General features: G+C 44.1%; 2 protein-coding genes across 5 annotated transcripts in view; one reads left to right on the plus strand and one right to left on the minus strand.

The window, feature by feature from the left end:
• The window catches only part of Dnai3 (dynein axonemal intermediate chain 3), a 55,310-nt gene extending 54,305 nt beyond the window's left edge, over positions 1-1,005 (plus strand). For both annotated transcript variants that reach the window (XM_055614345.1, XM_055614346.1), the window contains one exon: positions 708-1,005. In XM_055614345.1, the coding sequence (XP_055470320.1) occupies positions 708-845 (138 nt within the window). In that variant the 3' untranslated portion in view covers positions 846-1,005. The remainder of the gene's footprint in view (positions 1-707) is intronic.
• A 19,811-nt stretch (positions 1,006-20,816) lies between these two features.
• Positions 20,817-52,177, minus strand: Syde2 (synapse defective Rho GTPase homolog 2). 3 transcript variants are annotated; one of them, XM_055614418.1, is made up of 8 exons: positions 51,197-52,037; positions 42,753-43,445; positions 39,614-40,704; positions 35,564-35,690; positions 28,687-28,868; positions 26,818-27,046; positions 23,375-23,420; positions 22,762-22,837 (listed from the first exon to the last, which is right to left on the minus strand). In XM_055614418.1, the coding sequence occupies exons 1-7, from the start codon at positions 51,984-51,986 to the stop codon at positions 23,410-23,412; spliced, it is 3,123 nt and encodes a 1,040-aa protein (XP_055470393.1). In that variant the 5' UTR covers positions 51,987-52,037; the 3' UTR covers positions 22,762-22,837; positions 23,375-23,409. The 3 variants fall into 3 exon arrangements, with proteins under 3 accessions (XP_055470391.1, XP_055470392.1, XP_055470393.1); XM_055614416.1 differs by lacking the exon at positions 23,375-23,420 and having other exon boundaries at positions 20,817-22,837; positions 42,753-43,442; positions 51,197-52,177; XM_055614417.1 differs by lacking the exon at positions 23,375-23,420 and having other exon boundaries at positions 20,817-22,837; positions 51,197-52,036.
• Between the last annotated feature and the right edge of the window lie 19,912 nt (positions 52,178-72,089).

Below are 72,089 nucleotides of genomic sequence, written 5' to 3' on the forward strand. Positions count from 1 at the left end.
TTTCAAAAGCTGCCCTTGATGGAGACAAAGTATGCAGCAATCCCAAGGAATTAACTGTCCATCTGGTCCCACTGCAGCAAACAAACTGGCTGAGGCCTTACAAACACTGGTTTGAGCACTGTGGTGAGAGACACTGTCATGCAGTGGCTTGTCCACAGTTGCTACAACTCTAAGGACAAAGCAGCTCTGCAAGTCAGCCACCTCCCCTCCAGGCCACATATGGAAGGCAGCATGCACGGGAAAGGCCACAGGAACGGTTTCCTCGCTGATCTGTAGCAGTGCTTTTCAACCTGTGGGGCTGTAGGGGTCGGGAGAAGGGAATATAGAATGACCCTTTCGCAGGGGTCACTTAAGACCCTCAGAAAACACAGATATTTACATCATGACTCATACCACAGCAAAATTAGCTATAAAGTAGTAACAAAAATAATTTTATGGCTGGGAGTCACCACACAACAAAGAGCTGTATTAAAGGGTCATAGTTTTAGGAAGGTTGAGAACCACTAGTTTACAGAAAAGCCATGAAGGGCAGGCTTTTCCCCACTCCCCACTTCTCTAGCACATCACACTGCTGTCCTGTCCATCTGTCCTCCTACCCAGGCACAAGACCGTGCTAGACAGCACCCAGGTCAGCTCCTCCTCATTCCTCTTTGGATTCCTCTCAAGCTGCCTGTGGCTTATGGAGCTTCTTGCTTGTTCCCACCTAGAAAGTCTATCAGAAGACAAGAGAGGTGATGGAGGCGGAGCTGAGGCTGGAGTTCGAGAACTACCTGGACCTTGAGAAGAGCATCCTCTTCAGCCTTGGCCTGTCCAAGGACACAGAGAAGGTGTCGACCTGGATCTGAGATGGCCGAGATTCTCGCAGGTGGTTCCTGGGGATTCTGGCGGACTTCCCTCCCTCCTTATTGACTGTGTTTTATGTAAGGTGAGATAGCAAACTGGCCAGATATAGGATTATTTGTAAGCGTGGGTTTTCATCTCATTAGTGTTAAAGCAATTAAATCCTGGCAGATTTATTTCAGTCTCATTCTGAATTATTGAACTGTGTGCAAAGTGCGGACTTTTTGAATAAGGACATCTATATTTTCCTATAGTGGTATCACACTGCTGCTCCCCAATCCTGGTCATGCAGAAACCCCTAATCCCAGGGAGAAGCAGAAATCAAGCATAGTTTCTTCCCATCACGTTGCTTTTGGTCACCTCTGCCAAAGGAAAGCTTCCCCCAAGATGGTGCTCTAAACACAGTTCTCACCAACTGAATCCAGAAGTTTCTTTTCAAAAGGTCAACTCATGAAGATCTGTGTAGATTTATACAGGAAAAGAAGATTGACTTAACAGTGGAAAACTGAACCAGAGATTGACCAGACAGAGAAATTGTAATCGTGACAGGTACAGGAAACACTTGCTAAAACACAACATTCAGGACAGAAACACCTTCTTAGCAGCTACAAGGAAGACCTTCTTTACCTGATGAAGGACATTGAAAATGCACCCTTGTCATGGCTGCATTGTGCCTTTTCTATTGCTGTGATAAAATGCCATGTCCAAGGCCACTTATTAAAAGAGTGTGTTTAATTTGGGGCTCACCGTTTCAGAGGGTTAGAGTCCATGAGCACCATGGAGGGACCATGGCCCTGGAGCAGTGACTGAGAGCTCACCTCTTAAGACACAACTGTAAGGTAGCATACCTCCCCCCACAGAGCCACACCTTCTAATCCTTCACAAACAGTTCCACCACTTAGGGACCTGGTTATTCAAACAAAAGAGCCTATGGGAGCCATTCTCGTTCAAACTACTACAACAGTGAAGGTGTAGAAGCTCTCTTCTATAATGTGAGAGGATGCTGTATCCATTTAACTAGTGCAGTAGAGTGCAGTGCAAAAGGAAAACAGGGAGCTTCACCATGAAGTTCTTCTCACCCTGCCCAAGGAGCGTGGTTTCTGTTTGTGGGGATGTAGCAGAAGGGCTAATCAGGAAGGTGACACAATCCTTCTCTGTAAGAAATGGACTAGAATGGAATCTCCTGGCCAGGAATCCTCTTAGAAGCCATGGTAATAGTTGAAGGTGAAAGATGATAAAACACTGTGTGACGATAGAACTGAAAGCCTCACGGCGTGGGAAAGAGAAGACAGAGAACGGAGCCACAGTGTAGAAGTCAGGTTAACAGGGAAAGGAGACTTTGAAGTCAGACAGAGATGGGCACTTTCCCACCTGGGTGCCCTTACCTGAGACCGAGCTCTGTGAGGGTTTCCTCCAGTTGTGTTGAAGCCACGCATTTGGTACCATTTGCGAGTTGAGTTTATAGTTTAGGACAGCAAATCCCTAGGCTGGTCTTGAACTCTCAACCCTCCCGCCTTGAACTTCATCTAGGGAGCTTGAATTACTCAGTGAGTTCGCCTCCAAGAAGTGACATAGATATTTGAGGCAGGGACCTGTGGAAGGAGAGAGGAAAGGCTGGACTGCACCCAGCCTGGGATCAGTTATACATTGTCCGTCCCTTGAATGCCACAGCTTCAGAACCCAGACTCAGCACTGCCCCTCCTCCAGCAGAAAAAGCTCTCTTGGAGGCTCTTCAACCCCACCAGCTGACCCCCTTTCCTCTAGCCCAGGGCCCTTCATTAGCAGGCGACAGACCCACTGAACCCCAGCAAAGAACAAGGTTGTAAGCAGTGAAAGTACAGGGACTGCTGGTATTAGTGAAATGAAGCTCAATGATGTGCCTCCCTCCCCGAATCCACACCCCTGCCCCCATCCCCTGCTGTCCATTCCTTGCCTAGCCTCCACCTGTCCTGTGGATCAGCTCAGTCTTCTTCAGCCCTCTAGTTCTTTAGTGTGCCTTACAGTGTAGTGAAAAGGAAAGGTCCTAGCAGACCCGAACCCAGAGCTCAGCTTCATCACCTCCGATAAGCACTGTCCCCTAATCTCTCTCTCTCTCTATCTGTGCGTGTGTGCATGTGTGTGTCGTGTACATCTGCATGCCCATCTGTGCATGTGGAGTCCAGGAGAGGACATCGGGTTCCGGCTCTATCACCCTTTACCTTATCTATCTTTTTTTTTTTTTTTTTCAAAGCATAACACACTGCTAAGTTGATTATTTAGATTAAATGTAATTATCGTTCAGCTTTACAAATTGCTTTCTGCTCACCAAGAAATGTGTAATTAAGCCACAGTATGTTCGGGCACACAGATAAGCACATCATTTGTGTGCTCTGTAGATGAAAAGGCAACCAACTCCAGAGGATGGTGGCCAGGTCCGCTGCAGGCTTGCAAACCCACCGGAGTAAATGATTAACACCTCCCTGTGCCCTTCTGCCCCTGAGCACTGCAGGGAAGGGGAAGGGAGTAGGTGACATTCTATTTTGTTGCCAGGCTACCAACGCCAGAGCAGATACTAGGTAACTGAGATGCATCTACATCAGGAAATTAAATCTCAGTGAAGGGCAGATTAAAGCCTGTCGGATGAATTCACTTTTTGCACAGCCAATGAACTGTTTGAGGATCACAGTGGGCAGAAACCCACATACCAGCTAAACCAAGCTGGGAAGTTCACTGAGGAAAAGACAGTGACGAGCCAGTACAATTGCTTTTACATGTCATCTCATATCTGTTAAGATATGACTTGATATTGTCAAGTGATAGTGGTTATGTTTCCTTGCAACACGGCAGTGCGCTGCAGTTGGGGGTGGGAGGCAGGGGGAAAAGTGCCCTTTCAGTCCCAACTCACGCATGCTCAGGAAAGTCTGCCACAATTTTGTTTTCTCTTCCTGAGGAGAAAGAAGTGTAAAATGAAAAGTTTCACACTTTCTTTTCAAGTAGACATGCATTTCCTCCGTGTAGAGACAGGCGGTGCGATTCTAGCCCTCCACTCTCAAGCCTCTGTGTTGGACAAAGCGTGTGTGTGTGTGTGTGTGTGTGTGTGTGTGTGTGTGTGTGTGTGTCACATAAAGTATCTGTGCTATGTACCCGTGTGTATGTGTGTGTACACACACGTAGTATCTATGGTGTCTGCATGTATGTATGTGTGTGTGCACACATCCAAGCATGACGGGACTTGCCTGCCTCTGCTTCCCAGTGCTGGGACTGCCGACGCTCACTGCCATGCCCAGCTGTGTACGTAACTGCCAAAGATCCCATTTCATGTCCTCAGTCCTCTCACTCAGGGAGCAAGTGCTCTTCCCCGCTGAGCCCTCACCCCGGCCTCAATTATCCCCTTCATTATTTCTTCACTCAACACGTATGGATGATAACTCCCACCACACGGAATTATAAAGATTAAATAAAATATGAGAAACTACTGCGTAACGCTACAAAGTGCATCTGCAGCAGTATCAACAACTAATGTGAATTCTGGGGTGACCTGAATCACCAAAGAAAGTTTACCTACAATTGCCATGCTATAATTCTTGCTGTGGTGTGATTCCTGACAGTCAGTGTGCAACATTCAACTTATCAAGCTCTTCCACTGACACACCACACTGGTAAATAAGCAGGAAGCATGTTCTCATAGGCAACTCATTGTTTCAACAACTACTGGTCCCAGACATCTGAGACTTAGAAAAAGGAGAGCAAGTCAAACTTTCTGTTGTAAAAGAGAGCCACTGTGTAAAAGGTAGGGTGACATTTTGTATATTCCTTTCAGCTCTGTGTCAACAAGGGGATCGTGGAACCATATCTTGACTATATTTTACTTTTTCAGAGCATTAGAATTGTCTCTGTTTACATTTCTCCACAGGCCATTCTTAGCCCAGCACCAGAAAAAAGCAAGCCCCAGAGAGACCCCATTGGCTCTGAAAAGGGAACCCTGGGAAAATGGTCTCATCCTCAGATGGAATCTGAAGTAAAAGGCGCCATCAGCTCAGGGCAGATGGGGGAAGGCAGAACTGATTGTTCTTGTCTATTCCTGTGTGTCCGTGTTTGCTGGCCCCTTATGACAGAGTTCTAGGCAAAGGGTGTGGACAGAAGGGACATAACTGTCCTCCAGGTTTGACCTGACCCTCCTTCCCTCCCTCAACCCCAACCAACCACCTAAGTCACCAAAGTTTAATTTCTCTGGCTGTGTGTTCCAGATGCCAGCATTTATACATAAAGAAACATTTCTCACCCCATATCAGACTTTCACAACTGGGAAATAACCTTTTAGCATACTAAAGCATCAGGACTTCTGGATTTATCTGCTCGTAGTACTGCAGCAGAGTCCACGCCGATAAACTTGGGTGCTTTGGCAACAGCACCACCTCTTTAGAACACGCGTGGCACTGACTAAATCTGGAATTTGACTTAAACCTACATATAGAATAACAATCAGACAAATACACACACTATGAACTTTTTTGGTTTTTGTTTATTTGTTTGTTTGTTTGTCTGTGTGTTTGAGACAGGGTTTCTCTGTGTAGCCCTGGCTGTCCTGGACTCGCTTTGTAGACCAGGCTGGCCTCAAACTCAAGAGATCCACCTGCCTCTGCCTCCCTGAGTGCTGGGATGATAGGTATGTGCTACCATGCACGGCTAACACGATGAAATCTTAAAGTCAACAAAGAAACCTTTCCTAAGCTGAAGGTTGCTTGGTATCTGCAGGTCTAAGCCACCTCCAAGCCGTGCACCAAAGCTGACATCATTGTTTAACATAGAAACTTTAAAAAAGCTTGAATTTAAAAAATTATTAGCATTTTGTGTATGTGTTTGGTACAATCTCACCCTGCTCCTTAGGTAGCTCCTTAGGTAGCTCATATGAGCCCTGACGTCATGACGATCTTCTCAAATGCTACCAGGTCTGGCTGGGAAAACACAATTGGTTGGTTTCTGGACGGAAGTGCACACTGGAAAACACATTCCTTAAACCTGCCTTCCCAAGAAGAGCAGGCGGCACAATTCTGATGGGATGCGTGCTGGCTTTGGGTCCACCCTAGTTCTCTGTCTGTTCCTGAAGGTCAGGCTTGCAGACCTCAGGGACACATTGGTCCTCATAGGGCTCAGCAGCAGCAGGCAGGACATGCTCCTGAACACGATGCAAAGACAGAGAGATGTGTGTTAGGGTTGTGCATTAACTTACACGGAGGGTTCACAAATCATACCACATGACTGGTTCCACGTGGGAGGTTTGTTTATTCAGGGAAAGGGAGGGGGTCACAAAGACCATCTCTGGGCAGGGTGGGAGAGGGTGGTGGTGATGTGAGTTCTCTTACAAGGTGCCCCAGAGCGTGCGCAGGTGGTTTAAGGTGGTCCATGGGTGGTCTATAGGTGGCCTCACAGATGCCTTATATCCGGTTTATCAAGTCCCTTGGTGCTGGCTGTAGAGATGCTTACGGATCCCAACATTCCTCCCTTTTTGTTTTATCAAAAAGTGAGGAGCCAGAAAGGGGATGATGGTGAGGAGGGCATAGGGGTGACCTTTGCTCTTCAAGCTACTTCCTGCTGATTAGGGCATCGTCATTCTCAGGGTATAGCTGCTCTCCACCATCAGGATTGATTGGAAGGTCATTGTCATCTGGTTCTGTGGGCAGAGGTTGATAATCCTGTAAGAGTAAGTGATTAATGGTTTGGTTAGAGAATTTTCGCATTTGTTGTTGGAGGAATGTAGAGAAGAAGTTAATAAAGCAGGGTATAAAAAGTAAAAGCAGAATGACGAGCAGAAGAGATATGAGGAAGGGCAGAATCCATTTCCATATGGGGTTCTCGAAGGCCCAAGAGCTAGAAGCCTTTGCTTTTGTAGAATTGTCTGGAGTTGTTGGATTTTGTCTTTTACTATACCTGACTGGTTGACATAAAAACAGCATTCCTCCTGGACGACGATGCAAAGGCCTTCTTTAGCTGTGAGGAGATCCAATCCGCCTCAGTTTTGAAGTACTACTGCTGCCAGCGAGTCGATCTGTCCTTGGAGAGTTAGTATTGTCTGAGCCACTTGCCGGAGGTCCTGGATGAACTGGGAAGAAAGCGGATAATACAAAGTCAGCCCTACTGTCCTGGTCCGGACAGCTGCTGTGATTCCTGCAACAGCCAAGGGGGCAAGATTCGAACTGCCCTCTTACCCTGCTGGGCAGCTATTGAGTCCACAACCAGGATTGGTAGGGGCTCCTTTTCATTTGTCACCCCCAGCTTGGGGAAGAGGAGCATCAGCGTGCAAACTCCTGACCAACCCAGCAAGCAGACGACCAACCCAGCAAATAGACTTGATTAATACCACAAAGACTTGAGGTATTATTAGCAGTAGGGCGTGGGGTTGAGATGAGGTATCAAGGTTTTACTTTTATTACAGTCTAAGGAACTTAGTATTCTTACAGAGTATGTCCTGGATGCCTTGAAACAGCTTGCCATGCCAAAGAGGGTGATATGAAAAAGGTAGGGGGTTGTGGCAACATCAGAGTCAGGGCAGTTAGTGAGTAGTGAAGTAAGGTTACTTGACAGGGTCACCAGAGAAGCTGTCGGTGGTAGTTCTGAGTTGGCCCCAGGTGGGACACACAGCCAGCAAGCTTTAAAATGGCCTGGCTGGGTCACATTAAGGAGCTTGTAGGCCAAGGTCAGAGTCTGAAGTAGGAGATAAAATGACAGGTTTGTATTAAGAGGAGGGAATGTCAGAGAGGCAATGACCTTAGAGGAGTATTTAATTACCTTCTCTACTTCTCCCATCCCCAGGGATTGGGTAATTGGGACGTATTTCCTCTGGATATGGATGGTACTTATCGGTAAATCAGGTGTGTGATAGGTTCCATTGGGCTTTGTAACTGCAAGTATAGGGGTATTAAAAGGAGAGTAAGTGAGGCGAAGGAGTTTTTTTCTTAGAAGGTCAGTGATAATAGGCTTAAGTCTCCTGAGATTCTTAAGAGGAAGTGGGTATTGAGTTTGGGTATTATAATCCCATTATGAATCCTGGTTGGGCATCGCCTCAGCCCCAACCAGGTGTGTTGTATTTGTTTAGTGAACCTCATGCACATGTAATCTAGCCTGTTCCCAAACTCCCAGTGCTCCTCAGGTAAATAGGTTGTTCATAAGAATCACATATATATATATATCATAGAAGGTAAGACTATAAGATTGCGTGAGATGTTGAAATTCTTTCATGAAAGTAGAAGGATTAGAGGTATAGGATCCTAATCTCTTTTCTACTTGAGAAAGGTCAGTTAATGAGAAGGGAACATGCACCCTAACTAAGCCTTCCTTGCCAGTCACTTCCCACAAGAGAAGAATTGAGGCTAGTTTATGCTGAGTAGAAGAAGAAGAGGGCTTCACTACAGAGCGAGGGCAGGTAGCAGGGGGGATAATAGCTGTTGGCAGGGTGAAAGTGGGTGCCAAAGTAGGACAACTAGGATGGCCTGTTTCTGGGGAGGAGGGTGAGGGTGCTGGAGAAGTCAAGCAGGAAGAGGAGGAAGCAGAGGAGGAAGGAGAAGCCAGAGGTTGAGAACATCGAGGCAGAGGTTCATTCACAGAGTCAAAGGTAGAGAACTCATGAGGTCGAGACTTTATAGCTACAAGAAGTTGGGTAGGAGAACAGGAAGAACAGAGAGAAGGTTTAGAGTGAAGGAAAGAGAAAGCTTGAACATAATATACCTCCTTCCATTTACCAGATCACTGACAGTAATTAAAAAGATCCCATAAAATATTGGGATTTAATGTACCATTAATCAGCCAATGTGAACCATTATCTAAGGAATATGAAGGCCAAGTTTTATTACAAATGCATATGAGCTTAGAGGCCTTTAACTCAGGCTTCATGTATAGGATTTTTTAATTCTCCAGAAGACATCCCAGTGGGGATGCTGGAGGAATGGATGAATGGACAGTTCCCATTGGGAGGGTAGGAGTCAGTGACCTGCCAGAGGCATCCCAAAGGCAACATTTGGCTCAGTAGAGCAGTATGATACTAGCTGATCCAACGGCTCTTCAGCGTTGGCCAGAAACCAAGGGCACAGCTGCCCATAGGAGACATGGTTTACCTAGCATTAGGATTTTTGTAGATGAGAGAGGATGGCAAAACTGTGCCAGTAGAAGGGAAAAAAATCTCACCCAAGGGAAAAAGGAAGCCCTAAATGGAGGTCAGCAAAAAGGTTCAACTGTGGCCAGTGAAGGCCTTAGTTGGGGGTTCCTCCATCTCAAAAGGTACCAGGAAGTTGCCAAATGCTCGCTCAACAGTCAGTCTTCCCCTACCAAGAGAGATGTTTATGCTGACCAACGAGGGGAACTCACCAATCCAGCTGGTGTTGCATGTAGGAGGTAGTGATCTGGTTGCCGGAAGGTGGGTCATGAGCAGATTTTTAAATGAAATAGGTTTCCAGCAGCTCCAGTGGGGTGCTGGCACCAAAAGCAACCACCACGCAGCGTAGCCACTGAAAGCACCTATTCACAGCCAATGCACCAATGTTAGGATTGTGCATTAAGTTTCATAGTGGGTTCACAAATCATGCCACTCGACTGGTTCCACGTGGGAGGTTTATTAAGAGGAGGGGGAGGGGTCACAGAGACCATCTCTGGGCAGGGTGGGAGTGGGGGTTGTGAGTTCTCTTATAAGGTGACCCAGAGCATGCACAGGTTGTTTCAGCTGCTCCTCGGGTGGTCCGTAGGTGGCCTCACAGATGCCTGATAGATGGTTTCTCAGGTCCCTTGGGGCTGGCTGTAGAGATACCTGCCTATAGATCCCAACAATGTGCACACAGATGTGCGCAAGAAATTGGCATATCCATCAATGGAAAGACAGAAAACACATTCTGATCATCTGGGAAATCGCTGTTCTTCGCTCTTGGTGAGCAATGACAAAGAGCTGTGTACACCAATGGGACAGGAAGGCCATAAATCACCAAGGGAAATGTCAAGTCCTAAACTGTGCATTGAGACCCCAGAGGTACACATGTGTGTTGCAACAAGATGGGACCCGCATTCTCAGGAGATGAAAGCTTGAGAGTGTGCCCATCAAAATGTCGGTCATGCTTGCTTCTGAGAAATGGAAAGAGAAGGAGGGTATAAAAGGCATAGATGAACCCTTCACCACTACCACTCCGTAACAGCTTACGGAGTCTGTTCTCTCTGTTCTCCAAGTGGGTTCCGGGAACTGAACTCACATCATCAGACTTAATCAGACATGCCTTTACCCACCAGGCCATATCATCAGTCCTGGCCCCAATTTTAACGAAGATCACAACTAAATAATCTCTATACCTGTCACTACAGATTGTTTCAAAGCAATACTTATTTAATGAAAGATTATGAGTGTTTTGTCTAGATACAAGTATGTATACCATATGTGTGGCTGGTGCCTGAGCAGGCCAGAGGGAGACTTGAATCTCTAGCAATAGGAGTTACAGATGGCTATGAGCTGTCATGTGAGTACTGCAAATCAAACCCTGCAAGGACAGTCAACTCAGAGTCATCTCTCCACCCCTAAAAGTGTTTCTCTTAATACTTGAACATTTTTATCATGCCTTTGGTGACTTGAGAAATCTTTAGAGATTGCAAGGTTTTCTGTTGGAGAAGGTCCAACTGTGTTTTCAGATGCTGATTTCAGTGCCTTGAGATCTGGTTACCTGCCATAACCATTGTTATTAATGTTGAACTAACTCCTGTGGCCATGTGATGAGAAAGAATGTTCACCAATTATCCCTGATTGCTGATTAAAAGGCCTACATCTGGGCACGGCAGAAGGTGGTGGGTGTGGCTAAGGTTTGCGGGTTTTGGGGACAGAAGAATCTTGGAAAGGACAGAGGTACCAGAAGAGGAGGAAGTAGGAAGAAGCACATGGCCGGCATGGGTTAGCATGGAAAGAAGCACATGGTAGGAATGGATGGATTGTCCCAGATGAAGAATAAGCAAGTATTTATGGAATTATGGGTAGGAGGTAGCCTGGGATGAGGCTGGGAGATAAAGGTAGTTTAGAGGGTTAATATCTGCCCTGCCCCAAGGAAGATAAGGCTATTCTAAAATCTATCAGGTGTCTGTGTCTTTTATTGATTATGATAGCGTGCTTAGATAATACCACTGTAATAATTACAAGGTTAATAATATACTTTACTAGACCATACCTTTAATTTAACCAAGACAGTTATCTTCAAGCAGTTTGAGACTTTTCAGCTTTTGTTTTTTTTTGGGGGGAGGGGTTGTTTGTTTGTTTGGGGGGTTGTTGTTTTTGAGACAAGGTTTCTTTGTATAGCCCTGGCTGTCCTGGAACTCACTCTGTAGACCAGGCAGGCTTTCCTCAAACTCAGAAATCTACTGGCCTCTGCCTCCCAAGTACTGGGATCAAAGGCATGTGCTGCCACCACCTAGCCAAGACTTTTCAGTTTTATACTTATGGCTATGACTCATTTTGAGTTGACTTTTATATGTGCTCTGAGATATGGATAGGGAGTTCTCTTTTTTTTTTTTTTTAATTTATATGTAAAGATCCAACTTATTTGCTGTTGTTGAAAAGACTATCCTTTCCCCACTGGATTGCCTTTGCTGCCCACATCAGCCTATTCCTGGATTTATGGTGTTGATGTGGGTACTATACCAATTTGATTATTGCCATTTTGTATGTTAACTTAAAATCACTGGTGCTTATTAAAAACCTTGTGTGTGTGTGTATGTGTCTGTGTGTGCACGCTCATGTGCTTTTTCTGACCTAAGAAATAATACATATATATTTGAGACACAGTTTCATTGTGTAAACCAGGCTGAACTCAAACACGTCAATTCTGTCTTTGCTTCCTGGGATTGTAAATTGTGTTCTTCTTCAGTTGCTTTGCTTAGTTTAGGCATTCGTATGTAGGTTTAATATATTAAACTAAATTTTATGTAAGTCAAAATCCTATGGAGTTTGGTGACTGGCATGGGCCGTTTAGATAACAGAATACAGAAGCCAAGGGCTCCCACAGCTAAAAGAGCCAAGAAAAAACCATGTTCTCCTAGCACTTCCTTGGGAATAGTCTTGAAAGGGATCTGCTTTGTTTTATCTAAAAAATAAAAATATAAAAATAAAGCATAGCTGTACATGGTGGGGTTTGCTTGCAATCCCAGGGGGCAAAGACAGAATTGACATGAGTTTGAGTACAGCCTGGTTTATACAGTGAGACTCTGCCTCAAATATATATGTATTATTTGTTAGATCAGAAAAGGCGCACGTGCACGTACAAACACACACACACACACACACACACACACACACACACACACACCCCAGAGGATTTAAATCAGAAAAGAGGCTGTGTTCTTCCACATGAGAATTCAGTGAAAGACAAGTTTTTCTTGAAGGTGGAAAGAGAAGGAGGACGAGGCAAAGGTGGTTGAGGCAAAATCTGGGCACGAGAAGCAAAGAAATGACTATGTAGCTATCTGAGATCAAGGCAGCTAGAATGAGCACGTGGCCACCTGCGCATCAGAACAAAAATATCTGTCAAGAAAGGCTCAACTGTTTGACGTGTGACAAATTGGCTGGGGTATCTCATGACAGCAATTGCTAATGAGTGCTTGAAAACCCTTTGTTGTTTTTGGCTGCTAAAACACAGCTCATTATTTCTAGTTCCTGCTCTTCTTGCAGAGGGTTCCCACATTTGGCCAGTCTAGGAGGAAGCAATAGGAGCAGTTGGGAGGAGACAGCGTCCTGAACTTTTCCTGTTTGCTTCCAAGGGAGGGGATTCTGAACCTCAAGACAGAAAAGGATTGTTTCCCACTTTGGCTCCCTCATTTTTTTTTTTAATTTTACTAAATTTATCTATTCATTTTACATCCTAACCACAGGCCCTCCCCTCTTCCTGTTCTACCCTTCCACCCTCTCTCTCCCCCTTCTCTTCTCCTCAGAAAAGGGGAGCCCCACCCCCATACAAACCCATCCTGCCACATCAATGGCTAAGATGCTGGTGAGGATGTGGAGCAAGGGGGAACATTCTCCATTACTGGTGGGAGTGCAAACTTTTACAACCACTGTGGAAATCAATCTGGAGGTTTCTCAGAAAATTGGGGCTAGTTCTACCTCAAGACACAGCTATACCACTCCTGGGCATATACCCAAAAGATATTCCACCATACCACATGGACACTTGCTCAACTATGTTCATAGCAGCTTTTTCATAATAGCCAGAAACTGGAAGCAACCAGATGTCCCTCAGCTAAAGAATGGATAAAGAAAATTTGGCACATCTACACAATAGAATACTACTTAGCTATTAGAAACAAGGAAATCTTGCAATTTGTAAGGAAATGGATGGGTGGACTAGAAAAGATCATCCTGAGTGAGGTAACCCAGACCCAGAAAGACACACATATTCACTTATAAGCAAATATTAGTGCTAAAATGCATGGTAACCATGCTACAATCCACAGACCAAAGGAAGCTAAGTGACAAGAAGGGCCCAAGGGAAGATGCTGAGTGGGGAAATAGACATCAGAAGCGGATGAAAAGAGGAATCTGTGTGGGAGAGGGTGTGGGGAGGGGAATGAATATGGGGATCAGATGTGAGGAGAGCAGGGGTGGGGTGGGAGGCAAGAGCGCTGGGAGATGAGAAACACAGGCAGGAGGGCATCTCTGAGACAAGCTGGAGACCTTCGACAGGGTAGGCTCTTGGCTCCCTCATTTACGATACCCAAAGTCAAAGGCTGAGTCTTCTGAGTTGAATGGAGGAGCCAGGTGTCTTCTGCACTCTGTCCATAGCCAGCTGGCGCCGATCCTGTTTAAGATTTGTTATATTATCTTTTATTTCTAGACCTGTGTGTGTGCATGAGCATACTGTATACTCTGAGGCAATGAGGACCCTGAAGCTAGAGTTAAAGGAGATGAGGAGCCACCCCCGCGACTGCTAAGAACTGAACTCACGTCACCTGAAAGAGCTGCAATGTCTCCAGCACTGGAGCCATGTCTCCAGCTCTCACGGAGGGTTTTTGTTGTCTGTCTGTCTGCTTTATCCATCCAACAGGCTTTTGCACTAAGTCTACCAGTGAATGGGCAGGAGCGACCAAACCTGTCGCAGCTCACCTGGACAGGGGTTCACGTCACAGTCCACAGCTTGCTGTCATCAGTTGGGAATCTGGTGTTTCAATCTGTGCCTACCTAACTCTCATGTCTTGGTTCTAAACTTAGGAAGGAAAGTAGATCTGTTATTGATCTCCTATGCCTTCTGTTAGAGCAGAAGTAACTCAGGGAAGATTTGCCAGGACGAAGTTAAAGCATGACCCACGGAAAGGGCAAGCATGGTGAACGCAGCAGCACTTGGGGAATCCGTGTAGCAGACTCCCAGGCAGCGAGGACTGGCTTCAGATGTGTTTCTAACAGCCTATGGGAGGGAAAGGGGGGAGGGGGCATGAGCCATGCTGGGCCACAATGTTGGACAGGCTACAGACCCTCCTGAGAACCCCCTTAGGAGACCTTCACCTCTGCAGTACCACCTGAAGATGAGACTTGGGCAAGCTTTTATCTGGACAAGGCACATCCAACCCTTAAATGGAGGATGGCCTGGGATTAGCTTTGTGCCCCACTCCAAAGCAGCTTTGACTTGTTAAAAGATATATATATTTTTTTTAGTTTTAAAATTACATTGTATGTTCATATATGTAGCATGTCCCACAGTGTGTGTAATACAGCTTGCAGGAGTCAGTTCTCTCCTCCCACCACGTTTGTCCCAGCGATGGAGCCATGTTGCCAGGAGTGGAACCGAGTGCCTTTACCTTCTTAATCGGTGTTCTAAGTCTGTGAGGAGACACCATGACCACAGCAACTCTTATAAAGGAAAACATTTAATTGGGGCTGTAGTTCAAAGGTCTAGCCCATTATCATCATGGCAGGAAGCATGGCAGCAGGCAGGCAGACATGGTGCTGGAGCCGTAGCTGAGAGTTCTACAGAAAAAGAGGGAGCCATTGGGCCTGGCTTGAGCTTCTGAAACCTTAACACCCACCCCTAGTGACATACTTCCTCAAGGTCATACCTCCTAATGGCACTACTCCTTATGGACCTATGAAAGGCATTTTCATTCAAACCATCATACTTGCAGACCATCTTATTTATTATGAATACAATGTCCTGTCTGCATGTACACCTGCACACCAGAAGAGGGCAGCAGATCTCATTATAGATGGTTGTGAGCCACCATGTGGTTGCTGGTGATTGAGCTCAGGACCTCTGGAAGAGCAGCCAGTGCTCTTATCTTCTGAGCCATCTCTCCAGCCCCCCTGCTGATCTATCTTGCTGGTGTTTAAAAAACATTCCTCAGAGAAGAGGGAGGGAGGGAGGGTAGGATTGGGAGGAGATGAGGGATGGGGTCACAGCCTGGATACAAATTGAATAAATTGTAATAAATGATAACAAGAAAAAAAATAAAAGATTCCTCAGAGAAATAAGAGCAGTATGCAATGGCCAATTGTGGTGCATGCCTTTAACCCAGCACTTCTAAGACACAGGTGGATCTCTGTGAGTTCTAGGCCAGCCTGGTCTACATAGTGAGTTCCGGAACTACATAGTAAAACCCTGCTCTGCACACAGAAAATTATGATAGATTAAAAATAGAAACAGCTGAGCTGGAGAGATGGCTCAGAGGTTAAGAGCACTGGCTATTCTTCCAAAGGTCCTGAGTTCAGTTCCCAGCGACCACATGGTGGCTCACAACCATTTATAATGAGATTTAGTGCCTCCTTCTGGCGTGCAGCTGACAGAACACTGTATAAATAATAAATAAATCTTAAAAAAAAAAAATAGAAACAGCTATAGGAATGCTTTTAATAGAAATAGCTATGATCAAGCAGCTATCGGGAATTTTTTATGCACGAGTTTTGCATGTATGTATGTGCACCCAGTGCCTGTCTGCAAAGACCAGAAAATGGCGTCAGCTCCCCTGGGACTGGAGATACAGTTATGAGCTTCCCTGTGGGTGCTGGGAAACAAACCCGGATCTTCCGCCTCAACAAGTGCTCTGAGCCATCTCTGCAGCCTCAACTGTTTATTCTTCTAGGTGGTAGCGGGTGTTCACCATGTCACATTCCACAGAGACGCAGACGCCACTTCTGCCATGCCTGTTTGCTTGGCTTTGGGCTAACGCAGCACACAGATCTGTTGTGTAGCTGCTCCCTCTGATGAAGCATTGCTTACTGGAGGTAGGGGGCAGGCTCATCATACTACAAAAGCCAAAAGTTTACGAAACTTGGAGGCTAGGAAACTGCAGGGCTAGCAAGACCCCACCCTGAAGTTTGTACACAGTAAACACTTACTGGAGAGAAGAGCTGCTTCATGGAGTCGTGTATGGCACGGTGGGGGAGGGGTGGTGGTGCAGCTTTCGGAGTCCTTACCCTTGCTGGGGTGGGCTTTCTGGGGAGGCCTTTGAGTCACCCATGCTCCTGTACGCACAGACACCTCCTAAGGTTACTGGCTGATCAAACGACACTTACTTGGAATCAGTTTTGTTCTGTTGTGGGCGCGACCTGGAGAGACATTTGTTCACGTCTTCCCCGAGAAAAGCCAGACAAGATCAAATGCGGATTCCTAACCTTAGACAGCCAGCAGTCTGTGTGCCGTGGTTCCTTAGCTGCCAGTCTAGACAAGCAGCTTTCACTTACCTAAGGATCCAAACTGTGTGAGCTGGACATGGCCATGGGAGTGGGGAGGGGGAGGTTAGGCAAGAATAGACACAAGCTGGCAACCTGCACCTTGTTTCTTGAGAAGGTCAAGAACAAAGGGTCGATGTTCACCATCTGCAGCTGGGAAAGTACACAAGCTACACCGTTGCTCTGGTAACGTCACAAAAACCATGCTGGATGGGAAAGGGGATTCCCTTTCCTGACTTGACACGAAGTGTGCCTTCTAAAGTTGGAATTTTAACCTCTCCATAGAAGTTTACTTTAATGAGTGGAATTTCCACATTAGTATATAGGGATACAGAAACTAACCCAAGATTTTACTATGCTCATGTCTCCTTTAGGCAAAGCCAGAGAGAAACACAAATGACTTGAAAATGTTATCGAAAGGCCTTAGCTAGCAGAGATTAAGATAAGCCAACCCAGAAGCTAAAACACTGGACAAGAAAAATTAAAATGCCAAACCTTGTATCTGTTTCCCTATATGGTTTCTCCACTACTCTAATAAGGAAGCATTATTCTTATCAGCCCGTTCAAGTTTGTGGAACTACTTCCTTTTAATAAAGTGGAAAACAGAAATTTGCATTTCAAGAAAAAAAATCTATATGCATTCAAGTAATATGGGCCAAAATCAAAATGGTGCACTTTAATCACTCTTTGTGTCAAGCTTCATTTACATAAAATCTCCCTTAGAGACTTGTGGTAAGATATATCTTTTCATACACAAATCATTTAAGTAAGCATTCTTGCTCTGCAATGACTACTGCCCCCAAAATTTACCAACTAACTATTCTGAGTGACTAATCTCCCCAAGTCCAATCTAATTCCAAAAAACAGATATATCATTAGGAAAAAAAGATGCATAATTGATCATCAGGGAGTGTTTTCTGTGTATGTGTGTTTGTATGTATGCCATGAGTGTGCTCATGCTCGAGGGGGCCAAAAGAGGGCACCAGGTACCCTGGTGCTGGAACTACAGGTGGCTCGAGAGGGGGATGCAATGGCTAACCACTGCTCCACCCTTCCAGCCCTTGGGGGTGAATATTTCTTTAATCACATAGAAATGGCATCTCATAGTCTTTCTCTTTCCTCTATAAAAAGACAACCATTCTAAAGGTATCTTTTCCAGCCAGTCATCTTTCAGTAATTAGCTGATTATCTCTCAGTCGTTGCCCCTGCAGGCATATGGCACTGTACAAGGTCCTTGTTGCCACGAGAACACTGTTTGCCTCTGAAAGGCAGAGGCCGATAACCAAACAAGGGAACTTTAGATAGACAAACACCTTGATGGGCACAAGCCAGTGACAGTAGGTGTGATGCTGATTACCAGCTTTCTCCTTGACTCACTTAGCCAGCATGTGCGACTCTGTGCACTTGGGGAAGTCAGAAGCAGTTCTCGGCTCCCACCAGAGTTCTGGTGATCACACTCAGGTCCTCAGGCTTGGACGGCTTAAACAAGAATGTCCCTTACAGGCTCAGATGTTTGGACACTTGGTCCCCAGTTGACGGTGCTGTTTGGGAAGAGTTAGGAGATGTGGTATGTCAGGGGGGTGGGCTTTGAGGTTGGCTTAAAAGCCAGGCTCCGTTCCCAGTTTGCTCTCTGCAGAGATGGTTCGAGACGTGAGCTCTCACCCTGCAATTCCAACTGCCATGCCTGGCACTTTGCCTCGATGGATCTTATCCCTCTGGACTGTAAGCCTTCCTTCTGTAAGCTTTCTTGCTCATGACATCTTCTCACAGCAATAGAAGATTAACTAAAACACAACCTCTCTGAAGTGACATTTCATCTGAGCCAGGAACGACAAAAGCAACAGGTGGATAAAGAGCTCTGCAAATAGGAGGGCAAGTGGAGAGATCCTGGGACAAGGGAAGTGGAGGTCCCAGGGTGAGTAGAGTACAAGGAACAACAATAGCCAGGAAGTGATGTACTCTACCTTTCCAGATCACTTTAGTCCCCATTGATAGCAGGGAAAGTGGACAGGAAGAGGGAACAGTGTCAGCAGAGATGGAATAGAAGAAACCATTAACTCAGATCTTTGATGGGAGAGTAGAGAGGTGGGTGAGAAACACTAATATTCGGGAGCAACAGGGTGAGACACAGAATAGCGAAGCATTGCGGACATTTGCCAGTTCTGCCTGCTCAGCATCCGGATTCTTCTCTTGCAGTCAGGACATTCACCCCCACATGCTTTAGGGAGGGGTGGTTCTCAGCCTGTGGGTAGCAACCCCTGGGGGATCGCATTTCAGATATCCTGAATAGCAGATATTTATTAGGACTCAGAACAGTAGCAAAACTAGGTCTGAAGTGGCAATTAAATAATTTTATGGTGGGGGGGGTCACCACAAGCTGAGGCACTGTATTAAAGGGCAGCATTAGGAAGGTTGAGGCCTTCTGCTCTAGGGGACAGTTACAGCTAGTTCCTAACTCTGGAAACTAGGAACAAGACTGGTGCTCTTGTCAGGAGATCCCAATCACAGATGATGCCGTGCAGTGGCTGACCACGCCACAGCAGCAGCAGGACCAGGTGTGGCCTTCCCTGACACTCCCGACCGGCCTGTCTCTGCCCCTTTCAAGTTTACTTCTTACCCTGGCTAGCCTGGTTGTTTCAGAAAGGGTTTTACTAAGCACCCTCCCTAGCCCTGACCTTAGCCCTGAACTTGCTGTTGATTCTCCAGTCTTTGGGGCTGTTAGTCTTAAGGGCAAGCCAATTTTCTTTTCATTTCAAAGCACTTGAAAAATTATGGTTTTAAATTATAAAATTACTGTGTTCAGGAAATTCAGTCCCCAACATAAAACTATACAATCTGCTATTTTCCATGCATGGCTTTCATGAGCTGTGCCATTCCTCAGAGATGCACAAGTCTTTTGTTCCAGAGTCTGATGGTGACCGAGCATCAGCCCCAGACACAAGGGCACCTGTCCAGCTTGTGAACAGGACAGGACATAGCCTTCTGGTAACCGCTGTTACTAGTAACATCTAACTGCAGGAACATTTAAAAAATTATTTTACTTACATGTCTCTTTTGCCTCCATGTATGTTTGTTCAAGAGTAGACATTACAGAAACAGTTAAAATTGTGAACTGCCATGTGGGTGCGGGGATTTGAACCTGGGGTTCTGTTGGAAGAACACAGCCAGTGCTCTTAACCACTGAGCCACCTCTCCAGGCTCCAGGAAATCATTTTGATCTGTGGGGCTTTTGTGGTTGTTTGTTTTAGACAAGATCTATGTAACCTGGCTGTCCTGGAACTTGCTATGTAGAGCAGGCTGCGCACAAACTCACAGAGATCCACCTGTTTCTGCCTCCTGAGAGCCGGGATTAAAGGTGTGTGCCACCATGTCTGGCCATTTAGTTTTACAGCAGCTCCCTTCTACTGCTTGGCTATATATATCAAAAGCCCACACAGAGGCAGGCACCGCTACTGCTACTTCTCTTGTCTAAATGAACATGTTTCCATCTCAGCTTACTACACAGCTGGAAACACTCTTAGCTAATGTGAAATGCCTTCAACATTCTAAACTAGTTTCAACACAAGACTGCAAGCCCAATCAAAATGAAGGGGAAGAAATGAAGGCTTGGTGAGCCCCAGAGAGATCCAAGTTTATCTGTGATGTACCCTCCTCACCCTTGAGCAGGTGCAGGACTCCTAGGCTCTCCCCAAGCACTTAACGACGGCCATGATTATTCAAGGATCTAGAAGCTGATGCCTGTGATGACTTGCTCAGGTCAGTGATGCCTCAGTGAGGAAAGATGCTTGTTACCAAGCATGATGCCTAAGTTCGACACACATGCCGTGTCATTCACCACAATACACACAATATAACATATATTATATAGTATAGTGTATATATAGTGTAATTTTTAAAAAAATGTTTAAGTAAAGGCAACTAAACATGGCAATTCTGGAAGCAGCAAAGGCAATTTTAAATAGGCCTATAAGTGTAACAGTGATTTAGATAAAAATGTTTATCATATTCCAGGTGACAGAGACTGATCAAGAACTATTCTCATCAAAAAATAAAGTAAGAATGATCCCTAAAGTATTTCAGACTCCAGAAAATTCCAATTTTGGACATATCAATGCTATATATATTTATGGATAACTAAGGACTATGAAGTGAGCTGAGCACGGTGGTGCACGCCTTTAGTCCCAGCACTCCAGGGGCAGAGGCAGGCGGATCTCTGAGTTAGAGGCCACCTTGGTCTACAAAGCGAGTTCCAGGACAGCCAGAGGAACACAGAGAAACAAAAAACAAAAGACTATCAAAGTGATCTTTACAATCAATGATAATAACATGACACTGTTATAATACTTTAATAAAGCACTTACATTCTGGAGCCACTTACAGGATTTACATATATGCATGATACAGCACACGAAAGAAAGAAAACAGATATTTTCCTTACAAACATTTAAAAAGAGTTTTGCATAGTTTCTGGTATTTGTTACACAGAATTTTAAAAAATGAAAGTCTCATATAAAAACAATTATTTTTCTCCAAACTAATGGGCTTTCAAATTAAATAGCTGGATGTTATACAAATTGCATAGACATAGTTACATTAAGTACCTTAATATTTAGAAGTACGTTAAGAAGTCAGTTTTCGTGGCTGTTGCACATTAAACTCGGTAACTGAAGTTTCATTTATACTTTTAAAATTACACATTCTGTAAGTATAAAAGCTTTTAAAAAATACATTCCAATTTAAGTTTTAAAAGCCTTCTAAATTTACAGCTTTACACACCACTGTGATTTCTGTAACAACTGCCCTGGGAGATGCCCTTAGCCAAAATAAGTTAATTTCTTTTTTTAACTGTAACATGTAGCCTCCTGGCAAGATGACTTCTTTAGAAACAAGGACAATTATGAAGTCAACATTTAGTATACCACTACAAATAAATATTTAAAGCATCACAGGAAACAGTAATGCATACAACAGGTGACATTTTTTTTAAGTCACCAGTGCAGGGATCTAGTCCCTCGATCCCTTATGTAGCTGAAAGACTTCAATGTAAAGTATGACTTTTCACAGGGATACTGTGTCTAGGGAGCAAACGGGAAAGGCTATTGCTTCTACTCAAATACTTCTAGTGTCTTTTTATTCAAGTTTTTTTTTTTTAATGTAACTTATCTTTTAACTTAGACATTCTTTCTGAAAAAGACATTTTTAAGCTTATAATTTTGGCCTTGTGACATAGTTTTTAAAATACATAAAATGCTATAGTCAACACCTTTCCTCATTCTGAAACCTATACACACATAATGCACTTATAAATATATACATATTCTCCAAATCATAAAAATATTAATTTTTTATAAACTTAAATAATTGCTGAATGTTAATACAAAATACATTAATATCTGTATAATTTTACATTTATAAAAACTTTTCTCATAGCAGCATTCGTCTTGGAAATGACATTGCACAAGGGCTCTGACTGCAGATCAGCCAGTCCAGCTGCGGCGTGCTCTGCAGGGAGCATCTGTCCCCAGCTAAGGGAGAGCAGCTCTCACACTGCACCAAAGCCTCAACGGGGTAATACCGTACCCATCCCTTACAAAGACCTGCACGATTCCTCCAGGCAGCTAGCAAGGTTTACTAAACTATTCCCCAAGTCCAAGTTACCTTTATGCCCCAGAACATCTCAAAGTAAAATAACTGTATTGGTGAGCAGTGATTATAACTGAATTACATGAACTTATTTTATTAGAAATTAATTTAAGGTTCCAACATTAAAAGAAATACCAGAAAGAGGCCCCGAGAGGGGTAAGGATTGCCGTGAACCTTGATGACATCTTCACAAAGAAAATGGCCCTCCACCTCAAACACTCATATTCAGCTTGTTTTTGTTGAGCTCACGTTCCAGGTTACCAATCAACGTATCGATACTTTCTTGAAGATCTCTGAGGTTAGCTTTTTGATCCGCTGTAGACTCAATTGTCTCCACTGTCAAGTACGTCTGAAACGTGCACCCTTTGGACATGGGGATTTGCTGCCCAATCATGACTTCTGCTCCATCCATTTTGCTATAATCTCTATTTTCTCCATTTTCTAAGGGAACATCATCATAATCCAAATCCTTGAAATTTTCCTTTGTATTTAAAAAATAGTCTTCTCCGCAGCTGCTCCAGTCTCCTGCATAGCGATTGCTGAGTGGGCTGTCTAGTCTGACCTGCCTTGGCCTCAGCACCCCTGATGAATCCGTACCACTCAAATTTAATACACACGGCTGCTCTTTCTTTCGCCTCAAATAATTCAGAGAAGATGACTGCTCCAGGCACAAACTGTCTGTGGGCTCTCTGACAGTTAAGCGTTGCACTAGAAATGAACAATACACGCACTTTAATGACAGCCACTGACCTCAGAAAGACACAGCAGACAATGAAGCCATTTAATAATCAACTACAGACATGCGCTTAACAGAGACATGCGTTCGATTGAAAGAAAGCATAACATAATAATTTTCTACCACCGAATATAATTAAGGTTAGGCATAGAGACTAGTACAATGTTCAGTGGTGCTATTTCATGCTAAATAATGACATTCCCCAATAAAACTCCCGACATTGATTAACCTTCTGTGCAAGTTAATTGTTATCTAGCTGTAATTCTAAGCCAGTAGCTTCTCTTACATTAAAGACTACAGCAAAAAGCAGGCAAGGCATGGTGTGTAAACAGCAGGGAACAAGAAGTTCCTTTGTCTACAAACATCTAGCCAAGGCAAAGCCATCTACAGTGCTCACTCTAGCTCTGACCTTCCTGGGCTTTCTTTTTGCAGTTAGCAGTGTGTCATTATCAAGCAGCCCAAATTTCACTTTGATAAATGCATGAATACTGGACTCGGCCAATGGTTACCTGAGTGATTACACAGCATTAGCTACTAATAGTCTTCATTTTTTCCCTGGAAATAGCACAGATATTTTATTTTCCAGCTCCAGTTAGAGATCTAACAACCTCAAATAACCTCTTTGTATGTAAACTCATTTCTTCTGAGACGAGCCACGTCCTACCTCCTGACAGTGCACTGGTCAGACACGCAGGGCTTTGTATGAAACCAGACCTAACGGTGCTTACTTAGAACAAACTCTGCGTCTAACGTGGTGAATGTAAAATAGGCCTGTGTAAAGTTCTAAGACACGGTTATTAAAGACTGCCTATCCCCCTGCTTGTTTATTCTGCTCTGCCTCTTCCTTATAGTTCCCTATCTATGATAAGGAAGCATAAAACAGCAATACTATTGGTTCTGCAAGACAGAATGAGGGTTTACCTGCAAAAGAAAGCAACTTAAGAATAGTACACACATCTAGTTTTCTAGACTTACGATAATATTCCCCGCATTTTACAAAGATATTTTGCTTATACCTATATTTCAACTTTTATTTACTTTAGTAACTGTATATTACACACTTTTAAACATTTCTGTTTATTACATTTTTAAAGGTTTATTTTGTGTATGAGGGTCATGCCTGCATGTATGTGTGTGTGCCAGAGGCGGACAAAGAAGGCATTTGATCTTATTATCTCGGCTGCTTCCTCACTTTCTTCCCTTCATCCTCTGTGCTATTCCTGTCCTCAGTGCCTGCCTCTTGGGCCCGAGCTTTTTGCCAAAGAATCAACAGCACACTGATGATCTGGAGAAAAGTCCATGTCACTTTTGCTTTTTCAGGACTCTTTCAAAAACTCTACTTTTACAGTTTCTTGGGAAATACTCAAGAAACCCATAAATCATTATTTTACAGTAGACTGAAAATTCAATTCTGAAACACCAATGTCACCATCTCTTTAAACTGCTGATACGGAGATGTTTTCCTACAAATCTGTAAGGAGAATGGCTAAAAGAGGAGTTCCAGCTTTCCCCACACTATTGACTGCCTGTTTTCAACAGAATGAAGTAAAAATGCAGCCAACAAAGGTTGCTGAAAACATTTCAAAGTGTGATAGGTATTAAGAAACTTAATTCTGAGCCAGGCCTAGTGGCACACACCTATAATCCCAGCACTCAGAGGAGGCAGAGGCAGGGGATCTCTGTGAGTTCAAGGCCAACCTGGTCTAAACAGTAAGTCCCAGACAGCCAGGACTACACAGACAAACCCTGTCTCAAAAAAAACCAAACCAAACCAAACAACAACAACAAAACAAAACAAAACAACTTTTTCCTTATGTTTTGTGCCAGCAGATTTTTATCCACTGAATTACCTTAGAAAACATCCTTTACAACCTAGTAGGAAGTAAGAAACCCTGCCCCAAACATGGAGAACATGGAAGAGCAGCATCTTAAAAGCTGCAGCTGCGCTCTGAAGGCAAAAGGACGGCCTCAAAGTAACATCCCGAATTCTTCTCCAGGGCAAACACTCAACACAGCATGTGCAGAGAGAAGACTGTCCGAGAAAGGGAATGTTTCCACTGCTCTGGGAACCCTTGCTCACCCAGCAGCAAAGCCACTGGCACGCCAGGCTGGTCAATTTGGGCAGGGCAGTGCTACCGAACAGGCTTCCTATTTTTGAAGACAGGACTTTACAAACAGAAATCTCAAAGCAAATTATCTTCTTGACCCCAGATGAGGGGGCGGGGGAAACAAAAGTAACACAAAAGCAAAATGTGTAGGGGGAAAAAAAAAAGGTAAGTCCCCTGGGAGTGGAGGAACTTCTCCAAAGAACAGTAAGCTATACTCCTTCCACTGAATGCATGGACTGCCCTGGCCTTCTCTCCGTCACTCCCTAGTCACGGGCCCAGGAACTGCACCTTGCTTGCATGCTGTCCGCCTCTCCTAAGATTCACAGCACACAATTTAGAGGGAAAAACTATTGTTTCCTCTCATCCTCTGCCCAGTTCTGTCTTTTGTCTAAGGTACTTTCAAGGAAAATAACAGGCTGTAGAAAAAGGTTATTATTACAACCAGCAACAAAAGTCTTTGGAATAAGATGCTGAACATGAGGCAGTTGTTTAAGTCATCATTAAAATACAGCCGATGGGCTGAAGAGAGAGCTCAGGTTGGCCTCTGAGTATGAGCTGCTCTGCCGTGCATCAACATAGCTGACAACTGTATGGAGCTCTGTTACAAGGGATCTGGCACCTTCTTCTGGCCCCACAGAAATGCACATGTGATACATAGACAGACATGTAACCTAAACACACATATAAAATAAAAAATCCTAAATGAGTAAAATGTAGCCGATAACAAACCTGTTTAAGTTTACGTGTGTGTGTGTGTGTGTGTAGCACAGAGAGAGGTAGGGGTGGGGCTTGGAAGAAGACTCAAGAGTGAGGACCTGATGTGGAAGGACAGAAGTTATCCTCTCACCTCAAATGTGCGTGCGCTTGTGCACACCTGGTGCCTGTCAGGTGAGAAGAGGGCATCAGATTCCCTGGCTCACACTACGGACAGCTGCAAGCCACTAGCGCTCTAACCACCATCCATCCCTTTCGCACCTGGTAGACTGAAACTTTAACACCAAAATATCAATGATAATTGCCAGGATGAGCTGAAGTACACGTGAAACTAACCACTGCGATAGTGAGAACAAAGGACACGGGGTGGAGAGGTGGTTAGGAGTACTTGCTCTCTTCCGGAGGACCCACACCTCATAGCTCGAAATTGCCTGTTTAACTCGTGCTGCAGGGAACCCAATGCCCTCTTCTGGCCCCTATGCACATGCACACAAGTAAAAAGAAAATAAATCTTAAAAGTACAAAAAGAAAGGATTCCAGCGCAGAAATTTCAGGGAATAGTTCTGACCACAGCCCATCTCTTGGTCAATACTTGATATTTAATAAATGCTTGCTTTACATTTGGAAAAAAATCAGCTTAAAAAGAAAAAAAAATGAATTTTGCTTTGTAACAAATTAACTAAATAACGATGAGAAAATAAATTAAAATTGAGCATTATATGCTAAAAGCTGTGCTGATCACCTTAAATACATCTTTGTACTGAATTTTCAGATGAAGTCTATAAATTTAGACTACTATTTAGACTAAATTTAGACTACTATAAATTTAGACACTATTAAGTGCTAAGGTGGAACACAGTAACATCTGCAGCTTTCCCAGGTCGGAGTGCCCTGTGTGGTATGACCATCACTCCAAGCCAGATCCTACTAAACCCAGAATGTGTAAAATGGCTCACATGCCTACGATGTTATGAGGAAACACAAAATATACACACTACAGAGCAGTGAATTCTTCAGCACTGAAAGCAAAATTCTAGATTTTTGTTTTCCAATTCTATCTAAGCATTTCGACCATTTCTAATCCACACATCCATAGCTGCTAAAGAAATGTACTCCAGAGACCCCTTTACCTGGCCAGAGTTGGAGCAAGTAATGAAGAACTTCGATGTGCTTTTTAAAATCCAAAGCACTTGCCAGTTCTTCGGAATCGGTGAAGACTCTGTGGTGCGTGGAAGTCTCCTGCCTCTGACTGAGCAACACCGGTCCGAAGCACACAGCCAGATTCTGACAGGTCATCTTATTCACTTCATGGTAGGAGGCCACCAATTTCAGATGATCGAGCAGCATCTTCAGGGTAGCCTAAGTACGCGAAAGCATAATTTAATCCTCTAGATGGTTACATGTCCACATAAAATGCTTAGTAACAGAGTCTAAATTCCAGTCGACCTCCTTAGGAAAATACATGGCCCACCAACTCTCTCCTCCCTCTGGAAAGCAGTAGCAGCAGCTGCTGAGAAGGGAAGGAGAATTCACCTGAAGTACAGATACCGGGTTGCGAGTGGGGAATGCCACACTGGAGAGCCTGAAACCAGGGCCTGGGCTATGTCTGTGGTGATCTATTATGAAAGGACAGTTTTTAAAGGCCAACATGCATCTCGTTTTCCCATCATGCTTTTTAACTAACAAATATTTTAAGCAAACAAAATTATGAAAGGGGGGAAAAACAGAATTAAAAAAAAAAAAAAAGTTTTTCCTGAACTCGGTGTGGTGGTGCACACCTTTAAGTCCAGCACTCCAGATGCAGTGGCAGGCAGATCTCTTGAGTTCCAGGCCAGCCTGGTCAAGTTCCAGGACAGCTGGGGTGATAGAGAAACCGTTTTAAGTCCTAAAATTAATAAAGGAAGTTGGTAGTAAGTGGAGCCAGGGGAACCTTGCAGAAGAGGGGGAAGAAGGATTGCAGGAGCCAGAGAGGTCAAGGATACCAGGAGGACATGGCCCACAAAAATCAACTGGGCAGGACTCATAGGGGCTCACAGAAACTGAAGACACAAACATGGATCCCAAATGGTCTGAGCTAGGTCCTCAGTATATACCTTATGGTCGTGTAGCTGGGTGTTCTTGTGGGACTCCCAACAAGGAGTGTGTGTGGGGGGGGGTTATCTCTAAGTCGTCTGCCTGTGCTTAGGACCCTTCTCCTCCTACTGGATTGCCACATCCAGTTGTAATATGAGGGTTTGTGCCCGGTCTTATCTTGTTAGACCAAGTTGTGTGGATATCCCTGGCAGGCCTGCAAAGGAGAAGTTAATCTGGGGAGAGAGTCTGGGAGGAGGGGAAGAAGGGGGAACTTGAGGTCCAGGTGTAAGTATGAAAAAAGATTAACAGTTAAAATAATAACAATAATAAAGTAAAGGAAATTGGTTCAAAATGAAAAAATATTTAAATTTTAAGCAGCTATGGAAGAGTGATTTTTGAAGTATTATAATTTATCATCTTAAGAAATGAGCTACAGTTTTTTTTATAAATATTAAACAAATGACTGTGAATTTAAAACTGCTGTTTAGGGACCAGAGAAATGGCTCAGTGGTTATGAGTGCTTGCTGCTCTTGTTAAGGACTAGAGTTCAGTCCCCAGCATCTACAGCAAGCGGTTCATAATGACCTGTAACTCCAGCTCCCAGAGATCTGGTACCCTCCCTGACCACCGTGAGCACCAGGCATAAATGCGGTGCACATACAGATACGCAGGCGTTCATACATACAAATCAAATGAAATAAATCTTTAAATAAATCAGAACTTAGAAGGCACATTCATTTCTGGGCTAACATTATACCCAGAAAACATGAAACTGATCTCTAGATACATTTACCAACTAGTAAAAGCAGAGCCTAAACCCAACTGCCACAAGTGTTAGAGACCTAAAAGACTGTATGTGGTAATGGAGCTTATGTAGCTAACTCACATGCTAGGCGTCAGGAAAACAGTCTGTCAAGCATACTTACCTTCTCAACATTGGGCAGGCAGTTCAGCAGGTCAACAGTGAACTTCGAGTCACTGGCCTCATTCTCACAACCATTTGATGACATTTTCAAAGGACTTTTCACCATTGCATCTAACACAGCCTCATACAGCTGCTTTGTAATTAGGGGAGAAGGAAGTTCTCTTAAATAGTCCTTAAGAACACCTGTAAAAATAGACCAGAGACAATGAGAATGTGTTTGCACAGTAAGTGTAGTGGACTCTTTAGAAATGCAAACATCAACTTTAACATTCTGAAAATAATATAAACAACAACATAAAAAGTATTATCACAAAACACTGGCAATTTATATTCCTAGAAGTTGCTTTATAACTAACTTTGTTTGGAACATGCTAAAATACAGACATAATTTCTAGTTTTAAGTCATGATTAGACTGGGTTCTTGATACATAATCCCTACTGACTCTGCCCCCTGTTAGAAGCTCCTACATGTTCAAGAAAGTAAGAAATACAAGTGTTAGTTGTAAACTACTAAATTATCCAAGTTTTGAACTCTGAAGCTTTTAAGCAAAATGAAAGGGTAGCAACAGTCCAAAGCCTCTGTAAATCAACAGACAGGGATGACTCCTTCCTAAGGCTGCACTTGTATCTTAAGCAAATACACTGGATCCTTAGTCTCTCATGCTACTCTGCCATGCGAAAGGGAAAGGATGGCTCCCAGTACCAAGCAAATTAAAATGGAAGCCAAGAACAGAAAGCAGCAGACTTGTTACTGTAAAAAAGAAGCCTGAAGAATAATATCCATAGTGAGCTTTTAAGAGAAGGCTGAAAACTCCTATCTAGTAAGTTTGCTTTAAAAAGCATTTGTAATTCAGCAGGAAAAAAGAAGGTAGGACATGCTTCTTTGCCAGGTTTACGGCTTTACCCTCCAAATGAGTTTCCAAGATACTGCTTGAAATGGGACACGGGGGAAATTGCAGTTTACCAGTATGAAGAAGAGTGTCTGTGGGACATGTAAGTTTGCTTCCTATAAAACTCTACAGCTCAGAAAGACATGACCAAAGAACTCGAGAATGAACAACTGAGAGATGATTGTCACTTAGAAAGTGTAAGCCCAGGGATCTGAATGTCAAGGTCATCTTCTGTTACAAGGCAAATTCCAGGACTGCCTGATAACAGAACCCCTATCTCCTACCCCAAACCAAACCCCTATATCTATTACAGAATCAATGCATGACTTCATGTCATTAGAACAGGTAGTGTTGGGATGAGGAGAAAAGCACACGTGTTGCCAAGGGGACAAGAAAAAGCTGCTTCAAGACAGACAGACCCTGAGGTATCAAATGATAGGCAATAATACCTAGGTTAGATAAGGATGGCCATAAATGCCACAGGGAACAGTCCGTTCCAGCCCCTGCATTATGACCCACTGCCAGGGCCCCTTATTTATAAACAAATTCCTCTTGTGAGTCTATGGCAGAGGGTTTTTATAACTAGGTATTGGACACAATGACCTAGAGGCGATTAGAGATAAGGAGAGGAAAAAAAAAAAAAAAGACTCATGAGAAAAGGAAATCAGCAGTCTTGGCAGGCAGTTACAGGGAATAAAGGACCATCAGACAACTGGTTAGGACGTGAATGGGCATGAAAGAAGCAGCAGAAAGTAGTCAACCGGGGAAGTCCCCAGGGAAGAAAGCAGAGATTCCTGAGAAAACAGGAAGGAGTGGGACTAGCTCAAGATATCAGGAAGATCATTGGACCCAACACCAAGACAAGTGGGAAGCAGAAAGATGGTCAGAGCAGAAGGCACTGCTCCCATCCATGGCTTCCAGCTCTCTGTGATGTGAGGAGGCAAAGGCTTTAACAAGTTTGTGGGTAAGGAGAGTAGATACTAAGCAGACATTGGAGAATAAGGGATGGAGGACAAAGAAGAGAAGGAGAAAGAGGAAGAGAAGACAAATGGGAGAGAGAGAAAAGAAGGAAAAAGGCAATCCCAGCACATTAGCACCAAAAAGAATTATATGCTTGAGGGAAACAAAACAGGTGGAAAATCTTACTCAACCGCACTTGAAAAATATTATAGGAGACCAACGGGGGGTGGGGGGGGCGGAGGGACTACAGTCCATGTTTATACACCAGATGTTAACCCTGCGAAGATAACAAGACACCCTAAATCTATTACAGAGTCAATGCAGATCCTACCAAAATCACAGCTGGGAGCTGGGGGCATAACTCAGTGGTAGACTGTACAAGCCATGGATTTGGTCACCATTATCACCATATAAATAAAATAAGATCCAGCTAGCTCTGTCACAGAAACTTACAAACGGATTCTAAACGCTGTAAGTAAGAAATTCAAATAGCCCAAAAACCTGGTAAGGAAAATATGAGAACTAAAACCTTCCAGTTTCAAATTTTCTTACTGAAAATTTGAAATGAGCTTCAGTCATCAGTGTAACACCAAAGCATCAAGATGGACAGCCTAACAGGCCAGTAATGAGAGCCCACATTCAGTCAAGTGATGACTGAAAATCAAGGGCAGAGGGATGGTTCAGTGGTTACAAGCTGTTGTTGTAGAGGACCAGGGATCAGTTTCTAGCACCCATGTGACTGCTCATAGCATCTGTGACTCTAGTTCCAGGGACTCCAACTGCCTCCTCTGACCTCAGCAGAAATCATACATGTGCAAGGTGAACATACACTCATGCAAGAAAACCACTAATAGACACAGCAAAACAAACAGTAAATAAACAAGAAAATGAATAAACAGAACAGGGAAAAAAGACTCAAGAGAAGCTAAGACAAGCAGATAACCACTTGCTAAGAATAACAGGACTCCTTACAAAATGCACAAAACTTAATTTCAAGTGAGAAGAGATCTAAATGTAAGAAGTAAAATCATTTAATTCTCTGAAGACTGTGAAAATTTTTCATGATCTTGGGGTAAATAAGGCCTGAGATACAACAGCTATTTTTCACTTGTTTGTTTTCCCCAAAGACAGGTTTTCTCTGTGTAGCCCTGGCTGTCCTGGAATTCCCTCTGTGGACCAGGCTGTCCTCAAACTCAAGAGATCCGCCTGCCTCCACCTCCCGAGAGCTGGGTGTGCCACCGTGTCCAGCCTGAGACAAGTAACGCATTACAGAGTTTAATTTGACTCATATTTTGGAGGTTTCAGTTCGAGGCTGGCTCCATGGCTACACCGACCATCAATCAGAAACACAACAGAGGAGAGCTGCCCACCTTACAGCTGCTGGCAAGTTGAGAGCATGAGAGAGACTAGGGACAAAAAAGGAAAAAGGCCACAGACGCTTGCAATACAACATGAGGGAATCCAAAATAATTTTGCTAATCAACAAAGTCATGTACTTCTGTTTACTTATAAAAAAAAAAAAAAGGTCTTCCTGTATGGTTCTATTATACAACTTCTAGATAACGAAATCAACTTATAGCAGGAGAAAGACCTATGGCGGCCTGAGAACGGGACAACAGAGGTGATGGTGCAGGCAGGAGAGACTAGACAGGACATGAGGTGGCACTTGTATTTTTTAGACTCATTGTGGCTACGGTTCCATGGTGCGTATACGTGTGGAAACACCCAGCTGCACACTTGAAATATGTGTATTTTCATTCTACGGCAATTATGCCTCAATAAAGCTGTTATGTAAGACTAACCACCGGCATTGCACGGTGGGAGCTTTGCCAGATGGGAGGAACAGAAAGGAGGCCATGGGAGGGACACTCCGGACATTTAATGGAACTGGCTGAAATAATGAACCATGAGAAAGAATATGATACCAGAATATGAATAGGAAAGCCACAAGCAAAGTTAGAGGAGACTGACTTAGGGTAAAAGCAGCTGAAAAATGAAAGAGAAAGCCTGAGGGACAGGGAGAAATGACATCAATTCAAAATGTTGGCGGCAAACAGATTCTGGATGACAAAAACCAGGTTAGACCTTAGGAATGAGTCACTGAGGCAGAGTTGATGTAAAGGTCACTGGGCGCCAAGACAAGCCGCACACACTTGTCATCCAAGTACTTGGGAGGCGAATGCAGGGTTGTGAATCTGAGGCCAGTCTGAGCTATTACTGAGACGCAGTCTCAACAAACAGACCACTGGGGACAACAAAGAACTAAGAACCCAGTGTTCTCAAATGTTTGGCTGTAGGTTAAAGTCATGATGTCAAATGATGGAAAATATAGCCAGAAACAAGGTAGCCAACGTTCCCCTAGACAGACCTGAGAAACATGGACCTGTTTAAAACAAAACACTGTATCTGGACCACCCCATTCTGTCCCAGACAAAACCGCCACTAAACACCGGAACTTCTGAACATGCAGCATCACTCACTTCATACGTTTTTTGTGTTACAGACTCACTTAGCTATTATTTTCCAAAGTTTATGCAGAAATGAGTTCAAGAAAACACATGAGGCAGCTTTACCACTGGCCACTTCCCAAACCCACAGTTCTCCCTCTCTGAACGCTCGGTGGCCCTTTGTGTAATTTATCCCAATGCTACTTTTCAAACAAATCATTTCATTGTTTTTGATATTTTTAATCAAGAAAGAAAGCAGCTTCAAATTCTTTTGAAAAATAGCTCCACTGACATGTAATAGGCCAAATAACAGAGGCAAGAAGCATCTAGTTTGTGGCTTCAGACTGTCCTATTTAGAAAAGAATGCTACAAGCCAGACTTCACTAACCTATGTTCATGTCGACAAACACTGACAGTACCCAAACCCAAGCATCCCTTCCTAACAAAACAGTCAACTCAAATCACACCTTCCATCCCTAGACCACGAACACTTAGCACCACTTTTATTTCTAAGCTAAGGCTTTGCCAAGACAAAAATTCCCTTTGTTCATGCTTTCCTAGAAACAGGTATCTATAAAATTTTCCTTTAATGAATTCTTTAAGTGACTCCTTTGCTAATTTTGCAAATTATATACTGTCTCATTTTTTAGTAAAGTAATAAGCCACTCCTTACCAAAAACTTAGTTTCTGATTTGTTAACAATTCCTGAGTCAATACAGTGGTGCATCAGAGGCAGAGGCAGGAGAATGTCTGTGAGTTTGAGGCCAATTTGGTCTACATACAGTGAGTTCCAGGATAGCCAGGGCTACATACATTGTGAGATCCTGTCTCAAAAAATATTCACAAAAAAGAAAAAAAAAACAAAAAAACTTTGGTTTGCTTTCTCTTACTGGTAAACTGCTTGAGATCAAAGTTACATCATTCAAGAAGACAGAGAGTAAACACTCTATGCAAGTAAATCACTTGATTCCTAAAGCCACAATCCTAAAAGTGAACTTCCCAGTATAGCAGCTCTTCAGTATGTACTAAGTGCACTTGCCTTAAATTCTTACCCAAAATTAATTGTGTATAAAATAGGAAAACAAATTAGGAGAGGTAAACATCAATACGTCAAGACAAAGAAAATGTTAGACAACAGAGAAAAGAAAACACAACTACCATGATACACTGAAGACAGAAGAATCCCATGAGGTATTTACGGGTAAAAGGTTTTGATGCCTGGGCTTTGTGTCTCTGTAATCTTGGTCTGGAGAGGATCAAACAGGGGACAGACAGTGTGGTCTAGTGCGGGAGCCTACGAAAAGCATGCCAATGGAACACATGTACCTCCCAGCATTCTGCTTCTGGACTGCCTCCATAAATTAGAAAGTAAAGCCATGCGAATTGTACATAAAAAAATCAGAAAAGTGTCGGTAAGGTTACAAGCAATCTCCCCACAGACAAGCAGAACCGTTTTCCGTTTTCTCGGAAGGCCCCTCCATACTGCAGTGCTGCCGCGCGTGCATCTGTAACCTCTGCTTGTTCCGGTTTCCCAAACTTCCTGTCTCTTCTAAATAACTTTCCAAGGGTCTTCTTTGCCTGCCTCCAAAGTTTAGAGATGGCCAAAGCTCCTGTCTTCTTAAACTTTGACGGACAATCCAAGGGCTGACTTGTCCGTGCCAGTTCCCCTCAAGCTTGCATTTTTCCTCTTCAGCATCTCGCAGCTGCTAGTACCGTTCCCAAGCCACACATTGGGCTACCGTCACCGCTTGAACAAGTAAGTCTCCACGCACTGGGCATGGTGCCACTGACCTACAATCCCAATACAAGCTGAGGCAGGAGGGCCGCAAATCTGAGGTCAGTCTGAGCTACTTAATGAGACCCTGTCTTAGGGAAGAGAGAGGAACACCTCAAATTCCCACAACAGCTTTTCCTCCGCAGATGAGACCTTTTGATTTCACTTCATCTCTCCATTCACATCTCTTACTTCAAAAGCTAAACGTACAATCATTCCCAGGACTTCTGCAGCTAAAACATCCCAGCTCCAACTCGCTTGTTTCTGCTACCATTACAAGACCAACCACGTTTGTCTTGCTTGTCCTTGGATACATGCTTGCGCCATACCCTCCCCCCATTCCCTTGACACTGGGAGATTGCCAAGGTTCCCTGACTTTCTCCCTCTCCTCTCTTTAATCTATCATGTAGAGTCGCCACATTTACACCCCTCAAAACAGCCTTTAATGACTCCACTCTCCTACGCAAAAAAATCTTTAATGATTACGTGAATAAGTCACTCGGCATCTAGTAAGTAATCTAAATTCTCTAATCGGGTAAGCCATTTCCTTTCCACCCATCACCTGAGTGCCAGTCAGACTGAACCCCTGAGTCATTTTAGTTCCCTCCAGAAAGACACGGGTCTGCTATATGAAACAATTCAGGTCTTACTGCCCCCTTCATTCCTTGGCTGTTTAGGATTGCAGCTGTATCTTAATACCCTCAGAAAAGAAGTCAGTAATTTACAAAGCAAAGTAAGACTTCAGAACAAAATCAATCAAATGTAGGTTATAAGAGAGTATTTCACAAAATAAAGTCCATGTTTTACCTGTTATTACATTTATATCAGGGTACTGGCTCTCACAGAGACCAACAGTTTTGCTATCCTTCTCAAAAGCCTCTCGAAGTTCTTTCTTGACAGCTGCTGAACCACACAATCGATACAGGCCTACAACCTAGAAACAAAATGCCATGTTATGAGAACGATAATGCATGGAATGATATAACACAAATCACACGAACGTGGCAATCGGAAACACCCTCATGTCATTGTAGCACCTCACAGGCAGCTTCTGAAATCTCAAATTAATTGAGTATACGATGGAAGAAACCAGTTTTAGATAAAATAGGTAATAAAATAAAAAAAGGCAAAATGAAGCCTATTTTTAAGTTCACACAGAAGTTACACAGACGGTGCTCACTGCACAACCTATGATGCAAACACTTGGCATGTAAACACTGCTAGCTCTTCCAATTGTTGAGTCTTCAGAAGTTCAGTACACGTCCTGGGAGAGGAAGCCACCTGGTCTCAGCATAAAACCTGGTGTCATGGCACACATGTCTGTAGGCCCAGCTCTTGAGAGGTGGAAGGAGGAGGGTCAAGAACTTAAGATGATTCTTAGCTGCACAATAAATTCAATGGCAGCCTGGACAGCATGAGCCCAGTAGCAGGAAGGAGGAAAGGAGGAAGGGAAGAAAGGAGTGTAGGAGGGAAAGAAGGAAGGGAGGGAGAGAGGGGTGGATGAATTTACAGAGAATAAGGGTTTGTCACCTACACTTTCAAATCAAAAGGCTATGCAGGAAGCGGTCACCCTGAGTTGAAGAAGAGTTACAGAAAATTATTTCACGATAAGGAAGCATGCACGTTCCTCAAAAGCTAGAATTAGGACTCTCCACATAATTTCAAGTGATCTAGAAGACAAATGAAGTGTCTGGGTTTACTTACGGCTGACTGTCCCCTGAATCACTAAACAACCAGAGGAGCACCTGAGAGGTGGGTCTGAAACGGGACAGCAGCAACAGTGACGTGGGCAATGGGAAAGAACTCAGGTGACTGCTACTGCAGCACGGTCAGAAACCTGATCTGCTTCAAAGAAACATCCACGCCAAGTGCTCCTGCCGGCAAAAGGATCAGTGATCTTCTGAGAAGAAGGCCAAGGAATGTCCTAGAAAGACAGTTCTCACTTCCAAAATCATGTTGTCCTGAGCTATTCATTCTGAGAACAGCACATTAGGGTTGGCATGCCACCTCAAGAAACCGGTGGAAACCCAGGGAGCTGCACACGCACGGTGCACAGACATATGTAGGCAAAACAGCCTACATATAGTAATTACAAAAGAAAATCCAGGTGGCTGGCAGATAGAAAAACTAGAAGAGCCACTTCTCTGTCACAGTCCAGACTAGCAAATAGAAACCGTTTACTGAGAGAGGCCCACAGATGAAGGAAGTTTGATGCTTTAGGCTATATTTTAAAAATATATACATGACACAGAAAATAAAGTACAAATGTTAAATAGGAAATATTAAAGGGAAATGTTTCTGCAGCAAAAGAAACCGATTTTATTATAGCCCTTTTGATAAAGGCCCATTTAACTGTAATAAGATCCTTTTATTTCATGTATGTATACCTTTGAACTTGAAGACAAATAAAGCTATGTCAGATTAAAGTACTATTTAAGACAGTAGACAATAAGTTGATCAAACATCTTATGCCCCAAAGACTCAAGTTACAAACACAGATTTAAAGTTACAGAAGTGAAGGCCTAACATGCATTGCAGAGAAAGACATTTCAGACACAGCCCTCAGTTCAGCGGCTGGCTTCCAAAGTCACCAACACACACTTAAGCTACAGAGAACAGGCCATGAGTGTGAGCTCTGCAGTGACCTTTCCCATAGGAAGAGGAAGAGGCAGCAGCGTCCACAGTATCCACAAGAAGCACATGCCAGTGGCACACCCTGTCTCTGTGCAAACCTCAAATGGTTTTCACAGGGAAAAATCAAGAGCAATTATTAACAAAAGGGCAAACAAAGCCTGAGTGGCGGCCATGTGGTAGGCTGCACGGTGCAGGTATAGGAAGCCTGTGTCTTTCTGGCCTCTCTGTGCAGGTGTGTGCAGGAGGGGGAGAAAGGAAAGACTCAAAGCAAGTACTCCCTGCAAGTGCACAACTTTCTAAAATGATCTTTTAAATTGTATTACATGCTATTCTATTACATGTATAGGCATTTGCCTACATATGTGACCGTACTATGTGCATGTCTGGTGCCCATGGAGGCCAAAAGAGAGTGTTAGGTCCCCTGGAAGTGGAGTTAGACGGTTGTGAGTCATCACATGCTTGCTTGGGAAGCGAATCCAGGTCCTCTGCAGGAACAGCCAGTGCTCTTAACTGCTGAACCAACTCTCTAGTCCCCAAAAACTTATTTTTAACCACATGTGTGTCTGTACATGAGTACAGATCCAGCTGGAGTTACAGGCGGAGATGAGCTACCAGACATGGGAATAGAACTTGGATTTTCTGGAAGAGCAGGAAGAACTCTTAGCCACTGAGCCATCTCTAGTGTATGTCATGCCATGTCAGTACTTTGGAAGAAATGGCGGTGGATCAGGAGTTCAAGACCAGCCTGAGTTACCTAGCTGGTTTGAAAACAACATATAATTCTAAATGCACTACTGAAGGCCTTTAGGTCACAGGAAATCTTTACTCTGTATTGCAATCACTTAGTTATTCATACAAGTGTGCCATGGTCCACGTGTGCAGGTCTCAAACTTATCTCCCTCCACCATGCTCATCCGAAGAATCAAACTCAAGTCAACAACCTTTACCTGCTGAGCCATCTTGCTGCTCCAGGAAATCTTTATTATTTTTTATTTCCTGTGCATTGGTGTTTGTTTCCTGTGTGTTCCTGCATGTAATTATGAGGCTGTTGGATACTCTAGACCTGGAGGTACAGACAGCTGGGAATTGAATCCATGTCCTCTGGAAGAATAGCCAGTGTTCTTAACCACTGAGCCATCTCTCCAGCCCTCAGGAAATCTTTCTTAAAAGAAACCTTTCTAAAATTTTATACAAATAAGAATCACTGCTAAAAACAACAGTCTTTACACATCTGTTTTATATAGCTTTCAAAAAATAAGCTACAGCACAGTAGTTTAAGCTCCTTATTTTAATATTAGTTTGAAAAGCATCTATTTAATGATTAACTTTAAAATCTACCCAGTTTCTGAGTTTTCTACATAGATGGGGGTGGGGCAATGGGAAAAGAGGAAATGGGAAACTTTATGAATGAAATGTAGTTGACTGAAAGTTGGACTTTAACGTAAATGCTTTGTCCAAAGAGACGACATAAACTAGATACAGAATCATGAATCTGAACTGACATTCTTCCTGGTTACACATCCTACTTCTGGGTACCATTTTCCAGCTGTGTTACAAATAACAGCAGCTTTGGCTGCTCTTCTAGGAGTTTGGCTCAATACCTAGCACCCACACGGAAACTCAAAATTGTCTGTAAATCTAGTTCCAGGGCAGACAACACCCTCTTCAGGCCTCTGTGGGACCCAGACACACACCATGCAGGCAAAGTTCTCATACATCGAAATAACAAAATTAAAAAACAAAACAAAACATGGATATGTGTTCTCATCAGTTGGAGCTGTCCTCATTTCAAATTTGGCCTGGAGTAAAGAGCCTGGTAAGTGTGGACTTCTGAAGAGGACAGGGTTAAGCACGGGGTTAAACTCGGGTGTAGAGCCAGAGCCTGGGATCCATGTTGGAACTGTCCCAGAATTTCAAAGCATGCAGAAATGCAGGACAGTACCCTTCTGTGTTTCAGCTTTTCTAGGCAAGTCACTGTAAAGAACTCTAGTCCTTTTCAGTCCTAAGCCCATGTGGTTCTGTTTCACAACATAACCATGAAACTAGCTAACACACTCTCAAATCACAGCAACAAAAGCTAAGATATGGAACACACTCCAAAAATAATGAGTTGCAGGCTGGGGAAATGTCTAAATCTTTTTTTTTAAACCTTGGCTTGAATTCTTTTTCCATAATACCTAACAACCAATCAGTAAATGAGAGAGTAGAAATACAGTGAAATACCTGACAGCCCCTCTTTTCAATTTCCATGATACATTTCTGTATCAACAGTGGCACCATCAAGCCTACATTTTCTTTTTCTACAACTTTCTGAATGTCAACACCAAACATTACTGATTCTCGGTTTTTATCCAGGCCATGGAGAGAATTCTCCCACTGTTCCATCAGGGTCAACTTGACATATATGAGCCCTCTGGGTTCAAGCTTGACAGCCAGCTGGTGTGTTTTTGTCACTCTGAATAAGGTGGGCAGGACCACCGTGCCATGACAGCACACTCTATTTCTCCTTGGAGTGGGCTCCCAGCTGAACACCACCAGTTTCAAATGCTGTGCGTTTTCAATCTCTATGTTGAAGGTGTGGTCCATGTCTAAAAACGTTGTCCGACAGGTGAGCAAAGCTGTTCTGGCTTTGTTCACTGAGTCTACCTGAATTGCACAAAAGACGTCTTTGGAATCTATCCGGGGTGGCTTTAAACCCTCTGCGCCGTAGAAGTGCACACTCATGAGACCGGATATGTACTGTGAACACTTTGGTTGATCCGCAAAGCTGTAGTGTCTAAAGGCACCTACATCTATTTCATTTTTGCTACAACTGCTTGGAACGGTTTCTCTCCCTTTTCCAAGTTTGTGCTCGGATCCATGCTTGCTAGATTTAGTTCTAAGCTCGGGTGAGTCTCCGTCACTGAGGTACCCACCCTTGCAGGAATACTTTGAGCTCCTGGTGACTTTCTTCTGGTAGCTGTGCTGAGAAGATACGGTCGTATCAAGATGATACCGGCTTATTACGTTCCTGGTTGGGTTCGCAGAAGGCAGAATAACACTATGAGAAATTTCTCGGCAGTTCCATTTAGATAGAGAAGGGGTGCCATCTGGACTGTTTACGTAGTGCGAAGCACCCCTGGCACCCAGCTTTCGGCTGAATTCCGGCAACCTCTTCATTTTCATAGAAAGTTTCCTCACAGTACGTGGAGATTTTATTTTATCTGGCAAAGACCAAGTAATTGAGCTGCCTTTCTTCACAGGGCTGGGGCTTGGAGAAGATGGCTCCATAGCTCTCAGTTCAGTCCTATTTGTAGAAACTACAATCCCAGGACCTTAAAAAGAAGAAAGAACAATACTATAAAACTATAAAGACTTCTTGTTTTATTCCTACTTTATAGGGAGACTGGTTCTCACAAGGGTTGAAACACCTCCCACTTCGTACTTGGGAGCTGAACTGGGTCTCACTCTGATAGGAGACGAGCCCCTGCCCACAAGCTGTTCTGAAGCCTGGGATGCGGGACCATGGTTCCTTTTCCCTCTGCAGTGAGTGCAGAGCCTTGAACAGTGGCTTAAGATCTGGAGGGACTGGAAAACCTCCATCTCAGTACATCCAACTAGAAACACAACTCTACATCACAATGCTGCTTCTGTATTTATTCCCTCCAAAGCCAAGTGCTGTTGATTTAGGGGGGAAAAAGTTAAAAACCAAACAGTCTGTAATTTGGGCAGGAAAGAGGCCTTCTTTGTTCTAAAACTCTGTTAGGATATTGTATATCCAATTAAACTTCCTGGTAAGCTGGTTCTGGTAAAACACTGATAGAATATGCTAAACGCTAAGCTTTCCCAGTTAAAAAGAACAGATTAATCAATTTCATTTTTGAGTTTGTACATGTTCCCAAGTTTTCAAATTAATCACACAAAATAAAAATATGTTCGGAAATAAGTTAAAATCTCCCTTAAAAATACAGTATCATTGCAATTATTTAATATTCAATTTTCAGATTTTGTCTACTCCTTAAATAAAGATCTAATAACCTTAATACCAGAATCTAATCTTGTTGAAACTATTTCAGGGTTAAAATGTGAACACATCTGTTCAGAATCAGTATGACCTTTCTTTAAGTGACCTTTCTTTAAAGCGTTAACACACAAGTCTCCTCCTGGCCATCTCTGTATCCTAAAGACAAATGTTGTCTGTATATCTCTGCATCCTAAAGACAAGTATTGTCTGTATATCTCTGCATCCTAAAGACAAGTATTGTCTGTAAATAGAAAACCGACTATTATAAGTATGCGTGCCAGGCTTTTTTGGTAACAGCTAGTAAGGAGCAGGGTGCTTCCATACGGGACAAAGCATCCCTTGTACAGCCTATCACAACAGTCTTACTGGTTCAGTGGTCTAGAACATTCTGGAGTAATAGGGGTCCTGCTCAGCCTAACATTAACCTATTTCACTATAACCTATTTTATTATAACTGGTGCATTAATCTGCTCTGAGTTTTCCTAAGTTTTTAAGGAATTTAATATTCTGATTATTTTTATAAACTGTTAGTAAACAATTCCTAAGTCATTAATTATTAAAATGAAACATTTTGTTATGTTAGAGCTTCTACTGCAGACAAGAGGGAATTTATTACTACTAAAGTGGGGGGCTAAAGAGATGGCTCAGGACTAGAGCGTTTGCTGCATGAACACAGGACCTGAGTTCAAACCACTGGACTCAATGTGAAGTCGGGCGTGCTTCTGTGTGTCTGTGATCAGTGCTCCCACAGCAAGATGGGAGGTAGAAACAGGTGATACACGCAGTGGTGAACAATTAAAGGAGACCTACCTCACACGAGGTGATGATGAGGACAGACAGCCAAGGTTGTCCCTGACCTCATGAGTTCTGCAGCATGGGTGTGCCCCAAACACACAGGAACAAGTGCACACACAGACATACACACACACACACACACACACACACGTGAGTAAAAAAATTTTTGATTTTTAAAATTCAATGAAATTTAAAAACACAAAATTCTATCTTCCTTGAAACTACGACTATAAAAAAAAAAACCAAATCACAAAACAGCTATGACAAGCAAATATAAGATGGAAAAATGCTTAAATATACAAAGCTATGAACCAAACTATAGGTGCTGGATCCTCTGGGAGCCAGAGTTATAGGGGGCCACGGCTGTGAGCCAACTGACGTGGGCGTGGGGACCCAAGCTCAGCACGCTTGATGCTGAGCCGCCTCTCTCCAGGCCCGCAATGTCTTCACTTTATAAGGTCAGGGTATATGACATAAACGACAGACGTCGGCCAGGCTCAGCTTTAGGTACTATCAAACACCTGAAGAGGAGAAAAGAAAACTCAGGTGGACAGCCACTTTTACCTGTAAAAGCAGGTTTCAACATGGGGCCGTCCTCCGCCATCGAGCCTTCCCATGTCCTGTGCCCCGACCTTTGCTTGCACTGCTGTGGAACGTCCGCAGAACGCACGGCATCTACAGAACAAATTCCATTGGACTGCGCAGTGTGCACGTCACCCGTGTGTTGAGCAGGACACAGCAGCTCTTCGCCGTGAGGCTCGGCCTTCATCAGGTCCCCGGGAGACAACATGCTCACACACAGAGCAGGGAGCTTCAGGGCAGCAGCCTTTGCCTCCCCAAGCCTCAAGACACTTGCTATGCCGAGGTCCTCGTCCTCGGGGATGGGATTGTACCATATCTCTCCTTCATCGTCGGCATCGTTGTCCTCACTGAAGTCTAGAGAGCCGTTTCCTGGTGATGGAGAGCTGGCTGCGTTACACCCCGCAAGTGTGCAGTGTCCCCTGGGGGATTTACAGAAAGGCTGCGATGGCTGGCGTCTGTGTGGAGACACGGGGGAGAGGGAAAAATAACTGTCTTGGCATCGCCTTCTCTCTTCCAGACTCTGGGACCTCAGGGTACTCTGATACAGCCAATTGCGCTTCTTCGAAACAGTGATGCTGTTGAGGGGCTGGTGACCTCTAAGCTCAGCAGTACCCTTTACATCTTCCGGCTCTCTCTTCTTCAGCGGAGACCCGTAGACATTTTCAAATAGGTCTGCTTCAAAGGAGAAAAGAGGGAAATTAGGTCGGTATAGCAGGAAAGACATGTCACTGGCGACCAGTAATTAAAATGTTTAAAAATAAAAGTGATATTAATGATATTCATAGATCAAAAAACAAACCAAAAAAAAAAACTTTATTTTTTTTCTACTGAAATGGAATTTCAATTTAGAAATCAAGTGGGTATGTAAACGTTATGAAAGTCTAAGGAAAAAAAAACACAAGCTAGCATTTTCTATTGTAAAATATAACTGTGCTCAGGTCTTACCCTAAGCAAAACATCTAATTTATAAAAAGTTGCTAAAGAACACTTTTTATACAATACACTTAATTGATATCTGAATAATAACCAACTCATGAGGACTAGAAGTCATGAGCAACCAGTAACAGTCTTTCATTTTCATAAAGATTAATTTTTAATAAAAGCCTTCAAATTTTAACAAAAACCAAAAACATTAATTAAAGCACAAACTTAAGGAGCAGATTAATACTAAACAAAATAGCCCTTTCCCACAGTCCAGGGAAGACCCCAGACACTTAGGTTTCCTGTCTGCCAGCATAGTGTTACAGTGTTACCTTACTTGCAACTAAAGAAGCTTATGCTTCCAAAGAACTGCAGCAAGTGGCAGTGACTAAGCCAAGCACACATCTGTCCCAACAATAGTTCACTGCACATAATTAAAATACAACCGCACTATGGAGATCTGAGATGGCGTTGTGTTTCTAAATAATGCCATTATAGTGTTATGCCACTCTGAATGTGTATATGGCTAATTCCTCTTGTTACAGCAAATGAAGCATAATGACTTAATAGCAGTGATAACAACTTTAAGCTATGATAAGCTTAATAACAAACAACAAATTACATCCATATATATAATCAAGGCTTTCAGTAACCTTCCATCTACTGAAAAAAAAAAAAAATCTTTAAAAATGTAAATTTACCATTCCCTTTTTAAGCCCTAAACTTGTACCCAATCAAGCAGCTTAGTCAAAGCAAATCCTTCACATCCAAACTGAGGTTTGAGTTGAAACAGTTCTAAATATATAAACTAGACTAGCTCTTAGGAGCTCCTGCTATGTAAGTCATTGATTTACTCAACTCCTTGTGCCAGGAAGGAGAATGAACGCAGCCAAGAAGTTCTGAATTCCCTGACACTCTACAGCAGCGGTTCTCAACCTTCCTAATGCTGTGACCCTTTAATACAGTTCCTCAGGCTGTGGTGGGCCCCAACCAGAAAATTATTTTCATTGCCACTTCATAACTGTAATTTTGCCACCGTCATGAACTGTAATGTAAATATGTGTTTTCTGGTGGTCTCAGGCGACCCCTGTGAAAGGATCATTTGGACCCCTCCCTCCAAAAGGGTAGCGACCCACATGTTGAGAACCACTGCTCTACAGCAATCCTTTGAGTATGAGTGATGTTCAAAACCAGGCCTTTCTAACCCTAATACTAGCACTCTTACTCTTTTCCCCAAGGGAGTGTGGTAAGAAAAATAAAGCTACTAGCATCCTACATCTAAGCAAGTTAATGTATTTAATAAAAATGTAATGCTAAAAGGAATAATTATTTCTGAGACACTGTCGTTGTTCCTGTGTGTGTGTGGTGTGACAGTGTGTGTGTGTACATCCATGTAGAAGTCAGAGGTTGGCATCAGGATCCCTTGGAACTGGAGTTACAGAAGGCTGTAAGCCACTGAGAGTACTGGGAACCAAGCCTGTGTCCTCTGCAAGAACAAGGCTGCTAGGTGCTGAGCCTTCTCTCCGGCCCCTCCATCTTGCTTTATTGAGACAGGGTCTTTCACTAAACTTGGAAGGCTGTGTGCAATCTTCTCTCCCTTCCCTTTTTCTGCTAAAAAGTAACACCTAATTCAATTGCACTAACTTAATAGATTTTACTTCCTATTATATACACAAGAAGATATAATATAGAAATAAATATACAAAGTTGTGGGGTAAAAAGCACTCTTTTGTGACCACACATGTTAACTGATATAATTTTCAGGTTCTAATTAAGGTGATTTTATTTTTTAATATCTGTAAGATAAGGCAACAGTGGCAACTTTTGGTAAGTTTTTCACTGAGAAAAGTAGGCTGCAGAGCGGTAAACTCCTTGAGCCAATTTTATTTTCTCAATGGTTATTTCATAACAAAGCCAGCTAACTTAGAATTAGTGAACATTTAACTGTTCAGTAATTAACCCCTGTCTCAAAACAACAGCAACTAACCAGCTGTGCACTTCAATCAACTGAAAGTGTACAGTATCCACCGGCTACTCCACAAAGTAGTGTCCTTCCTTCTCTTTAAAAAACAAAAAACAAAAAACAAACAAACAAAAAAAAAAAAAGCTCCATTAGCTGGGCATAGTGGGGCACACACCTTTAATCCCAGCAATCAGGAGGCCAAGGCAGATCTCTGTGTGTTTGAGGCCAGCCTGGTCTACCAAGAGGGTCCAGGACAGCCAGAGCTCTGTTACACAGAGAAATGCTCTCTTAAAAACAAAACAAAACAAACACACCTCAAATAACAACATTCTTATAAGCATCAGATATTGAAGTCTATGCCTAGGTTTTTGATTGTTTAAGAAAATTGAACCTGTATGTGCATTTCCCAGATGAATCTGAAAGGAGGTAGAGTGTGATAAGGACAGACACTTATTGTGACTGACAATAAAAACCCTCAATCAAATTATATGTTCACTTTTGAGACTAAGCAAGTAGAAGGGAAAACTTTGAGACTGTTTTCAATTCCACAAAAGTAAGAGGCGGTGGTGGGGGAGAGCAGTACAGATGAGGTGAGCAGAGTGAGTGTGGCTGGCCAGGCACCTCCTCAGCGCTCCCTGAGGCCTCTCTCGGCTGCAGTCCATCTACTCACACCAGAAGAATTCTAATGACCTGGGGCAAGGCAGTGTCTTCCCAAAGCCTGCCAAGTGCCTACAAGGAAGCCAGTTACTTTAGGCCTCTCATAGCAGCCCAAGAAAAGAAGCCACAAGAAGTAGAGTAACTCTCTCTGCCCACCACTGTTCCTCTCGGTCAGACTCCAGAACCTCCCCGGGAAATGGGAGCAAGTAAGACAACTACTCAAATGATCATATACTTTAAGCACTAACTATTAATTCATACAAGACTGAAGCAGAGAGAACTCTGTGCTTCGCTCTTCCTGCGGTAAGTTTAAGGATCAAGCATTAAATAAGGAAGTGTTTCCAAAACCGAGGGACACAGATCCTTACTAAAGTATAGCCTTCCGAACAGCGCCACCTGTCTCCTGAAAGCCTGTGAAAATGCTGAATCCCAGGGCCCTGCCCACACTTACTGAATCTGCACTTTAAGGATGTTTTCCAGGGATCCACACGAACACTGTCTGAAAAGCATCCTTCTCCAACACTGAGAAGAACACCTTCTGCAGCAAGCCGGCCTCAAAGGATAAACAGATTGGGAACCACTGGTCTAGAAGCACAGGACTTTGAAACCAACAGGACACTACTTTCTGCTGATTTTGTAATTCTCAAAGTTTTCCAGCCACCAGCAACTCCAATGTTCCGTGGCACTCTTCCAAGGCAACAAACAAAAAAAGCTGCACTTGCTTCCAAAGGCCGGAAGGCCAAACTGTCTCAGCACAGCACGGGATTTAAAGCCAGAAGACTGTCAGAAAGAAACCGTTCATTTGCTGCTACTAATGTTGGAGGTGCTGGCAGAGTGGGGGTACAAGGAATCAAAACAAAACAATATTGAAACCAGAGTTTCAAATATTTCAAAAAAGATACAGATGAATCTGTACCATGGTATCAACTTCATTTAAGATGGTTAAAGACCATACTAGCTGGAGGGTCTGGAGAGATGGCTGAGCGATTCAGAGGACTGCTGTGCTCTTCCAGAGGACCCAGGTTCTATTCCCAGGCCCCACATGTCAGCTAACAACCATCTCCAACTGCATGGGCCCCCAGCATGCTAGTGGTGCACAAACAAAACAGCCAAACAGATAAGATACAAATAAGTCTTTAAAAAGAGAAAGGGAGGGGAGGGGATAACCGGGAAAGAAAGGGAAGGGAAGGGAAGGGAAAGGTGGGTGGGGGAGGGCCTGTAATGAACTTAGGAGGCAGGCAGATCTGTGTAAACTCAAGGCCAGCCTGTTCTACATGGTGAGTGCTAGGGCAATGCAGAGACTCTCTCACCAACCAGCAAACAAAAGATCACACAAGCTTGGGGATGTGGCTCAGTGGGTGTGGTGCTAGCTTAGTGTGCACAAAGCCCTGGGCATGATTCCCTGCACAGCATAGATGGGGTATGGCCATGCACAGGTCTGGAGTTCAAGACCAGCACTGGCTACAAAAACAAAAAAGAGAGATCATGCCATCTAATTAACAATACCTTAAAATTTCTAGGTAAATTATTAACAGTTACATTGTGTCTTTTTTCACAGAAGCAAAAGTGGAGTCAAAGAGGCTCAGGTACACTTTTAACACAATAAACAGCCAAAATAGTTCAAATGGGGCTCCAAAATATATTTCTAAAAATTGCATGCTAATTAAAACTTTTCTGTAAAGATTTATAACGAAGTGCAGTTGGCAAATAAACTATGGTTCCTTCATAATCTTAAGGCTTGCAGAAACTTGACAATATTTACTACGTGTAATGACTTCAGATTTCTTAAATAATCATCTCAATTAGGAACAAATTGGCCAATCTGTGAACACTACAACACACTTAAATACACCAGGCTTCTGGCTTTATAATACCATCAAAAGTTAGTGGTTCTTGGTGGAAGCCAGATAACAAAACAGAAAACCACTTTTGTTTGCATTTGCCATAATAGTCTCCAAACATTTGAAAAACACTCAGATTAGGTATCTCCATCCCATTACATAGCTATTATGTTTCGGACTTGTAATTTTACTTTGAAAGAAAATAGCCGTATGACTATATAGAAAATGTGGTATAAACCCTTTAGAATACTCAGCATCTTCTGTACAAACTAAGAATGTGATGCTCAAAATAGGCTGTATAATTTTTCAAAAAAAAACAGCTTTAAATTTATTTTACTCTCTTTTGTGTGTTGGGGGAGGGGACGGGATCTGTAATCAAATCCAGGTACTCTACCTCTCTGGACTCAACAAATTCTCCAAGCAATGATGACTCAGTGGTAAAAAGCACTTGTTCTCGAAGAGGACCTGGGTTTGATTCCCAGCGCCCACATGGAGGCTCACAGTTGTTTCTAAGGGTATCAGATCTGATATCCTCCAAGGGCACCTGGCAGGCATGTAGTGCACAAAAATACATTCAAGCATGTGGTGCACATACACACATGCAGGCAAAACACCCATACACATAAAATAAATCTTAATAAATACTTTAGTTGAAAACTGAACAAAATTAAACTATTATTATTTTAATATAAAGCCTACACTATTGCAGGAAGTTACTTAGCATTCTAAACCATGTTTTATAAAATTCCTTCCATCTCCTCAGGCCAAGCATTTAATGAAATTAATTGAATCAAGCCTCTAGAGAATTCTGATCTCCTTGACCTTATATGGATGTTTCTTAGTCTTGAGAACAGAGTTTGAACCCAGGACAGTCTAGAAATGTGTATCACCAAGGAACTTTCAGCAAACTCCTTAACCTGTAAGTTTCTTTGCTGTTGAATGACAATGGCCTTATCTTGGGTGGGGAGAAAGGATTCCAGAAAAACTGGTGAAAGAATCCAGAATGGTCTTAGACCAGCAAACTAAGAAAAACTGTTTTAACCATCCAGCAATAGTTCTTAAGATACCTAAAAACTATTTTGTTATTTTCACTTCCTAAAGAATCGATATGAAAGAAATAGTGAGGAAGACAAAGTTCAGGCAGGAGAAACTTCGGCAGCTTTAGGTTAAATTTCATATAAAACACTGCTACAGTAACTGCAATATTTGGTTTTAGTTTCTTGAAGTTGTTAACACTTCCAGATTTAATGTCCTAATGGAAGAAGCAACAAATTCATCCTATGAGGAAATACATTTATTTAACTCCCTGAATATCTGCACAACTACTAAAGTAATTCGATGATGAATGTTTTTATAACAGAGTTTTGTTACCGGTGAAATTTATCATTCGGAATTGAATTAACCAGTCAAGGGGGCTAAATAAAGGCCGTGAGGGTAAGGTTTGTGGTTACAAGTACCTTAGATCTGGGGGAAGCTTTTGTTTTTGATGTGGGCTTGGTAAAGTGCACCCCTTTTGACAGTCTCCTATTCCTTTGGTCAGGTGAAGAAGAATTAGGGTCTACTGCTGAATGGATACTGTCTATTTATCATAGGAAACCACTGTTTAATTAGAACTTTTGGGAACTTTGCTTCTCCCCCACACTTGTGATTATTGGTTAAAGTTAGTGTGCAGTAACCCAATGCCATGGGATGTGAAATCTTTCTTCTTTCCTACTTTCTTTTTTTAAAAAAGGGTCTCACTATGTAGGCCACACTGGCCTCTTACAGAGATCCACCTGCCTCTGCCTCTGCCTCTGCCTCTGCCTCTGCCTCTGCCTCTGCCTCTGCCTCCAGAGTGCTGGGATTAAAAGGCCCAAGCAACCACACTGAACTGGATGTGTGTTCTTGCCATGAAACCCTCAAATACCTTCAGCACTTACTTTTTAAAACTCTTCACTGCATTTAAAGTTTCTGCATTTAAAGGGGTGTCAAGACACCACATGGTTTTGATCTGTTTCTTTCATCAGAAAATTTTTGATATTTACAACAAAATTCAGAGATTTCTAAAACTAGGTCTTCTGTGATAATTAAAAATCAGGCGGACAGCAAACCAAAGAACTTGAATACTATATAAGGACAAACAAAATTTAATTTTTTTTTCTTCTATAAATAGTGTGGCCTAAGTTTTCAAGTGACCTCAGGTGCTTGGACTTGGACCTGAGTGACACTGATTTTCATTACAATACGAGTATCCTAGCTTTTCTACAGGTGAAGGAAATCTTAGCTTTGAGTTAGTTTGTGATGTGATGCTTGTACTTGTGTGCGTATCCAGCACGCTCTCGGGTATGTCTGAGCTCAAGTGTGTATGAGTGCCCGGGTAAGAAGAAAAAGAGTCTAATAAGTAAAATGATGGGTAATAAAGCCTGTAAAATTCTACCTTGGATTGAATTCAGGCTCACAAACTTCCCAAGTATTAGGGTTTGCCTAGAGCTACAGAGAAAAATCAAGGAAGCCGCCCTTCTCAAAATCTGCAGAAAAGGCATGTAAAATACTTAAAACCTTTCCTCACTGTTGTCCTAAGGGAGGAAGCATGCTGACTCTTGGAGAACAGAAAAACGAAAAGAGAAAGGAAAAAGCAGGAAGGGAGAGAAAGAAAGAGAGAGAGAATGAGGAGGAGTGGGGGGAAGGGCGGGAAGAACACAAGATTTAATGCATGACATTGGCAGGGTCACGCGACCGTCTGCAAAAACACTGGCGGAGGCAGAAGCCCACTTGGTAAACACTGCAGCAGTAGTTCTCAACCTGTGGGTCTCGACCCCTTTAGAGACTTGACCCACTCTCACAGGGGTCGCCTACGGCCATTAGAGAACACGGATATTTACAATCACAATTCGGTTCGTAAGAGTAGCAAGATTACAGTTATGAAGTGGCAACGAAAATAACTTCATGGCTAGGGGGGGTCACCCCAACATTGAGGCGCTGAAGTAAAGGCAGTAGGAAGGTTGGAAACCACTGCACTGAAGGCTCACGGCGTCGTTTAGCGTATGGACTGCAAAGTGTCCTACCTGTCAGTGTGATTCTTTGGTCGGTTGTCACCGAGAGGACGTGGTTTTCATGCACCTTCCAACTGCCCAAATTTGGTGAGGTTGCCTGCGCTCCGGGAACTTTGGGTGCTGTCCCACGAGCGCGACCCTTCATCCCCAGGGACAGCAGGCGTCCTTTGTACATCCACTTCTGCAGCTTCTTGACTGTCACCGCAGGTGGCTTGAGGAGGGCAGGCTCCTCGGGACGGTCCTCTCGGCTACTGCATATCACAGAGGTCCCCGTGGGATCCCTAAAGGGACGTCCGGAGGACCGGCCGAGGTCCCGGCAGAGGGGAGGCAGGAGGGCGGCGGGCGCAGCAGCCCGGTGGCTGCCCCGGCTCCAGCCGTCCATCCCACCTCCACGTGGCGGGGGCTCGTGCCGGTCCCTGTGCGCCCCGCACCTGATGCAGCTGTCGCTCGCCCACCGCTGGAGCACAGGCGGCTGGGGACTCACGCGGAGGCTCTCGAGGCTCCGGCAGCTGGACAGCCGCCTCCGAGGACTGGGCGGCCTCTCCAGCCGCGGCTCCCTCGGAGGCGACCTGGGCGGGGACACCTGCCGCGGAGGGCGGTCGCCGCCTCGGGGGCTGCAGGCTGGGCGCACCCCTGCGCCGCGGGGGAGAGGCGGCGGCTGGCCCCGAGCCCGGCCTCCCGCGGGTCCGCCCCGCCGCGTGCCCGAGTCAGGGGGCAGGTCGTGCATGGCCTGGATCAGCAGATAATAGGCCTCTCGCAACTGGGTCTGCAGCCTGCCCGTCTCCAGGCGGCCGCCCTCCATCCCCGGGGAGGAGCCCGCCGCTGGGGAAGGCGAGGCCCGCGGCGCCTCCGCCCCCTCGGGCGCGCAGCCCGCGGGCAGGTTCTCGTAGTAGTCGGCGCCCTCGTCCTCCCCGTCGCCGTCGCCGCCGCTGCCCTCGGTGCCCGGAGAGGCTCGAGCAAGCAGAGCGGCGGCCTCCCGAGCCTCGCGGGACCAGGGGACCCGCGCGCACGGCTGCTCGGGGCGCGCCCCGGTCCCCCACGAGGGCCGCTCCATGCCGGGGGCACCCACGAGCTCGCCAAGTGGCGAGCGTCCCTCGGGGAGCGAGGCCGCCACGGCGTCCGCGGGCAGCCCGAGCGCCCCGGGACCTTGCCGCTCCCGGAGCCGGCCGAGCGTCCTCCGCAGGGGCTCCGCCATGCGCGCCGCCTCAGCAGCCCGGCTCGCCCTGGGCGCGGGGCGGGCTCCAGGTCCCGCGCGGGCGGAGGCGGCGGTTCGCCATGACTGCGGCCGGTCCTCGCCAGCTCTTCACATACTTGGCATAACTCTGCGAGCGGCGGGCCGTGGGGCGGGGGGAGGAGGGCGCGGGCGCCGCAGCGCGCATGCCCCGGAACTGGAGCCGCGACGGGGCGCGCGGTCCGCGGCCCTGCGTTCCCGAGGTGGGCGCTCCGGGGGCGGGGCCAGCGGGGCTGCGGAGAGGGAAAGGTGGGGCGGGGCGGCCTGCCACCCCGCCACCCTCCCCAGCCCCTCCCCGCTGCCCCTCGGGTGAGGCGTGGCTCCCGTGCCGCAAGTCCTAGCTTGAGAGGAACAAAAGACTGTTTGGATGGACCGACCGTGAGTGCAGGTGTATCTCACCGGAGCGACGTTCCAGAGCTGTTCCGATCAGTTCCCTGCCCCCCACCCCGACCCACTCCGGAGCTGTTGAAAAGGAATTTACGCGGCTGGAGAGGTGGCTGTTAAGATCGCTGGCTGCTCTTGTTGAGGACACAGGTTCGATTCCCAGCCCCGATGGCTCACAGTCCTCAGTAACTCCGGTTCCAGAGGTTCCCGATGCCACCTTCAGGCGTTCGCTGGCACCAGGCATGCATGTTGTAGACAGACATAGGGGCAGGTAAAATATCCATGTACATAAACATAAATAATAAGTATTTATGGCAATTTCTTTTCTATAAGGATTTTTAAAAATCCTTTATGTCCTAAGTCATCTCCATTCCCTCTCCTTTAAATCTGTTTTTTTTTCCTTCTGTAAAAATATTATCCTTCTGCTCATCCAATATTAGTCCCTACATCAAAGAAAACATGTTTAATGGAGCCACAGATATCTGAGTACCAAACTAAAAGCACTAGTTTACAGCTTTTAAATGTAAAAATGAGAACTCTTCATTTCAATTCCGAGTTAAGAGCGAGCTGGATTGAAACAGGGAAAGGGTGAATTTGAAAATACCTCCTCTCACAAAATAAGAAGGCTCATGTTCAGTGTAGCAATACCAAACCCACGTCCATCACATTTCACCGTCACTGATCAATTAGAGTCGGTGTTAACCATCAGCCCTGATTTCAGCTATCCTTTTTAGTTTTTATGTATTAGGAATGACCTTTGAGTTACTTACAGTGCACAAATACCTAGCACATACCTGCACTTAGTAGGTACTCAAGTTCTCAAAAGGTGGTAGCTGAGTAAATAGGGCTTGCATTACAAAATAAAATGACTTGATCCTTACGTACTCCATCTAAGTCGTGTTGTTTTCTGCACCTAAGGCTCTGTCCTCTAAATTCGCTTCCATCTGTGCTCCACATCTGTGTTAGTGCCTGACTCTCTGCCTTCTGGAGTATTTCCCCTCCATCTGTATTTGTGGTAATCTTACCCATCCTAGGCTGGGTGTGCTGATATACATGCTTGCAGTCTCTGTACTGGGGAAGGAGGAGGCACTGATGGTCAGCTGGGGGACTGCCTGAACTATTTGGTGAGACCCTCTCAAAAGAGTAAACAAAGGAAAGAAGGAGCTGACAAGATTGCTTAGCAGGTAAAGGCAGCCTGATTGAAGCCTGACAACTCCAGTGTGAGTTCCATCTCCAGGACTCACCATTTTCTGATGTCCACACTGGGCTGTGGCACACCCACTCAAAACCATAAGAATGTGAAGAGGAGGTGGAGGGCCCTGCACAACCTTATTTTCAACTGCCTTCTTCATGAAGTCAACTCCCAGAAGGACATGACCTCAAGTTCTACCAAACTCCAGTAGTCCTTCATTACTATCCAGTACACACATGTGCCACACACGTACACACACACACACACACCACATCTTTATCATATATTTGTTGGGACAAATGTTGTAGTTACTTTTTTTTATATATAGTGTGTGTATGTGTGTGTGTGTGTTCTGGCTTTTTCACAAGAAAATTCAAAACTCACCCACTTCCTAAGGACAGAAACTACAGTCCCCTGTTGTATTGTGGTAAAAACAGCCTCTTAGGCACTGTACATGATGAGCCTTTTTTAATGACAGCAATGTTTTAGAAAACAAGTAGATTCAGTTTCCAGTCTGCTGCTCAACTCTCCACTAGACCATAGTGTATTGGTGTTGTTTTAAAATTCTCTCAGTAACAAATAGGAAAGACAGATTTGAACATAATCTCAACTCGTAGTAGGAAATGTTACACTATGATGTTCATACATCAGTACCGACTGTGCTAGAATATTTTTTATTGCAGGAACCCAAGGCTACTTCATGAATAGTCAAGGCATAGAAACATTCCCCAGGGAAATATTCCCACAGGAAATGACTGATAGCAAGCTGCCAATAATGGGTTCTATAAACACAATTTGATCTCTATCTCAGAAGTTGTTTTCCTTCCAACTGTGTTGCACAATCTTTTTATTCTTTGTAGTTAACAGAGTTTAAAATGCCATAAGCTGCACACACACACACACACACACACACACACACACACACCTATATAATTCTGTCCTTAATTCCACTTGGTAACTTGTTCAGGAGTCATGAAATTCACTGGTCAATGTAATACGCCGTGCATTGCTTTAGACATTTCTCAGAACCAAGTTTAGCGTAGCATATCACAGTGGGATTTAATACTACGTAAATTTGAGGAAGGGAGCTGGGCTGGGGCTATGGCTCAGTTGGTAGAGTGCTTTGAGCAGGTACAAGACCCAGGATTCTAGCCCAAACATGGCCTAAACCGGTGTGGTGACCCGCACCTGTAATCTCAGCATGTGGGAATACAGGCAGAAATGTAAGTTCAGGTCATCCGGAGAATGTTCAAGAACTTGAGTTCACAATTTTTAACTCACGGACATTAGTAATACAACTGGGATCGTGTAACACTATTCAGTGATCTTAAATGTATAAATCCTGGTTTTCTGTAAGTGTATTATGCTTAAATAAAAAGTTTGTAAACATGTCATTCTAAGATGTATCCACAGAGCTAACATGATCTACAGTATAATTCACCATCCCAAGGTTCTGATCTTAGACTGTTCAGTTACCTCCATTTCCTTTTCTGTCTCATCTTGCAGATTCCCATGGAAATTAGGGGGTGGCCCAGACATCTTCCAGTGTTTATACTTGTTTCTCGGAGGCTTGGCAATCACTTGGTGCCTCATGAATTGACAACTTACCACGTTGGCACTGTCACAAAAGATTTAACAGCGATGGGATCATGGGGCTCAAAGAAGGCAGAAAGCCAAGCTGGGGTGGCACTGACTCAGTCTAGGAGAAGGCAACAAACAGGCTGAGGCACGGGGTTTGTTCAACAGTCATAGAAGGGACTGTGGCTAAGAGTGTTCCAACGCACACAATTTGGTGGGTTTGTGTCTCATTGGTTCCCAGTCTTCCGTCATACTCTTAGGAAAACCAAACTCAAGTTTAGCCCTGAAACTTTTGAGTTCTCTCTTCCTAAACCGCCTCACCAGAAGCTTGGGGTACAGACATGTCTGCTCTACCATGCAGCTCTGTCAGTACTGGAAAAATTTGAGCCTTCAACTGACTATATTGAACTGACCTAGATGGCATGTTCTCCATACAGAGTTCCTGATTAACATCAGCAGTTTGCAGCATTTCTCATGTCCTCCCTCCTTCCTGTAATGAAAGGAAGACTTTTCCTAAATCTGCATGCATTTTCTGATGATTTAGAATACTCATTGACAATTCATATCCCCTACTCTTATGTGATCTATATTATTTGCTCAAGTTCACCACAATGAAATGGGAAAATAACCCCTCCCTTCTAACCCCCGGTATCTGATGGCAAAGCCACTATATCCCTGTGGCATTTCCTGGAACAGAAATAGATGCAAGACACTCTTCCTAAGTTAAGTGTTTGCACTTACTTGAACATTTCTTTGCTATAAATTAACTGATCACCTTTCAGAAAAGAGTAATGTTTTATGAGTTTGTGGGAAACACAACTGAATGTTTGAATTATTCTTAAAACAGTTTCATCCGGACTTTTAGAGCTACAGTCCATATTCCCATTTATCTGTGAATTTATTTGCAAAAATCCAACCAAAGAAACAAACAACACAGAATAGAATTTCAGACTGAAAAATGGAGTCTGATTTTCAAAGTAAGACAATGTAGTTTAGTACTTTGTAGTAGTCACCATTGAGGTTGTTTTTGTGGCCAAATGCCCAATACAAAGAAACTTGTGGGAGGAAGGATTTTGCTGGCTCACAGTTTGAGGACACCAGTCCACAGTGGAGGGTAAGGTCAGCAGTACGAGGCTACTTGCTCACATTTCAAAACAGAGCAGAGAATAGTGAAACTGCTGCTATTCAGGTCACCTCTTCCTTTTCCCTCTATTATTTCATCCAATCCCAGAGCACATGGGATGTTGCCAACAAATTCAGGTTAAGTTTTCCTGTCTAAGTTAATCTTCCTTTAAATGCAGCCTTCTTTTAGGTGTGATCTTAGGCAATGAGATGGAACTCATTCCAGTGCTGCCTTTACCAGCCCCAAGCTCCCAAACCTGAACCCTGACTCACCTCTGCCAATTCCACACCATTATCTTTCCTTCTAAAAAATCTACAGCACTTCTGAAATGCATGGCTTCCAGGCATGTCCAGTCTTTTCATACTGAGATACAGTGTGGTCAGCCACAAAGGTCAAGTTAGAAAAAAACTACATGGTCAAGTTACTGAAAATAGTTAGAAAAAAAATAAATAAATAAACAACCAAAAAACCAAAACCTCAATGTTTTCAAAAATTACAAAAGAAAAATATTGAAAAGAACAAAAAATATTAAACAGGGTCTCTATAGTGGAAGTTTTGTTTGTGCTGTATGGATGTGTTTTCGTTGCAGTCCCAAGTGTGGATGTGGGAATGCTTTATCTGTAGCTGATTGCAGCTTCCTGAGAGGTTCATGATATTTGTCAGCTGATAAATACCCTCCTGAGAGGGCGAGTGGTGCTAGTCAACAGGAAACTGCCTTGCGCAGGGGGAATGTTTTTTGCTAGCTAAAAACATCTTGGTACGGACTCTGAGAAGGTATAAATAGGAGCCCAGAGAGAGAGAGAGGGGACCCTTCACTCCTAGAAAGAAAAGCTTGGGAGATTTTTTTTGTGCAACTTCTGCAGAGCCTTGCTGCTGCTGCTGCTGCTGCTGCTGCTGCTGCTCCTTGTTTCTTCTTTTGCTATTGCTTGATTGCTGGATTTCTAGATTGTTGGTTTCCTGGATTGCTGGTATGCTGATTCTTGTTCTGCTGTTACATTTGCCATGACTGCTGACTTGCTGGTTTGCTGGTTTGCTGGACTGCTAGATAGCTTGATGAGAAAGAGTGGAATCACCCCAAGAAACTATATTCAAAAAGGTCTACATCCCCTGTCCCTACTAACCTTCTTTCTCTCCTACCTAGGTTTGGGAGGTGAAAAGGCAGGTAGAGTTTTAAGGAACTGCAAATAAAGTAGGTTTAAAAAAAAAATCAAAGCCTAAAACCTCACTATGTAGCCCACGCTTGCTTTAAACTCACAGAGATCTTCCTCCTAAGTACTGGAATTAAAGGCTAGAGTCTCCACCCCAACTAGAAACTTCAGCAAGTTTAAGGCTTCTTATTGTTCCCCATTTACACCTGTCCTGGTCATATGCTGCCCTGCTGCTTGCACGTGCTTTTGAGAACTGTCCTGCAGCTTTTTGATTTTTGTAGTCACACGATGGCCTCCTCTGTCTCATTCTAGCATCTACCTCATTGTTTTATTTTCATCATTTCTAGCTATCTTGTTGATTCCATTATTTATATAAGAATACACTTAATACCCGGGCCTATCCTTCTTTTCTCCCTTGTATTCTTTCCTTCCTTCCTTCCTTTCTCACTTTGCAGCTATGGCTATCTCAGAGGTCTTCCTGTCTCTGCCTCATAACCACATGCTAAGATTAAAGGCATGCACCACCACTCCCGACCCCCACTGAAAACAACAACAACAACCTTTTCTTGAACCCAGTGTCAGGGTCACAGCTTAGCCCTTGTCACAACCAGTCAACGACAACTCCACACACCACCTCCTCGGGTCTAGCACACTTCCTGTCACTGAGGCAGCAGTCAGTCACACCTGATCACCGAGTCTCCCCTCCTTTCTTCCTGCTTTCCCAGGGAAAGGGCCATATGCCTTGTGTATATCCCAACTCGTTTTTTCACTGCCCTGCTCACATGACTGCACCTCAACGGAGGCTCACGCTAACTTTTCTTCATTCTTTGCATCTGCATCAGAGGTCCACCAAGACCACCATACAGCACCACTGAATACTGTTCTGTTGTGCGTCTCAGATCTCTGGTAGGCACGTTCCTATCTCCACCAAACTTTCACTCAGTTGTGACCTTTCTCCCTGTTACCTTGTCTCAGTCACTGTTCTGTTGCTGTGAAGAAGCACCTCGGCCGCTCTGATACAGGAAAGCATTTAGTTGGGGCTGGCTTACATGGCGGAAAGCAAGGCAGCACAGGCAGACATGATGCAGGAGGAATAGCTGAGGCTGTGCATCTGGGTCTGCAGGCAGCAGGAAGACAAAGAACTGGGTCTGTTTTGAGAATTTGAAGATGGACCCAACCAGAAACCAAACCCTGAAATCTCATCCTGAGATTGGCAGGAGTAGGACCAATTCCCCCCTGCATGCCCTGGGGCACTTAATCCTATACTCCCTTCCTTGCCTGGTGGTCAAGTAGCCTGGTAGCCAGGTTAAACCTCCTCTCCCCTTATAAGGTCATGTCCAACAGCACTTGCTATTCCTTTTCATGCAAATGAGACATCCCTAGTACCTGGTCCCCCACCAATAGCCCCTCCGCACCCACCCAAAGGTTTAAGTGGCCTTTGTCCTCCCCCATTGAATGAGGTGTCTCAATGAAGCTGTCTACCAAGATTTGTTCTAGTTGTGCTCACCGTGGCCTGAGGTCTTTTTCACCCCTGGCTGTTCCTGTCCCACTCAGGCAGGATCAAGTACCTAAGGGCTGGGGAAATGGAGCCTGGATGGAATCCCAGTGACACAGTTTCTCCAGCATGGCCACACCTCCTAATCCTTCTCACGTAGTACCACTCCCTGATGACTGAACATTCAGAAATGTAAACCTTGGCGGCCCGTCTTGTTCAAACCATCACACCTTGGGAAAATAGAATGCAGGAAAAAACTTTCCTATTTTCTTCTCTTTCTATTTTCTTTTCTTTCTTCTGATCTATCAACCACGTTATCCATAGTCTTAAAGCCACTTAGTTCCATGTTCCCAGTACCATAGAAAAGCGAACCCCAACCCACAAGCATCCTAAATGCCACTCTTCTTCCTGGGCTCTCAATTCTGTATATTCAATATATAAATGCAAGAGTCTGCTCAAGATGGAACTTACTCATTACCAGAGAATTTAAATCTAGATTTACAAATTAAATCAATAGTTGGACTTTCTGGTCTCTCATATCTACCACCAGAACAGTCAGAATTTAGAGACCTCCTTTTTCATGCCTTGCTATAATCATGTGCTTTAGGAAAAACAAAACAAAAAACAACTGAAGAACTTCACCTAGACGCATGAGCAGAATGATCTTTGCTGAAAGAGTCTTTATCTTTTTAAATGCTTTCCCTGTAGGACAGTTCAAGGGGGAGGAGCTACATTTACCTATCTTTAAAATTAATAAAATCTCAGTCTTGGGGAAAATAGACCCTTTAATTTTATTCCTGGTTATAATCATGAGATTATTATAAAGAAGGATATATGGGTAAATGTTCTTTTTTGTTTATAAATTAGTTTTTTTTTTAACTTACTGTGTGTGTGAGAGCACATGTGAGCATGAAACAGTGTATATGTGTTGGTCAGAGCATAGCTTACAGGACTTGGTTCTCTTCTTCCACCTTGAGGATCCGGGGGATTGAACTCAGGTCACCGGACTTGGTGTCTTAGTTTTTATTACTGTGAAGAGACACCATGACCACAGCCACTTTAATAAAGAAAAGTATTTAATTGTGGCTGGCTTACAGTTCCGAGGTTTAGTCCATTGTCATCATGGTGGCAGACAGACAGACAGACACGGAGCTTGAGAAGAATCTGCAGCCAACAGGAAGAGACAATGAGCCACTAGGCCTGGCTTGAGCGTCTAAAATCATCCCCCAGGGACATACTTCCTCCAGCAAGGTCACACCCACTCCAAGAAGGCCACACCTCCTCATGCCACTCCCTAAGCATTCCAATAGGAGCCTAGGAGGGCCATTCATATTCAAACCACCTCACTTGGTGTCAAACACTTCTGCCAGCTCAGCCTTCTCACCAGCCTAGACTACATTTTTAAAGTAACTTATTTGGGAGTTTGGGAGATGGCTTAGCAGGTCCCCACAAACCACATAAAAAGCTGGACACAGCCCACACAGAAAGCCAGAAGACAGGGCATGCAGCTGTACTCCTAGCACTCCATCAGAGAGATGGGAGTCTGAAACAGGAGAATCTGCTGGATGCTTGGGCACTCAGCATCCAGTTCACCATGGTGCAGCAGAAACAAGAGAGACAAGGATGCTTGCTAACTGACCCACAATCTCCACGGCATCTCAAAGCCCCCCCACACACAATTAATCAACCGATTGATTAATTTATAAAATAGTAAAGTGACTTGTTTTCTAGGGTAATAAATTCAAAGAACAAAATACTTAGCTTTTGTTTATATTTGGGTAAGTATTGATGTCCCACCAGGAAGTTCAGACAATTTCTTTGTGCTGGAAAATTTCTGCCTCTAGTTGCTAATCACATGGCAAAGCAGTCATTACCAAGGGAATTTTTTCCTGGATTATATTTTCTCTGAAGGCTGAAACATGTGTTACTCTTCCAACCCATGGGGTTTGCTTGCCATTCTACTTTCCTACAAAGCCTTAAGCTCTGGATACCACACTCAGGTCACATTCCTGTTCAAAAATATACCTTCTTGCCTGTTTTACTATGCAGTTCATCCAGGAGTGACATTCCTTTACACGTTAGTAATGGATCCAAGGTGAAGCTTGGAGCCACTTATTTTGTCTTCATCATAAACCAAATCACATCTCTAGGGACTCATGAAGGCAGATTGATAACAGTTTTCCATGATGCACCTAAAGATGCAAAACCACTTCAAATCTTTTTCTCCTGTGAGTTACCATCACACACCACATTCTGGTTTTTCGATAGAACCTTCAAGTCTATGTATTCAATAAATGACTCAAGGACCTAGAGTCATCATGGCCACGACAGCCACTACAAGGCCAAAGCCCTTAGAAAAGTTAGGAATTACTCTTTCAGAAAAGGGGGTAGTAGGTGTTGACTTTGTTCAAAGATAACTTGATCTTGCATTTCCATCATTGGGTTCCAAACTCAATGCCTTCTGGGGCCAGCTATGTTCTACCAGTACTGGCACAGCTCCAAAACAGCTTAGGAAAAGAAGACAGTGACTTTCTCAGCCCAAGGAGCAGAACCCTACCAAGAGCCCATCCCTTATCCTCGTCTTGTGTCCTTTTGTATCATCCTTTGGCTGATGAATTGAGCTTTACAACTCTTTTTAAAAGATTTCATTTATTTCTTTGTATTTAAACTTTATGAGTGTGGGTGTTTTGTCTGCACATATGTGTGTGTACCACATTTCCTGTAGAGGCCAAAAGAAGGTTTTGGATTTCTTAGAACTGGAGTTACAGGTGGTTGTGAGCTGCCAATCGCTTGCTGGGAATCGAACCCAAGTCCTCTAGAAGAGTAGCCAGGTGCTTTCAACAACAACTAAAAATGTTATTGTTAATTACATGTATGGTTGGTTATACGCACACGTAACAGTGCCGACGGAGGCCAGAAGAAGGTGCTGGAGCCCCTGGAGTAATAGTTACAGGCAGTTGTGAGCTCCTGACGTGGGTGCTGAGAACCCAGCTCAGGTCTTCCACCCGCGCAATGCAGAATCTTAAACTCAGATCCACCTTCCCAGTCGTCACATTCTTAGGGTGGCTGCTGTAAGGGATACTGTGGGGCAGGTCAATTAGATATGCATGCTAATTGCTTCCTTTTCACCTCTGGTCTTCAGGAAGTAATGCCTAGAAGTTGGTTCCAGAATTTTTTTTTAAAAAAAAAAGAACACTAAATAACCTAATGCCATACTTTTGAATATTCTGTCAGCCTTATGACCCCAAGGGTTAATGTGTATGGTCATGACCAGATGTTCTTTTCTTGTCTTGTTTTTCACCATGACAATCTCAGCCTCAGCATGAAACTGTGTAGGCACAGAATACTACAACAGTGAAGTGTCTTAGCTTTTCCTCTGAGCCTCGCAGAAAGCTTTGACCTTAAATAAGTGGAATGAAGAGGTCTATCTCTACATTCACGTGAGGAAACTGAGAGCCTCATGGGTGATGGTTACATGGGCCTGAGGAAGAGCCTGCCTCAGTTTCCTAAGCTCACAACACTTGAGAGGCTGAGACAGGAGGCTCTCCAGCCTGGGCTGGACAGAGACGGGGAACCAATGGCACCCACTCCACACCTTCCACCCCCACTCCTAAAACTCCATCACATTTATAAGCATTGTTTTATCTGATGGTAAAAGTGAGGTCTTAAGGCATAGATTACTTAGGCAGGTAGAAAAGCAAAAATAAGCAAAAAAGCAATACACCTCAGGCAACTTCCCCAACACACACACAAACTTAATTAACAAAGCGGATTCTTCAAATGAGGACTTGCTGCTGGGAAAACATGTTTTTAAACGTTTCAACAATATCATTAGCAGTATTAAAATAATATTCTGGTAATAAAGAATAATTATCTTAGAGCAGTGTTTTATTGTTAGTACATTTTATCTAATATGTATCTTTAAAAAAATTTTTTTTTAAAAATAATTTAGTGATCCAATACAAATACTGTTTCTATCAGGAACTCTGGGGAAGGGAAGTGCTTTTCTTTAAATGGAGAAGACATTCACTAATCTGAAATCTTTTTTTTTTTTTTTCACTATGCAAGCCAGTCACCAACCTCAAAATTACACACTCAAAGATTGTTCAAATAAAGAGGGAACACAGCTCCTACCAAAGTTCAATGCTGAAGTCAAGACTGCCTGGAGGCATGAGAAGTTTTATGTCTCTGTTTACCCAGGAGTGAGTTAAATGGATGCAAGTTTAATACATGAATCACTGTTATATTTAGTCTACATGCTACAGACAGGGAAAAATCTTTCTGATAAAATGTAGTAATGAAAACTCAAGGTACACCCACAAGGTCTGGATACATGCCCCAGAATGTAGTCATGACAAGTTTAGTATGAAATAACTAACCTGGGGTTTGGAGTGTTCTGGATACCCCTCAGTTCTGAAGCCTCGCTGGTGTGTGCGTAGCCTCCCTCTGGGCTCTAAGAAGAAGAACCGCTGGACTGCAGAAGCGTGGAGGCCATGGACCCCGACCAGCAGAGTAAAATGCAGCCTCAAGCCTGGAACAGGTCACATGGTAACCACTGCCCGGAAGCAGAAAGAAATGAGTGCTGGTGTGTGTGTTGGGGGGTGGGGGCGGGGGGAGGGCTCACCGTCCCCTGGTCCCCAGACCGTTGTATGGCACCTCCCACATTTAGTGGGGGCCTGTTTACTCAGGTAACACAATTTACTCTTTAACTGTTCCGAGGTTTGTTTCTTCCTCTGTGCTTCTAGTCATTGCCGGCTGGAGCATCAGTACTAACCCGTGAGGAAGCTGCTTGAGTACTTGCTCACAGAGCCTGACAGATGCTCAGAAAAACGGCTGAAACCCCCAGGCTTCTCTCAGTGACCTCCTGCTCGACCTTCCAAACTGTCTAGTGGTGGTGGTGACTGAGGCCACCATAGGAGCCTATGGGAAGAAACACCGAGAGGATAGGACAAGCCCACACCATTTCTCTCCTCCATAACTAAGTGCTCTTAGTTTGGCAAGAGAACCAAAAGGGGCAATAGTAGGGACTTGGAAAGTACTGGAGAGGCCGGAGAGGCGGTTTTTCACCTTAGTTCACCACTGAGTTCTGCGTAAATAGATCTCAAACTGACCAGCACTTGTTATTCTTGCAAAGGACCTGGATTCAGTCCCCAACACCCACATGGTGGCTCAGAATCGTCTGTAACTCCGGGTCCCTGGTTCCAGGGGTTTTGATGCCCTCTCCTGACCTTCACAGGAACTGCATGTCAACTACAGAATTTTGGAGGCATACAGAGAGGAATGAATTCACCCACCAGGTGGTGGTGGCACAAGCCTTTGTTCCTTGCACTCGGGAGACAGAAGCAGGAGGCTCTCTGTGAGTTTGGGGCTAGCATGGTCTAGGGAGCTAGTTCCAGGACAGCAAGGCTACACAAAGAAACCCTTTCTGTTTGTGGGGTAGTTCACCATCAGGTAGTGTCTGCTCCCTGACAGAAGGTGAGGCAGTTGCTTACAGCTTGACTCTTACAGCCCATGTTTTTTCTGGCCACATTCCAGTAGGGCTAATGAAATCATAAGATCTCGGCTGAGTAAACATACTCAAGTCCTTCCTAGTCCCTGTGTTTTGAATTCACAGCCAGTTCCTTTGAGCCATACTGTAACCAAGGTGAGGTCCTCAAACCCTGCGCTTCACATCTCATAGCCTCAGTATCACAGCCCCTTAGAGAGCTGCGGGCGCACCCCACGGTCTGCAGCTTGGAAGCGTCCTTACCCTTCTCCTGCCTGATGGTCTACTGGTACATACACGAGCCTCACCAGAGTTTCTTTTCACCAGTCACCTGGTTCTCCAACACAGTGAAGGAAAAACCACCTTCTTTGGGAATCCTACTCTGTGACACACACTGAATCCTTTACCCTTTTACTTATCCTCATAGCTCTGAGAAACAGGGCGGAACCTCCCCCACTTTACAGCGGGGAAGCCTAAAGAGCAGGAAGGGAGGGAAACTCACCCCAGATCCCAGAATTGGTAAGTGACTTTTAGAGTTCATAGCAAAAACTACAACTGGTTTCTTTTCTTTTTTTCCTTCCTTTTTCCTTCCTTTTTCCCTTTCTTTTTGTTTTTTTCTGTTTGTGGTTGTTATTGTTGTTTTGTCTTTTTTGAGACAGGGTTTCGCTGCAAAGTCATGTGTGTTCTGGAACTCACTCTGTAGACCAACCTGGCTTTGAACTCAGAGATCCGACTGCCTCTGCCTCCTGAGTGCTTGGATTAAAGGCATGCACCACTACATTCAAGTACAACTGGTTTCTAAGCTGAGGTTTACTTCCCTTTCTCTCTATCCTGTTCCTTCTCCAAACAGCTGCCTCTCCTCCCCACATTAGCCACAGCCTTTATCCTTTACTGGGTCTTGGCTTCCATCTGCTGTCTTTAGGAAATCTGAACAGGTCAGTTCGTAATCTTGTGGCATGTGCGCAATGAGAAGTCAGATCCTGATGAAAGGGTTCCAAACAGACTTGGGATAGGAGGCAGCAGCAAACTGTTGGCTAGGGAAGGGGAGAGTGAGGAATTCTGTACTATCAAACAACGAACAGCGAGTAGAGTAGGGTTTCAACTGCAACATGAAGCCAACTGCTGGGTCAGAAGACCAGAGAGGAGGCATAGGAGAAGCCAAGAGGAAGATCTCAGGCCAGGCTGTGGATGAAAACAAGAGTGAGTGCTTTTCCCCATAATGGAAATCATAATGAAGTAAGTAGCGATTACCGCCTAGACCTGTCAAGGCTGAAGAGAAACAAGAATTGCATTCCATCTTATTACGTTAACAAAAGAATGAGCCAAACTATAAACTAATTCTCCATGCAAACATTCCAGTGCTGCTCTTAGAGAAATAGAGAGCCCAAGAACATGTGTGAATGAGGGCGATCACAGGCCACGACGGACTGACAGGAGGAATTAGCAAGGTGAGGTAACCAGAGAGCCAGTTGGTACACTGTCAGTACATCCCTTTGGAAAATGTGGAGCTATACTACTCCTTGCCCTGGGAGGCGATGAATGCAGGCTCGAATGAAGTTCAACTCACCTAAGTGGAAAAGGCTTCAAGAAACACACAATGAATGGAGTTCTCTCTAATTTCTTCAGAAATCCTAGAAATAATTAAAGTGAGCCCCCTAAGCCTGATACAGAAGCCTGGGCAGGACAATTGCACTCCTGCGGCTGCCGGCTCCACTGTGAATTACCACTCCGTAGAGGGCCAATCATTCCAGATTCAGCATCAGTGAAATCAATGAGCACTTACGGCTTTTGACTTCCCGCAGTCAGAGAAAAGAAAGGGGATGATGTTATTGGTGATCCTTTAAGTGGATGGCTTGGTTCGAGTGATCGATTTCTGCAGTGTGACCAGTCCGTTCTGCTTGGTGTCACTGGCCCACTGCAGAATCCCCACGCTTTGAGCATTGGTGCTGTCATTTAATTTTTGACTAGTGACAGACTGTTTGGTACAAAAGGCTGCTTCATTTAGTTACGGGTTTCGGTACAAGTTCCTAAACCTGAGGCTCTTTCCTGAATATTAAAAGATTCACCACACTCCGATGTCTTTGTCATTTTGAACTCTCCCTATAGACCAGGCTGTCTTCTAACTCAGAGATTCACCTCCTCTGCCTCCCAGATGCTGAGACTAAAGGCATGGACCACCACAATCCAGCGGATGTCCTTGTCTTAAGTGTTGGTACTCTGTGGTGAGTGTCCCCACCCTCCACTCTCACCTGACTCCCCATCTCAAGGCTTTTAGAGTCTTAGTGTTTACAGAGGACATTCTGAATGCCTGAGCTCAGCCTAGGAGCCCGCAGGATGGGACTTCTGCCGTGTTTTCGTCCTTACTGCTTCAATCTGTTCTGGCTGTCAGAAACAAACAAACAAAAAAGACTGCGGCTTACAAGCAACAGTTACCCACACAGCTCTTCAGGATAAGAAGTCAAAGGCCTAGGTGGCAGTAGGTCTGGGGTCAGGAGAGGAAATGCTTTCTGGGTCACATTCAGCACTTTCTTCCTGTGTCCACACTTGGTAGATGGGTCAAGAGTCACTCATGGGCTTCTTTTATTCTACATTATTTTTAAATTGCATTTTTATTTTGTGTGTGTGTGCACACAAACCTCTGTGCACACATGGAGGACAGAGGAAAGGACAACTCTGGGGAGTCAATTCTTCCCTTTTACCACGTGGGCCCCGGGGATTGAACTCAGGTTGCAAGGCTTAGCAGCAAGTGCCTTTGCCCACTAAGCCATGTAGCCAGCCCTGGGACCCGCTTTTCAAAAGGACTCAGATTCCATTGAAAAGTCCCCCTTCCTGAAACCAACACACTGAGTGCTAGAACTCCTATAGAGGAAGTCAGGCAGCACTCAGACGGTAACTCTTCCCGGATACCATCCTTTCATTCTCTGAAAGGTCAGTATTAACTGTCAGCTTGACAGTACCTCTGGTGGGGGTTATCCTGAGTTCCTAAGTTGAGGTAAAAGACTGTGAGTGGCATCATTCCCTGGCTGGGATTCCGGACAGTGTGTATGGAAAAGGAGAACTGAACAACAGCTTGCGTTGGCTGCTTTCTGCTGCCTGAAGATGTCATGTGACCGGCTCTTCAGTCCCCTGCCAACTTGACTTCCTGGCAGTAATGGCTGTTCCCTTGAACTGTGAGCCTCTGTAAACCCTCGACCCTTGAGTTTCCTCTGTGTTTTATCAAAGCAACAGGGAAAGAAACTAAGATGGCCTCCAGCCATGGTGGTTACCTTTCTACATGCTGAACTTTCCAGAGCATTTCCTGCTTGTGGCCTTGGAGGAGACTTTAGAGCCTTGTGTGTCTCTAATGTCACTGTAGTGATACAAAGACTGATCACAGCAGGTGTGACAGACTGTAATGTTCCTTTTTTATTATTAATACATTTACTGTCTGAAACCAGGCCTGGTAGCATGCGGCTGTAATCCCAGCACTCAGGGAGGCAGAGGCAAACTGATCTCTGTGAGTTCAAGGCCAGCCTTGTCTACAAAGTGAGTCCTGGACAGCCAGGGCTACACAGAGAAATCCTGTTTCGAAAAACAAAAACAAAGAAACAAAAAATTACTGTGTGTCCCACTAATATGTGAACTTTGAAAACATAGGGACCAAACTTAGGTGGAACCTCGCCTGTTTTCAAGTCTCAGTTCAAATATTGTTTTTCTATTCTCAGGGTCTGATAAATAGTAACTGAAGAATGAATGAATGAATGCAAAAGGAGACAAAAGGCAATGGTCTGAAAACAAATATATAAAGACTAAGACATGAGAAAAAAGCATAAAAACCAATCTGGCAATAATGGCCAACATTTTTAAACCTCAAGGTTATTGACCTAGAATGAGCAGGGCATTGATTGCTTCAGGTTGTTATACAACTTGTTTCAAATTTGTTCATTTGTTATTAAAATTGTAACAGTTTTTTTCCTCAATCTGACAACTAGACAGTACTTATCAATACCCTCCATTTCAATCTCCCCAGAAGGGAAAGGAAACATTGTTTAGGGTTTCCAAGTTCATTTCTTGGTAATGACCAAGTTATGATCACTTCCCCCTGATGGGACTTCCTTACAACGCCACAGGGAAGAAAGACGGACTCAGTCCTCATGTGAATACGTGATCTGATCTGGGGTGTCTGGGTAGGGAGGCTCCCCTATTCTAAGAAATAAGGGAGAGGGGATGCAGGAGGGAGGGTGGGGCTGGGAGGAGAGGCTAACTTATTCTTGTTAACAATAAGAATAAATAATTATAGCTGAGCTATTGTGGACACACAAGAGGCAAAGGCAGGGAGATCTCTAAGTTTGAGGCCAGCCTGATCTACAGAGCAAGTTCCAGGACAGCCAGGGGTACACAGAGAAATCCTGATTCAAAACCAACCAAACAAACAAATAAACAAAAAGTTCTTTCAACTTGAATATGTGCTACTAAAACAATATCCTTTAAAAGCTCATCCAAGAACTTCCTGTAATCCATGAACTTGGAAGGTGGAGGCAGGAGAATCAGGGTATCCTCCAATACATATCAAGCTCAAAGCTAGCCTAGGATATATGAGATCTTGCTCCAGAAAAGGTCAAAACAAACAATTCTGTTTTTAATTGGCATATGTGGCCAGATGTTTCACACTTGGGAAGCTAAGACAGGAGGATCACCATGAATTTAGGTCGGAGCATGAGATCTTGTGTCAAAAAGCAATAATCAAAACCAAACAGAACAGTTATTTAATTACCAACTACCATAAGGGATTTAGTTTTATTGAAGTATATATGTACATATGTGGGCATGTACATGGGATGCTAATTATATTTGGAGTAGCAGTCATTGGTAAGTTCTATTTGACTTAATATAGTGCTGACATTAATATATGAATTGATGAAATGACACTAAGGGAAGGGATAGTTTAAGAGTCCTTATCATTCAGGGTAACAACCTTTTTAGTGCTGAATAGGATCAGCTGCCTCTTGCCCACTTCAAAAAGGAACACTATTCCCATGAGGACTTTATCATCAGAAAGTACTAAGTATGGGTGACATTTAAAATGGCTATGTGATGGGTTGGAGAGATGGCTCAGAGGTTAAGAGCACTGGCTGTTCTTCCAAAGGAGTTCAATTCCCAGCAACCACATCATGGCTCACAACCATCTATAATGAGATCTCATGTCCTCTTCTGGCATACAGACATATATACAGGAAGAATAAGGTAAAAATAATAATAAATAAATATTTAAAAAAATAAATAAAATAGCTATGTGATTTGATGAATAAAAGTTCCAATCTTTCTCCTAATACCTTTTATTTCAAGCAGCCTGCTAAATGACCTCCATAATTAGAATTTATGTTTACATATCACCTTCAACCTTTCAGCCAGTTTTCCTCTATCTTAGGAATAAAATAGAGCAAATCTTGTCTAGGAGTTCATTCTCTAACAGCAAATGTCAAGGATAATGCCAACTTTAGGGCAATCCCCTCCCCCCTTTCTTTTCAATTTCACAAATTGAAAACAGTTCTCTAAACTATCAAGATCTAACTGAAATCTGAAATCTGTTTTGTTTTGTTTTTGACACCAAGATGAAAACCATCAATCACCATAGGCAGAGAAGGGAGAGGTTATCTCAAAGGGTAAAATCCAGTCCTCTAGGCTTGAAACGCCTGAATTCGGACCAAAGGTCATTGGCCTCCGTCAAGGGCTCTTGTTGGTTGTTATTAAAAAGCTTCTCTTAGGAGCCGGCAGTATAGGAAAGGCCTTGCTCCTATTGGTTGCTATAAATAAAAACTGAACCATTATATCATGTCTTGAAAGGGTTTTATAGAAATGCCAGGCATAGCTTCAAGTACAGCAATTTATACAAACAGCTCTCTTAATACGTGCTTTGGGAGCAATGCTGAGCCACGTAATAAAGGGCATTACTACAGCTGCTGAGGCATATTTGTGTGACAGATCAGACTGTTCAGGCACCTACCTACAGGTCAAAGCCTGCAGGCCTTGAAAGGAGAAAGCCGGGAGTTCACCCCGCCTGGCCTGCAGCTCTCAGGCAGCTGTGTAATCCCACTGAACCTGTCTGGCAGCTTGGTAGTAACGGCTGTTGCTGGCAGATAAGACCCTCTTGGGAAGCCTGGTAGCTCCTGTCAATAAGGAAACTGCAGAGTGCCACTGGAATTTTCCAAACCATGAAATGAAAAACAAAAAAAACTCTGGTTTGAAAATGTGCAGATAACCAGTGGGGACAGGGAGGTGTTGAACATAACTTTTATTAAGGGGAAATAGACCACAATTCTTTGCTTTCTAATAGTCATAGGTAAATCCCCCGTCTTAGCCTGATTAGAAGCAGCTATTGTTTGCTTCCCGCTTGCCTCACCTGAGACTGAAGTTTCCTCAGCCTTCAGCAGCGATTTGGACAGTGCTGGCAAAACCCGGCTCATGTTTCACAATTAGAGAGAGTAACTGCAGATTCCATTTTTGAAGTGCCATGAATGCTCTTCCCTCCAGAAAGGTTGATTTGGACTAGGTCAGGGAGCAAATGATGGTCCAAGCCACAGCCCTTGAGAAAGCGAGGCTCTCAGCCAGGCCAGTGGATAAAGACCACATTGGGGTTATCTGAGAGGAGTCCCAGTGAGGTTCCAACAGTAATAGCATAGTATAAGCCAGAGGCCTGAAACTAGACTATTGACTCACTGCAATAAACATTTGTAAGCAAAGAAGTGTATCATGGAGATCCTGTAGTTTTGGGACCAGACCCTTCCACGCTCCAGCAATTCATTGATGGGGTAGGTGTTGGGGTGGGCCAATTCAGAGACCTGGATCTGAGCCTGAGAGGTATCTGGGCTGATCAGCCTGCCAGCTGTCCCATGCCAACACCACTGTAGCAAGCTCTCCAGCACTGCCCTGCTAGCTTATTCAGTGCTGCAGCCAGCAAGGAGCAGAGCTATCTGTCACGCTCTCATGTACTTGGGGCTGGCTCATTTGTGCCCACACCATCAGGACCAGCTCTTCTGTGCTGCCCAGGTGAGGTGCAGTGCCTGCTCTCCTAAATGCTGCAGCTGGTGAGGGGCAGGGCCAGCTCTCCTCCCTGCAGAGGTAGCAAGGGCAAGGGAGAGGGGAGGGCATCTCTCCTTCAGCCACCGAACAGCAGAAAAGAGGCAGGCCAGCTCTCCTGGGCTCATGCCTTCAGGGCCAGCTCCCCCACACCCCCACAACCAGGGCCAGCTCTATTGTGCTGCCCAGTCTAGGTGCAGGGCCGGCTCTCTG

The sequence above is a fragment of the Psammomys obesus genome, unplaced genomic scaffold (assembly GCF_907164565.1).
Source record: "Psammomys obesus unplaced genomic scaffold, mPsaObe1.curated_primary_1811, whole genome shotgun sequence".
NCBI lineage: Eukaryota > Metazoa > Chordata > Mammalia > Rodentia > Muridae > Psammomys > Psammomys obesus.

What these genes read in the sequence shown, in the direction of transcription:
- Syde2 (XM_055614417.1), bottom strand. Translation starts at nt 51,986, where the DNA reads ATGGAGGGCGGCCGCCTGGAGACGGGCAGGCTGCAGACCCAGTTGCGA. An exon ending in CCAAAGAATCACACTGACAG is followed by an intron (nt 43,446 to 51,196) that starts GTAGGACACTTT and finishes TCTCCTTTGAAG; the next exon opens with CAGACCTATTTGAAAATGTC. An exon ending in TGATATAAATGTAATAACAG is followed by an intron (nt 28,869 to 35,563) that starts GTAAAACATGGA and finishes CTATTTTTACAG; the next exon opens with GTGTTCTTAAGGACTATTTA.